The 71,413-nt window shown below is 45.2% G+C and overlaps 1 protein-coding gene across 1 annotated transcript; it reads left to right on the forward strand.

Annotated features, from left to right (window-relative positions):
• The first annotated feature begins 14,595 nt into the window (after positions 1-14,595).
• Positions 14,596-37,980, forward strand: Rgs8 (regulator of G-protein signaling 8). The gene is made up of 7 exons (XM_013015615.1): positions 14,596-14,669; positions 14,841-14,914; positions 16,783-16,910; positions 20,243-20,344; positions 21,084-21,148; positions 35,998-36,164; positions 37,551-37,980. The coding sequence occupies exons 3-7, from the start codon at positions 16,885-16,887 to the stop codon at positions 37,731-37,733; spliced, it is 543 nt and encodes a 180-aa protein (XP_012871069.1). The 5' UTR covers positions 14,596-14,669; positions 14,841-14,914; positions 16,783-16,884; the 3' UTR covers positions 37,734-37,980.
• Positions 37,981-71,413: the final 33,433 nt, after the last annotated feature.

A 71,413-nucleotide genomic window follows, 5' to 3' on the forward strand; every position in this document is an offset into this window, starting at 1 on the left:
CATTGTGAAGATTAAAAGATGTTTGTGACTTTAGCTAAGTATAACTATGCCATAGTATTGGGAAATTTATGTAGTCATCTAATCTCAATAAAATAATATTTGGGGGAAAAAAAGCCAGTTCCCAAACTACATTTCTATTTGCTGAATTGGAAACAGGGAATGTCCTCTCTCAATCTGAGGTTTCACAAGTGCTTAGAGGATACACATGCTACTCTGTGTGTGTGTGTGTGTGTGTGTGTGTGTGTGTGCGCGCGTGTTGTGTGCATATACTGGTCCTAGGGCCTGAACTCAGGACCTGAGTGCTGTCCCTGAGGGTTTTTTTTTGCTCAAGACTAATGCTTTACCCTTGAGCCACAGCGTTTTTGGTAGATAATTGGAGATAAGAGTCTTACGGACTTTTTTTGCTTGGACTAGCTTTGAGTCATGATCCTTAGATCTCAGTATCCTGAGTAGCTAGGATTACAAGCATGAACCATACTGATACATGGCCATGCTTCTTAACTTTAAAGACCACTGCTCTACAGCAGGTTCTCAGTGGTCTCCAAAGCCTGAAATTCAAGGTCCACTATCTTCCCTCCGGTTCTGTCTCTCATTGGCTTGTCTGAAGCATTTGAGTCTTCTCTGGGCTCATCTCTTCTGACTTCTGTTCCACTTCCGCCTGCAGGTTCTCTTACTTTCCCCCTCTCTGACCATTTTTATTTTCAGCATCTTTGCGTTAGCTCCTCTTTCTCTACTCCTTCTCAGGGTCCTGCTCTCAGTCCCTCCTTTCTTTCCATCTTTGAGTGAGTTCATCTCCCATCAACTCCGATTATGAAGTGGAGAGCTTCCATCCAGCGCTGCATTCCCACCTGTCTCTTCTTCATCCGCTGTCCTGGGGTAGCAACAGAGCTCAATCAAATCCCAAGCCTCACACACTACTGTGCAAGTTTTCTTCAGCCAGCCCAGTCTTTAAAATTAGTCTCAAATGGCAGATTAGAGTAGTTTTCAACTCCCCTCATTCCAAACTCACCCAGTCCTCCTACCACACGGAGTCCAGCTGATTCAGCCTTGCCAAATTGCTGTCCTTTGTCCTCTTCTCTCAGATCCATTGTGCTAGTTTGGCTGCCATTCTTTTTCACATTTGAATTTGATTGGCTTCACTTTCCTCCAATTCTATCCCCCCCCTCTTCCCCCTGCCCTGGTAAATGTTCTCAGGACATAGATCTGAGGATAAAATTGATTTGCTCAACAATTAATCTTTCACTTATTCAGCCCGGCTTACCAAAATTACATGGAACTATCAGTGTGCAAGTCAGGTGATACCTCCTCCTGGAGGGCCTCTTTTTTTAGGCTGGTTTCAATCTGTCTTCCTGTTCTCACGAGCCCCAACATTTCTATGATACCTTGGAGTTCTTAGCTCATTTATAAATGCATTTGAGTTAGTCATGTGAATCTTTCTCCCCTTGTAGGAATCCTCTGATACCACAAGAGTGTCTTCATCACCTCCACGGCATTGACTAGGGTCCCCAACGTGGTTTTCTGCATCAACTTGACTGTTGAGTGCTGCAGTGTCTCAGGCAGCTGTGGAATGGTGATGTGAACATCTGCAGACCCCAGATGTCATCTCTGGGATCAGTGCTGTGCAGGACCTCTAGACATGGGCCTGACTCAGAGAACCAGCTTGTAGCCAAGGAAGGACCATTCCCTAGAAATCTGCAGCCATCAGACTGTCTGTTTCCTGGGGCCTTCTTGAAATCTTTTCCCCTTCATTAGTTGCGCTTCTGGGAGTTGCCAGCTGCAGCTTCCTTTGCTCTTCTCTGGCTTCCACTGTTTGTTTATTTGTTTCCCTGTCAGCCTCTTTCTCTGGCTGTGCTTGTAAATAGAGCTGGTGACTGTCTGCCCAGGGCCTGTGCTGTGAACCTGCTGCCTATAGACTCTGGAATGTACATAGAGGGTGATTCTTGGTTCAAAAGTGGCTCTGGGCACTGGCCCAAGTGATCCAGAAGGTTTTGCTCCTGATCATCCAAGTGGAACTTTACAGACATGCTCTCTCCAGCCCCTCTGACTCTCTCATTCTTGTTCTTACCACTGTGGTGCCCCCCTCCCCAGCCCTGCCACACTGGGCATGGGGAAGAGGGGGCATTAGACTTACCTCAGCACAGGGTGACAAAGGACACTGAACATCTCCTACTATTTACCTGTGTCTAATGTTTTCCTTCCTTTAAAAGGTTGGCATAAATTATCTTGCCAAATCTTAAGCCAAAGTGGCTTTGTTGGTTCCAAGAGGTAAGAGGGTCACCTGGTAGGCCAGGCCAAGAATACACATTTGTGTATTTTTTCTTTCTTTCTCTGTTTTATAAAGCTTCTATCCTGGCCTGATTTGGAGCAAAAGCAGCTCATCTTTTGTCCCCCATGCCAGTTACCCTGCCCGATCTCCTTGTGCTCAGGTAGCCCCCTCTCCCCTCTGCCACCTCCTCTTCCTGTCATTCTCTTTGTGTTTCTCCATCTCCTGAATTCCAGAGAGCCACTGGCCCTAGGAGCCAGCTTGCCCGTGAACAAGGCGCAGAGCCGTCAGCGGGAGAGCCAGGCAGGCAGTGCCATCCTGCTGGAGCCTGCGGTCCTCCCCCGACTGCGTGGCAGAACGCATCATCTGTCAGAGTGCCCCTCTCCCCTCCCTCTGCCTCCCTCCCCTCTCCCCCCTCCCCTGCGCTCTAGCTGCTTGCTCTTTCCCTTTTCATGAGATGCAAAGCCTGGCAAAGAGCAGAGCCGGGCCAAGGCTGATCAGCATGTCATAGCAGCTATTCTAGAGAGCTGTGGTAAGGTGGCTACCCTCTACCACTCTCTCTAATGTACCAGGAGGTAGCTGTCACTCAGGGCCTCACCGAACCATGCCCAGCTGGGGCCCACACCAGCCACATCTTCCCAGATGAGCTGCCCACCCCCAAACAGGTAAGAGAGAGCAGCTGCTTCCAGCAGGGCCCGGTGGAATGGCTGGCAGAGCCAGTTTTGTTGGGAGGTGTATGACATGTTGGGGGCAGACTCCCGTTTTACCCTCTCACAGAGCTTCTCAGAGCAGGGCAGGCCTGTTACCCTCAGAGCAGGGGGCAGGAATAGTTTGTTCTTCCTAGTTAGTAGGTGCTGGGTTGTGAAATGCTCTTTTGTTTTGTGTTGTCTTTCTCAGCTCCCACCGCTCAGGTCTCTTGAAAGCAGCTTTGTGGTTAGAAGGGGATCCATCTGGGTGCTGGGCTGCATTGTATCTGGACTGTGGCATGGCCTCCTTTATCTTTAGTTCCATTCACATTCTTGCTTGGCTGCTATTTAGAAGGAGTCACCTGCTCGGCTGCCTGGCTGAACACAGCATGTGTCAGTGTGCAGATCTCCAGTGCTGCCGGAGACTAACACTGGTGACACATTCCAATGCAGAGAATTGGAGGGAGATTAAAATGCACAGGTAAAAGGCTACCCATGTCTAAGCAGCAAGGTGAGGGCACAGATACCACCTACAGGAGGTAATAAGCGCTGGCTTGTCTGGATGACTTTTATAGGAGCACGGGGGAAGAGGGTGGATCTTTCTGTGTTAGAGCCACTAACTCTCAACCCCTTGTTGGATTGCATACTGAAAGTCTGGCTTTATGGTCCTTATACATTCTGATTTGGGGATGTTTGCATTCTACATTCTACTGAAATAACAAGGAAAAGCTTAACCCATCAGATCACTTGTTCTTAACATATTTGGAAAACTTTTAGTGTTTTCTTGGAGGATGGAGGAGTTTCAGCAAAGTGGGAGCTATACTGTAGTCATGAGATCGTATTAGTGCTGGGGAAAAGTTAACATGTTCTAAACAAGCAATGTAGTGTTAGGCTAATGATTGGTATTACTGAAGGACCCACAAGCAAGCAATCCAGTAACCTAGCTTTTATTAAGCATTCACTCTCTGCTCATTCTTAGTGTAGGTTTCCCAGAAAAAAGCATGCATCTGGGCAGGGAGGCTGGCAGGATCAGGCCAAGTTAAGCTGGGTATCAGATCCTTTCTGCTTAAAAAAAAAAAAGGTTTCTTTCACATAGTTCCTCACATACAAAGGAACCTGAAAACACAGTCATATTCTGTGTTCAGTTGAATTCACCCTTCTGGTGTGTGTAGGGGTTAATTTCTTAATTTCAAGGTCTTTCTCCCAGAGGTCAGTGAACTCTGACCTGGAGAACATGGATTCTTCCCACAACAGTCAAGTTATTAATGCAAGGTACTCTCAGGAGACTGAGCAAGCGTGTGTTTGGATGGCTGAGCACAACCCATTATACTTTGCCTTAAGACTCCCTGCCCCCAGTTCTTCACCCTATGTGGATCTCAGTGGCAAGGGCAGCAGCAGCAGCTTCTGAACATGCAGAGATGCTGGTGGGATGCAAAAAGCTCCTGAGGCTCTAGATTTGTGACATCCTTGGGCCATTAGCCTAATTGCTTCAGGCCCTCTTGCCCAAGGCCTGTGAGCAGCTTTGCTTTGGCGATCTGGGAAATGGGAGCAATAACAAAGTGCTCCATTTACTTTCCAAGGTTTCTGAGACTCAATTAAAAGGAATAAGATGGCCTCCCTGGTTAAGATGTACTTAGTAATTTTTGATAGGCGTGTTCCCTACATTATGCTGTTTCAGCCTCCAACTTCCCAGGCAAACCATAAACTCAAGGAAGTTCAAAGGTCAAGTTCTAAGTTGTGACTGTAAAATGGCCTTATGGTTTGGAACTTCTTTCCTGCTAGTCCCATCCTAGGCTCTCGGTTAAATACACTCTCGCTTCCTCTTTGTCCAAATACTGACACCTCTATACATACTGGAAATACCCCCTGCTTTCCTTCTGTTACTTGTAGCTTGAGATATTTTCACTGTTTTGAAATTCACTGTCTAGATTTCCATCAGGATCTTTGTAGCACTTTCTGTATGCAATTTCCAAAAAGCCTTTTGAATTTTTCAACAAAAGATCCTAGAAGGAAGAGGGTCTCAGAAGAGCTGAGTGGGTTAAAGTAGATTTCTACCAGGGCCTTGTCTGTCAAGATAACATACCAGGGAGAATTTGCTCAGCATCTCTGTGCATCAGAGTGCACCCACACAGCCCTTGCCCCTCCTCCCACCCCCAGTGCACCTGGCACATGCAAAGCAGCTCACTAAGAGCTCTTATTTCCCAGAGGACTCTGAATTGAAGAGCAGATTCCAGTGGGAGAGCTGTCCCCTGAGTCCCTGTCTACAGGGCACTATTTCCTCGTGGTGTGGTTGCAACTAAATTCCATTGCTGATGGCTGTGGATTTTTCCCTTCTTTCTGAGCTAGGTAGCCAGTCCGATTGGAGCTAGAAGGGAGGACAGGAAAGCCATTGCCTGAAGTCATTAAAAATGGAGGATTAGAAAGAGCTTATTTTATATTCAGAGGAGGGGGAGAACGTTGAAGCTGCTTTCTGCCAACAGCTATGGACCCTGACAACAAATGGTAAAGCTTTTGTTACTGTCTAAGAAGGGAAAGAGATTGATAACCTGGCACTGAGAGATAGGACCAGACAGCCACGTTTCAATTGTGGTGGTGCCTCCTGCTTACAGCCCCAAGGCTTTGGAGACACGTCCTCCTTTCTCCCTACCTTCCACCCTACTGACTTTCCTATGTAGCCCTCTGTGCTATATGGCCCTTGCCTTTTTTGACGGATGCTCTCAACATGACTATGTTTTCATAGGATAAATCATTTAGAATCCATGTTTGCTTCTCTGCCTCAGTAATTCTTCTGTCACAGCATAGGTAGTTGGCCTTGCTTTAGTACTGTTGACTTCAAAGATAAGAAAGTGACATCCTAAGTGAAGGTGGACCTAGCTTGAAGGGCAAGCGTTGGAGCTTGAACCCTTGTCATCTCCCTTGAAGCCTGTGCTACCTTTTTGACTCCATGTTGCCCCTGTGGGTACCATGCTACTCCCAACCCAAACACGATCTCATTTATCCTACTATTGGCTGGCTCAGGTCAATTCAACAAAAACGTATTGAGCATCCTGTCAGTGTTGGGAGCTGTGAAAAGTTGTGTAGATGTAGATGATAAATATATCCTTTATAATAAGTATAGGAAATTCCATGTATCCATGCCTGGCACATTGCTTGGCACACAAGGATACTTTAGACTTAGATGAATAAATGAATATACTTCCTGTGACCTTGAGAAACGTAGAATCTGGTGGGTGGGCAAAGAGAGATGAGAGTATCTCCTATGCTAGGAGTTGAGGTAGAGAAATATGTGCAGAGCCAAAGAGGTACAGAGAATACTTACACACTTGAATAGGTGGAAGAATCTTCTTGGAGGAAGCAGTCTTGAAGTTCAGCTTGAAGGTTGAGTAGAACTTTGGTCAAGGCCACTCTTGTTTTTTTTTTTTTTTTTGTCGGTCGTGGGGTTTGAACTCTGGGCCTGGGCGCTGTCCCTCAGCTCTTCAGCTCAAGGCGAGCGCTCTACCACTTGAGCTACAGCGCCACTTCCGATTTTCTGGTGGTTTTATTGGAGATAGGAGTCTCACGGTCTTTCCTGCCCGGGCTGGCTTTCAACCGCGATCCTCAGATTTCAGCCTCCTGAGTAACTAGGATTACAGGCGTGAGCCACCAGCGCCCGGCTTCAAGGCCACTCTTGTAAGAAGGAATAGAACCAAAAAGGCTGAGAGCTATGGAACCCTGTGGTATGGGCCCAAGAAGATTAGCAATATGGAGTTGTTGGAACATGAGCCTCATGCAAAGAGAGTGGTAGACAACTCTTAAGGGGGGCAGGGCTCAGACTATAGGGGTTTAATGTTTCCAGGATCTCTATTAAGCTCAACGTAGGGGAGTTTATAGGGTAAGAGAAGAGAGCACAGATGCATTTATAATTCAAACAGGTGACCATGACTGCAGAATGGAGTTGAACTCAAGGATATATGCTGGATCAGAGACAAACTACTGTGAGCATATCAGCCAGAGACCATGCATGAATCAGGGCCATGAGGACAGGAACTGGGACAAGGGTAGTAGGCATGTAAGGAAAAAGATGCATTTGAGATCCATGCAAGAGAGTTAATCAGTAGGATTTGTCCTGGCTTGAGTGACCCAGCCAGTGGAGGAGCAGTCTCAGAGATTGATAACCAGCAATTCCAGGGGGAGCTAGGGTCTAAAGTATGTGCTGAGTGGTGGTAGGGGAGAGGGGAGGAGGCTAGGGGGGTAGAGTGGGGATGTCAGATAAAATGGCTCAGGGAGACAGGAGATGCAATGCGTTTGATGAGATGTAGATTTCCCTTGCTTGTACTGGTGTGTCTAGCAATCCAGAGGCCACAATGGTCTACATAATTGGGAGAGGAGCTGAATTTGGAGAAATGGTCCATATACCCCGTGCATGTAGGAGTACAGGCAAGGATACCAGGCATCATGTAAAGAAGGAAAGGGCTGGGAAGGTGGCTCAGTGGTAGAACGCTTGCCTTGCATGCCTGAGGCCCTGGGTTCGATTCCTCAGCACCACATAAGCAAAAAGAAAAAAGCCGGAAGTGGCGCTGTGGCTCAAGTGGTAGAGCGCTAGCCTTGAGCTGAAGAGCTGAGGGACAGCGCCCAGGCCCAGAGTTCAGGCCCCACGACCAGACCCAAAAAAATAATAATAAAAAAAATGTAAAGAAGGAAGGCAGGAAGCTAAGGTTAAATAGAAGGGAAGGGGCTGGGAAGGTGGCTTAGTGGTAGAGTGCTTGCCTTGCATGCATGAGGCTCTGGGTTTGATTCTCTTGCACCACATAAGCAGAAAAAGCTGGAAGTGGCGCTGTGGCTCAAGTGGTAGAACGCTAACCTTGAGCTGAAGAGTTGAGGAAGAGCGTCCAGGCCCAGAGTTCAGGCCCCATGACTGACAAAAAAAAAAAGAGAAGGGAAAATCTTCTGAATAGGGTGGGCAGAGATGTAGCCACCAAAAGAGATATGGGGAAGGGCCATCAGATGAGTATTAAATTTCCAATGATTATTAAATATCTAATCAGTGCTCAAAATTTGTCTCTGTCTCTGTCTGTCTCTGTCTCTGTCTGTCTGTCTGTCTCTCTCTCTCTGCATCTATCTATCTATGGGACAGAGTTTTGCTATATAACCCAGACTGGCTTTGAACTTGCCACCTTCCTACCTCTATCTCCTAAGTGTTACATGATTACAGACATGCACTACCAGGCTCAGAAAAATTTGTTACTTTTCATTTGAATCAAAATCTGGCATAAACTCCATGCATTTTCTTTGTTTGATGGTTATTTGGGAGAGGTTTGTTTTTATCAGCACCAACAACTTTGTCTGAGAGGCAGTATTGTGTAATCTTGTTTCCTGATTTGATGTCAGTTTCCTCAGTGTTGCTATACCAGTTAGTTATATCATTGCTCTAAATGGCAATTGTAAGTCTAGTAACTAAGCCCCCAAAGTTTAACTTTAAAGTTCTTTCTAAAGATAGCTAGAGGGGGAGGATAAAAAAAATATGTGAATATAGGAAAAAGGACAGTTACTGAGTAATAAGGAGGCTAATGAAGGTCCAAGAGGAAGAAAGAAAATCAGAATGGTGACAGACTTAAAAGGTAAGGGCCTCCCTCCAGTGAGACGAGCACTCTAAAATGCGCACAAATGCGTTATGAATGTCTGTGCCATTTCAAGGAACAGTGACTTAAAAAAGGGAATCTTTAAATTATTATGTTCTACCATTATAGCTCCCATTCCCAAACAGCTTAGTGTCAGAACAGATATTCAAGAAATCCCTCTGCCAATAGAGAGACCATAGGAATTATCTTCCCATTTTACAGATGGCAAAACAAATTGATAAAGTCAATAGTAAAATAAAGATGGCTTCCTTTATTAAAAGTCCTTTGTATTGGGCACTGGTGGCTCATACCTGTAATCCTTCCTACTCAGGAGGCTGACATTTGAGGAGCATGATTCAAAGCCATCCCAGGCAGGAAAGTCTGTGATAGTCTTATCTCCACTTAACTACCAAAAAGCTAGAAGTGGAGCTGAGCCTCAAGTGGTAGAGCACTAGCCTTGAGTGAATAAGCTATAGGAGAGTACACACACGCACACACACACACACACACACACGAGTCATTTGCCACACACACACACACACACACACACTCACATACATGAGTCATTTGCCACTTGTTAATGACTGTGGTGAACAACCTATTCTCTCATCTCTCTTAATCCTTTTAATGAGCCTAGGATATTGGTACCATTCTTATCTTTACTTTACTCCTGATAAAAACAATACTCACTGTAAGTAACTTATCCACAGCTGCAGATTTGTAACATTACAGAGCTAGGATTAAAATTTAGGGTAGTCAGACTCACTGGGCTTTCCTTCCAATTCTGTCTGCTCTGCATCAAAAATCAACCCCCCCTCCTTTATTTATTTGTTGGTAAAATTCCATTGAAATTTTAGGAAGCGAAGATCATCTCCAAATATTATTATAATAGGGAACAGTATACTGGAATTTATGAAACATTTTACAGAACTTCACATTTCTCCCTTGTATCTACCTTGGAAATTAGACAGGGCAAAGGTGTTATTGGCTCATGGTTTTGTGAGTTAGTGACCACAGAGCAGGTAAAGATAGGTTGTGTCACATAGCTAGTGAATGAGAAAGTTGGAATGGAAGACCTTTTTTTTTTTTTTTCTCCCCAGATTCCAAATCCTGAGCGTCTCTGGTTTTCTTTCAAACCTCATGGGTCTCCTGCACTAGCTCCTGACCTTTCTCGTTGCCCCTCTGATGTTCCTTAGAAGGGTTATTACAAATTAAATATCTGAATGCTTGAACTGATGAACAGGAAATGAGGCTGCTAATGCTCAGAGGAATGACAGTGAGATGCATTTTTTAAAGTAGAATTTTGGGCCAAGTGGCCTCTTTCTGTCCTGCCCTTCCCTGTGTCCTTCCAGTCTCCATGGAAACCCCAAATCAATGCAGGGTATGTTGATTCATGTTTCTACTGTTACTAGGAAGCTACAAAGTGGAAATTGCTTTTAAAAGATTTGTGGAGGAGCTTGAACATGCTGACCAGAATTCCAATCTAATATCACAAATGACCGTTTTATTAAAAGCTTTTAATGGGGTGCTATCCTAGGTGGTATGTTGATGTTATAAATACACAGGAGGTTTTTGGCAATAAACCACCTCTTCTACTATCATGGCTTTTTAAAGTATTATATTGAGGATTTAATTCCTTTTATCTTCAATTTAATTACGTGTTCATGGCCTGTGTAGTGATGCCAGGTACTTCTTTTGCTCCTGATTAATTCCCTTCTGTACTGGTTGGGCTGTTGTGATAGTTTCTAGAAGCCCTCTGTACCTGTCTGGCTCACCAGGAAATCCCTTAGCATTCAGTCCACTTCCATCCTGATCAGGAGACTGTGGATGTCTAATGTGTTTTTCTGCTATATGCTTGGTTATCTTTGTTTTTGTGAACTCAAAATTAAATTCACTCAACGTATTAAACACCTGCTCCATATGAGGCAAGGAGAATTGACAGCAAGGAGATAAGTCACAGGTCTGTCTTTTGGGATGGATAATCAGTTTGGAGGATCAGAAACCCCAAATCAGAAGGACCAACTAAGACTGAGATGTAGGCTGTCAGAATCATACAGCAAGGTGGGAAGGATCCTTTGGATTGAAGATGGAAGGTGTTCTGATAAAGCCTGGGAAGGAGAATTTTTAGCTGGGAAGTAATGGGTTTGGAACAGGAGCTGGTAGACTTAGGATGGAGGACATTATAAATAGAAGGAATCAGGTGTGTGTGTGTCTGTGTGTGTGTGTGTGTGTGTGTGTATGAGAGAGAAAGAGAGAGAGGAGAGAGAGGGAGGCAGGCAGAGAGAGGGAGAGAGAGAGGAAGAGAGAGAGAGACAGGAAGAGAGGATATGGGAGGGGGAGAATGAGCATTGGACTATGAAGTTGGATACATAAATGGGACCAGCTGATAGTCAGACAATGCAAGGAGCTGCAACAGAGCCCATCAGAGATGATTACACAGACGATCTACTTTATGGTGTCTATTCAGTGGGTGGCTGACATTGGAATCATGTTGTAAAAGGCTTGCAGGCAGGTGGGGGTGGGGTGGAGGAATGGAGCAGGGGATCCATCACTCAAGGGGGAGGACAGGCGCTGTGCTGCAGGATGAATAACCTTTGACAGGCAATGCCCATGGATGAAGTTAAAGAGTACTGCAGAAATAGAATGCTGGGATTCATAAGTCAAGAAGAATGGAGAAAAATAAGCCAGAAATATCTGCACTTGTTACCCCGAGTGACTAGGATAAAGTGACATCATGGAGGAAAGGAGGGGCCCTGCAGGCATGGGAGAGGAGAGATGTTGCTTTAGGATACATTGGAGCTGCCCGCCTGAGGCTCCTGGAGCTGTCCAGCAGAGCTCTGGACGAGCAGCCTGAAATGCTCCCTAAGAAAGAAGCAGGACCGAAAGCCCTGATTTTCAGCAGGCAGTGGTTGGCAGTGGTGAGGGCAGTTTTGAGCATGGCTTGTCATCAGAGTTTTCCTGGGGAAGAAACCAGGAATCATCGCCAGACAGTGAAGATATCTCAGACCTAGATTTTCAGCCAGCAAGTCAGGAGCCCAGCCAGAAAAGAATCCAGAACTGGAGTTTTCTGGCTAGGGCTCAGCCCAGGGATGTCGAGTCCACGTTGGATGAGTTTCTGCTATCCCTCCCCACCTCTCAATGCTCCAAACCGGATTACCTTCCTTCTTCTGACTCCTTCCTTTAGCAGAGAAAACCAAGCTAGAATGTGTTACTTTGAGTTTAGCTTCATCTTCTTCCTAGAGGTTTTCTCCCTGTGAAAGATTCCATTAGAATCCTCCAGTGGATGGGACTGGTGTTGGATCTGTGTTTCTCCCACGGGCGGGGGGCGGGGGAGGGGGGGCAGCTTTGGGGTTATTTCTTGTTGAGGAGTGTTGGGGTAAACATGTTTGAAGTCGTTTGAATTTTCCCCTTTTCCTCATGGGATATACGCACATGGCGCACACTAGCAGCCCCATACTCTTTCTTCCCTCGTTCCTTCCTTTACCATTTTATTAATCTATCTTTTCTTAAGCATTTGACTTATTGACTTCCTGTGACTATATTATTTTTCTGAAAGCTAATTGGGGATTCTGATGCCTGGTTAGTATCGATCAGCTCCCACTTGAGACTGGGGCTCATCTGCAGCCCTGCCCTCTCCCCCAGCCTCCGGGCTTTTCCATCCTGGACAGCAGATTTGGCAACATGAGGCTTGGGAGGAGGTGGTACCTCACCATTTTAGCACTGGTTGAAGAGTGCCATGATGTTACTACTTTTGTGTTAGAGGGAGGGATCAGACATTAGCTCTGTCACTTTGAGACAATGACTTGTTTTGTCTTTGCTTTTGTTTTTTCACCTCTAAAGGAGGCTGATAAAGGTGATGATCTTGTCAGTTTGTGGTGAGAATTAAATAAGATAACTCAAGTGTAATGTTGAGCATGTTGTCTAGCACATACTAAATGCTTATTAAACATTAACCATATATATATATATATATATATAGTCACCTATATAAATATATGGTCACCTCATAAATCCACCATGGATTAGTGAAATGTTTGCCAATGAACTTTCCTCTCTCACCTCCATTATGGTACAGTGTATCAGGAAAAGGTCCAGAAGTAAAAGGTTCTCTTTTGGCTTAGGCTCTAAATTAATTTGGATTAGCAGCAGGGTTTAAGACATGAGTTACAATGAATGGAAAACTTTCCTTTTGAATCTCATTTTGTATGCACCGCCTGAGATAAGAGCACTGTGGACATTATCAGGAGAGACAATGAGTCACGGCGGAGGGAGCACTAACATTTTTATTTTGCCCAAGAATCAATGAATAGTTGCAGCAAAACTGTTTCACCGTCAAAATATAGGTTATGCATCACTCTCTGCTCAGAAAGATCCGAGCGATATGGTAGAGAAAGCACTTTCGTTAGCGTCATTAGACACGATTCTGGTCCTTGTGCTGCCACTTGTGTTCTGTGTTATTTTGAAGAAGATCCTTTATCATGTCTAGCTGCCCTTTTTCTTGTCTGTAATTTGGGAATAACAACACCCTCTCTGACTGTGGCAGGGGATAGTTGAACGACAATATGTAGAAATGCTTTATACAAGATGGTTTACACTTGAGACAGAGTCTGGCTGGGTAGCTCAGGCTGGCCTTGAAATTGTGATCCTCCTGCCTCAGCCTCCTGAGTGCTGGACTTTGGTGATGGGCCATCACATCTGGCTTTGCTTTATACATTTTAAAAGGTTAACAAATGAAATCTATTACTTTAATCATAAAGCCACCCTTTTCTGCAGAAATGTCTGCTAGGTAGCAGACACAGGTTTTAGAAACAACTTGTAGCCAAGGTCAAGTGTTTGTGGAGCTAGTGGCTGAGCAGAAATGGAGACTCAGTCTTTGAGACTCTGGTGTCTAGAGACAGTGAACAGAAGACAAGCTTTATCCCAAAGCAGGTTGCAAACTTTAGTATGCATGTATCAAATCTCCTGGCAACTGGGCTCCATCCTGAGTTTCTGATGCCGTAGGCCTGGGTGGGGCCTGAGAATTGATTGGCATGGCCAATACATTCCGAGGTGATGCTGAGGATGCAACACTTTTGAAGACACACTGTTTTAGGGCAAGCACTGTTTTATGGGCCAGAGAAAAAGACGGCATGGAGCTCCGTGTGGGTAAAGAGACTGGGGAGTTTAACTGGAATAGAGACAGAAAATAGGGATGATCGGGCAGAACAAAGGGAAAAGTCCCACTCCATCACAGATACAAGTAGGGGGAAGTTGCTAGGTGATGGATGAGAAAGAGAGGTGAGTTTCTGCTGGAGGAAAAACCAGGTGAGAGGCAGCAGCAGCACAGGGTTGGAATTCTGCACGTTTGGGGAGGCGGAGGAGGTGGAAATTTCTCATTAAGAAGTGGGGAGTGGTGTGCTTGGCACTGGTGGGGGATGGAGAGTGGAAATGGGCTGCCTCTTGTAGAGTAGGGGCCAGCCAAGAAGGGGCACAGAGAGAGGGAGGTTAATTTCAGGGCGGTGTGGTTTGGCTTGGTAGTGCCGCACAATAGAAATTGGGAGAAAGGGGGGTGGAATTTAGATGTGTGACCTGCCCCATAGCTTTCCTGCACTCTGCATTTATCACATCACATCACACCCAGTAAGACAGCCCCCTCCCCCCCCTTCCTGGCTCATTAGGAGATTTGATTCCGCTTGGATCCTGCTGTCAGCAGCTGTCTGGGGCAAGATCTTTATGCTCCCTGCTCCCTATGCGGCCATCAGCCCACAGCCGGCACAGATCTCATTAGAAGAGGGCGCCCTGGACACTTGGTTTTCAGCTCATTGGTGGTCCGAAAGAGTTAATACCTACTCTGCGCTGGGTGTGGAGAGGCAGCTGTGGGCTGTGGGGACTTTCTCTCTCTGAGCTGGAGCCAGAGGAGCTTCAGGTTAGTGAGGCTGAGGAGGAAGGTGCAGGAAGCATGCCAGGTCAGCTCTGCTCAGGGGCACCTCTTGGGTCCTGCCAATGAGGATGGGCGGGCAGACTGTGCCCGGGAGCTGAGTTACCGCCTGCTGGGTGTAGGCTGCTTCAGTATTTACTGGATGTGACAAGCAGAGAGAAGAGCTTTCAGCCAGGCTGCTCGCTGCCTGGTGCAAGTGGTGGGAGGTGTGTTGTGCATGCATGTTTGTGTGTGTGTGTGTGTGTGTGTGTGTGTGAGAGAGAGAGAAAGAGAGAGAGAGAGAGAGAGAGAGAGAGAGAGCGCAGTGTGCCCATGCAAACATGCCCTTCATCCGCTGAGGATTTCACTGCTAAAAGAAAGATGTACTCTTTCCTCAGAGCTCCTTAACCCGCAGCTTCTATGATCATCCACTTGGCAAAGACCTGCAGGCCATGAGGACGGGTCAACGACGGTGAGTATAGTTTTTGCTTTTCTCCTTTCTCGCTGGGGCGTCTGTGTGCACCGATTTGCATTATCCATATTTAATTAACCTGCCTCTTCATGCATATTGATTGCTTTCTCCCCACTGAGGTTCTTAGCTTTCCTCCTTCTCTTTATAAATCTTTGCCTTTTGCTGTTTTAAGCGTAGTGTTTTTTTTTCTTCTTGAAATATCATCCCCCCCAAAATTATGCCCCTGTGTCATCTGTGAGTGGATGCTCACTTACAAGGGTATGTGCCCCACAGTTTTGAACTTCCTGGGTAAGGGGAAACCCCTTACTCCATTCCCCCATAAGTCTAGGGTTACGCTGGCATGAACTGGCGGTCAGGTCACAGTATCCCACTGGCTTTCCTTTAGTGGAGTCCAAGACTGGACTCGTTAAATGGAGTGGCAGTGGTGGGATTGGAGGGGCAGGCTAAACAGTGCTAGGGGAGGAGGAGGGAGAGAGGCGGGCAGACACCTGGTGGCACAGGAAGGCAAAGCGGGATGGCAGCAGAACTGGAAAGAATGAGAGGGCGGGGATGGAGCCCGGAGTGACCTTGCTTGTGCTGTCTGTGGCATATTTGTTTCCGGTTCTCCAGGATAAGTGCCACCCCTGGCAGAGGCTTGCCCCTCTCTTGGCAGGGGATTCCCCCCCCTCTCAGGGGTATATCCCACAGAGAAGGGGAAATAAAGCTTATGTGCCCCAGCCATGATTTCTAGGGGTGTTTGTGGCTGTCAAGAGCTTTGATTTCTGAACTCCTGGGCAAGCAGGTGTATGAACTGAAGTCAGGACAAGGATGGAGGAAATGACCCTCTCATCAAGGAACGTAATTCATGGGAGTGAGCCTTTCCATAAGAATTATTTTTTTCATCTCTTTTCAGTTTTTAGTAAAAGCAAATCTTTGTCCTTTATTGGATTCATTAGAATATTTTTTAAGGAAAAAAAATAAAAAAAAAAGCCTTTGTGAAATGTTCAGGGAAATACCAAAATAATCCCAATGGCGTCCCTTGCCTAGGAGCCCGCGCTGTCTAAATTAGGTTTCTTTGCAAATGGTTTCTATGTTTGGTGTCAGAGTTCCCCAGGGAAACCCTTTATGGGTAGGCCGCTCTCTTCACGTGTTTCTTCTCCTCAGTTCTCTATTGGGAGAACAATGGGTCTAAGCACTGAGAATGGGACCTTCAAGAGCGAGACAGCATTAAGTCAATCAGCCTTCAACCTCAGTATCCCCTCCTCCCCACCTCCACGTCCTCCTGGCTTCGGGTCAAGAATAGGCCATTTCCCCCAGGCTCAGGAAGGTCACACAAGCTCCATATGGTCAAGAAACAGTGGCTTGCATATTCATTTTGCAGCCTGTGCCTGCAATGGAGAAAGTCTGTGGGGTGAGAGTGTCTGACAGCCAACCTTCCTCCCATTCCCAAACCTGTAATTCTTCATGCACTACCACTTGGGACAAATGCCCTTGGAGGGAGGTGACAACCAGACCAGCATCCAATCAAGTGATTGTGGAGCAAGCCCTCCTCCCTCAGCCCTCCTTGACCGGTCACTTGGGTCTCACTCTAGTAAGAGAAAGAGAACAGTAATTTGTGGCTTGCCAGGCCCAGGCTTCCCCAAGGACCCACGTCCTAATTTTTCCGGATGGCCAGTGGTTGGGCATCGGCGATGTGAAGCCACCCAACAGTTTCTTCTTGTCCATTCTTGGTTGGTTGTCCTTGTGAAGGACAAATGAATGTTTATGGGGGCTGGGGTGTCCATGTGTGGGGAGGTGCCCCTTGGGTGCAGAGCCATTTGAAGGATAGCTGGATCAGGCAGTCAGATGAGAGAGGGTGGCCCCTCTTACAGCAGATTCTTTGATTTTAGGTGAGAGGACGTGAAAGGTAAATCCCTGATCCCCGCAGTATTATTTCCTGCCCTGACGTCCCTGCAAACCAGCCCAAGGGGTAACTGTAAGCGGATGCCTGTATGGCTGCCTTACTGATGCCACGCAGGTAATGGACTGATGACCTGTCTTCTTGTCCCCGCCCCCTCCCCTTTTCTCCCCTTCCCATCACCCTTGCTGTTTGAGTCTGGCCCGAGAAGCCCCGAGGTGGTCCAGTTGCATCTGCCCGCCTGCCTAGACCATCTATGGACTGCGCTGTCCTTGCCTGTGCGCTTCTTGCAAAGCTGTGGCCTTGCAAGCGGGACCTGCCTTAGCCCGGTCATCTCCCAGAGACTTGGCAGGACCTCTGGGCGGTGATTTATGGGGTGGATGAGGAATCATGCATGAACTTGTACGGAGCCATTTAGGACCTCTGTGTGTTCCTGGGACAGGTGCTGTGGAGAAAGGGCAGGGAGGAAAAGCCTGTCTGCCTCGCCTTCCCTCTCTCCCTCTCTCCTTCCCTCCTTCCCTCCCTCCCTCCCTCCCTTCCTTCCTTCCTTCCTTCCATCCTTCTTTCTTTCTTTCTTTCCTTCCTTCCTTCCTTCCTTCCTTCCTTCCTCCCTCCCTTCCTTCCTCCCTCCCTCCCTCCCTCCCTCCCTTCTTTCCTTCCTTCCTTCCATCCTTCTTTCTTTCTTTCTTTCCTTCCTTCCTTCCTTCCTTCCTTCCTTCCTCCCTCCCTTCCTTCCTCCCTCCCTCCCTTCCTCCCTCCCTCTCTCCCTCCCTCCTTCCTTCCTTCCTTCCTTCTTTCCCTTCTTCCTTCCCTCCCTCCTACTCCTATTTTCTTCTCTTCCTTCCCCCTCCTTCTTTCCCTCCCTTTTCTTCCTTCTGTAAACTTAGCCTTTGACTCTTGCTTCTGCTCCTATTATTTCAGACCTAAGACAATTATAATTGAAGCCTAAGCTAGAAAGATGAAAAAAAAAACCCAAAGCATTTTGCTCCACAAAAGGATTTCATTGAAGCCAAAAACAGTTTTGCAAACTGGGAGAATCACAGTTGTCTGGTAGCAAGTGGAACCCTCTACACTGACCCCTGCTAAGCCTTGTTTCATGGTTTGTGTAGATTTGCTATTTTTTGAGAGTCCTCTTAATTGCTCTTTGGGGGCAATGGCCTGATCCTTTTTCTGATGGATGATCCTAAGGCACTGGGGAATGAACCAGCTCTCTGGAAGTTGGGTTTTTGGCCTGTGGGTGGCCTGAGCAGGACCTCTGCTTGGATCCAGGGGGTGTGATGACTCGGGTGCCGTTTCATCAGTTGCTCGCATGGCCCAGTGGTGGGCACCCTGTGATTTGGAGGAATGAATAGACACAGAGGAGGCTTGCTGCCTCGGGAGAGAGCATAGCTGTAGCAAATGTGTTGAAACGCAAGGAAATAGCTGGCTTCCCAGTACAGCCTGGCTGAGAGGAGAGGTGGAAGCAGGACTTGAGGGCCTGCAGAAGACAGGATATTTCTGGAAGCTTGGATCGTCCAGTCTTGAAAGGCTCTTTAGAGATGTGCTGTGGAATATAAATTTTGTCCATTCCTGCCCATATACAATGTCACTCTACTAGTCGTTCGTTGAATAATAGTTCTGCAAACAAAGACAATTTGCAGGGTTACAGATGGGAAGTCATTTGAAGTACAAGAGAGTGATTGAATTGCATGACCTCTCAGGTCTCTGCTTAGCCCCAGGATTTATGAAAAAGAAGAAGAAATAAAAAGCCAGGTGGTAAGGACTTGCTTTCAACATGGAGAACGACATCCGCAAGAACCATTTCCATGACAGGTTGTTAACACCAGGCTCGTGGCAGCTCTTTTCATAAGTCAGTCTGATTATCCCAAACCTTTCCTACTTACCTTTGCCCTTGACATGAGCAGTTTCCATGATTACAGGTCAGAGGTCAGTAAATGCATTCTGTTGAGAGCTGGGGAGTAAATGTTTTCAGCTTTGCAGGCCATACGGTTTTTGATGCAACTGTCTAACTTTGCCTTTGTAGTGGAAAGCAGCATCAGACAATATGTGAACAAATGGTGCTGTGATGTTCCACCAAAACTTTCTGTCCACAAAGAGGTGCCTGGCAAGGCTATGGTTTGCCAGCCCCTGAGAAACTGAGAGGCTGAGATTGGGAGTCAGAAAGAGATTTTTTGCTGGGTCCTGTCATTAGGTAGGGCTTTTGGAAATTAAAACAAGGGCAATTTAAACTGATACGTTTAAATTTTAAATATATGGATGTCGAAGTGACCTCAAATATGACTAGGAGTATAAGAGCTTAGTTAAGAGAGTGTAAGAAGGGATAAGGGGTTATTGGTTTGTATTTGTGCCAATATTGGGGCTTAAATTCAAGGCCTCTCATTTTCCCTTGGCTTTTTTTTTTCTCAAGGCTGGCATGCTATCACCTGAGCCATGCCTCCAGCCTAACTTTTTGCTAGTTATTTTGGTGATGGAGTCTTACAGGTTTTCCTGCCCAGGCTGGTTTTGAACCATGATCTTCCTATCTCAGCCTCTAGTATAAGAGCATTATGGGGGTGAGCCCATGGGCTCACTCAGGCGTGGATTATTGGATCTTAATTGCGGGTTCTATCCATGGCTCTTCTCTTCACCTGTAGTCATTAGCCCTTGCTAGTCTGTAGTCATTGGTCGATGTCATTTGAATGGAAGGATGAATGGGGAGAAACCAATGGGAACTGACTTCCCTGAGGGCCTGCACTTGCCTGCGTTCTGCCTCTCCTGCATTCAACTCTGCAAGCATTCCTCACTTCCAGGGCTTTGCAATTAGAAGCTGCTGCTGCTGCTGCTGCTGCTGCTGCTGCTTGACCTTTGCCTTCTGATGGGAAAGCAAAATGTGGATTGTTATTTTGTCACCACTGTATTACATTTCCCCATAAAGAATCCTAATTTAGAAATTCTTCCTACATAATGATCTTCATTGACTTACCAGCAACTTCTTGTAAGAGTAGGGTAGGGTACTCACTACTCCAAGTAGTCATGAGAAGGAGTGAGCCTGTTCCTTGCCTAAGTGTTCTCATGTTTTGGTGGTACTACAGTCTGAACTCAAGGCTTCTTGCTTGCTCGGCTTGCTTGCTTGACAGGTGCACTACCACTTGAGCCATGCCTGCAGCCTAGCCTTTTGCTGATTACATTGGAGTTAGAGCCTTATAGACTTTTCTGTCTGGGCTGGCTTTGAACCTCAATCCTCTGGATCATGGCTTCCTGAGTAGCTAGGATTACAGGTGTGAGTCACTGCACCTGGCTTTAGGCATCCTCTTCTTGGTTTTATTTTTATTTATTTATTTTTTAGCTTTGAGGGGCCACGTGGGGGAGGGAGCCGTGCTGACTCTCGCAGCAGCTGTTCTGGGGGACCCTTCATCAGCCCGGCAGCTGTGATGATGACAGTCTTGTCTTTCTGCCCCCCATGCGTGTTGCAGGAACAAAGGGATGAGGACGCGACTGGGATGCCTGTCTCACAAGTCAGATTCATGCAGTGATTTCACAGCGATTCTTCCCGACAAGCCCAACCGTGCTCTCAAGTGAGTCGTCCGGCCATCCAGCATTCCCGGGTACCCACTGTGGGGTACCTGTGGAACACGCTTCTCTAGTAGTTGCTGACCAGATAAGCCTTGGGATAACAAATTCCCACCTCTGGGCAGCTGAATGTGGGTGTAGGGCATGTATACATAGCTCGGTTGGTGATGTCAGAGTAGGAACCCTCTTTCCCCCAAGAAAGCCTATCTATCACCCGTCACTCGTGGAGCTGTGGGTGGGGAAGGACACTTCTTGGCTCTACTCAGTTGTCAATCAGAGCTCTCAATTCGGCAATAAACATTCAAGTTCTCTAAAAATATGCTTAGACTCAGAGAATCTGGATTCTGCACCTATACTGTGCAGGCACTGAATTCAGTGATGTCACGGACATGACCTGGTGTCACCCCCACACGGCTCCGTGAGGGATATGGTTAGCTCGGCTTCACAGATGGAAAAAACAATCAAGTGGGATGGATCATGAGCTGAGCCTAACTTTTCAGACTCCTGAACCACTTTGTTCCTGTTGTTATTTTGACATCCTGAAACCATGCAATTCCTTAGCTTTGCTGTTTAGACTGAAAGCCAGTACACTGAATTCCCACCTGGAAGTTTTTCCAACTATAACTGAAGAACGTACCCAAAGGACAGTATCAGAGTTGCCATTGTTCTCCTGAGCAAATCTCTGTAGCAGCTGAGAGAAGATCATTCCAGAAATTCTCAAGAGAGATGTTTCCTCTTTCCTAGGAGATTATCCACAGAAGAAGCTACGAGGTGGGCTGATTCCTTTGATGTGCTTCTCTCTCATAAGTGTAAGTAGAATTCAGGTCACATCGTGTTGCAGCAAATTGTTCATTTAGTAAAAAATAAATCTGCCTCTGAGGCTCTGGTTCCTGTGTTGGGTGTCCCAGACCTCTGGGGAGTCCTAAGCATCCTGCCTGGAGGAGCAGATAGACAAGAAAATGGATTATTTAAATGCAGTAAGCCTTCTTTTCTGTTGTCTATGTTCAAAGTGTATAGTCCCAAGAAGCTTCAGGTTCATCGTCATTTCAGCTACAGAGAATTTAGTTTGGAAGTTGGAGTGATGGGCTAGACAGGAATAACAGTTTTGCTTCCAGACCAAAGCCTATTTATAAAACAATATCAAATGATATCCTCTTGCATCAGGTTTGGGAGAGCCTTGGGCTGGCTATTTAGTCAAATGTATGTGCTGCACACTTTGTTATTTTCTTGTGTGGATAGCATTGTGGATTTTCCTGTGCTGGGGAGGTTAATATGTCATCAAGCTTTACAGTGGTTTTTTTTTCCAGTTTTTATTTTTTTTTTCTGTTCATGACAACATCCAGATTTGGTGGGCTTTGAAATTCCAGTGGCTTCAAATGAATGGGAGTGGCAGAGTAGGGGACTCCAGGCAGTAAGGGAAAAAGGGAGAAGCTGTTCCAAAGAACAAGAAGGTTTCGGTCATTCTCTTTTCCTCTGTGTCACTCTATTATTAAAGTCTTATGGTCCTGGGAGTGAGAAGCTGCTGTGAGCTCAGTGTTGATCCCACTTGATTGGGGAAGATGGTTTGGAACAATTAAGTTAAAGGCATTGGATGTGAGCCACATTTGTGGTCTTAATGTTGACCCAACTTGACTACAGATTGCTGGGTGGTTTTGATGGAGGTAAATATTTTAAAGCCTATTTTTCAATAAAATGCAAAAAATTAAGAGCACGTGTGTATCAGAATGTGTAATTTCATGAGACGAATAGCCATATTAGTATTTCATGCAGGAAAATGAAGCAGAGCCTAGATACAGCTACATAACATATGGCTATACCATAAGCAGCAAGCTTACACGAGAAATTTGCCAACGTAATGGCATATGTAGAGTAATATTCAAGATTTGACGGTAGTGGGATGTGTGTGTGTGTGTGTGTGTGTGTGTGTGTGTGTGAAGCCATTCAGACTATTTTTTTTCCTAGAGCTATGCTGGGTTAAGTAAGTGTCACTAGCAATTTATGCTTTCTTTTCTGGCTTGATTTTTGTCAAGGTCATCTTGGAATTTGATTTCGATTTCCGTTTCACAACTGATTTACTTAGTTCAACTCTCTGAGGCTCTTTTCTCATTCTAGAATGGGGTTGGAGTCAGAAATGCCTGCTTGCTACCTGACATCTGTCTCTGGGAAATTGAGTAAGCCTACACCAGTTGGGAAGCCTGGGCATTCTACTGGAAGGTGTATTATAAAGCTATGGTAGTATATTTAAAAGTGGTATTTTTACTTATTCAGTGCAAAACAAATCTACTCTGCAAATGAGGCTTCAGGTTTCATAGCCAATGATAATTGGTAGCAGACCACTATAGACATTTTGGAGGTCACATCAGAGATTGTGTTGTTTGAGTGAGGAGATCTGAGGAGAATTCAGAGGTTTGACACTGGACTGTCAGGGAAGAGTCTCGATTCCAGGAATGTGGTAACACTTTTCTGATATGGGAATTCTGCTAACGGGTGATGAGCTGGCAACCAGTTTGCTTCTTTGTAAAAACTACCACAGAAACAAGCTTTTTAAACCTTGGAGTTCTATGCTGTGTTTGAAGTTCTGTTTATTATTATTATTATTTTTTTATTGTGAAAATACCATACAGAGGAGTTACAATTACATGGGCAAGATAATAAGTACATTTCTTATCAGGCATTGTTGCCTCCTCCTTTGTTTCCCCTTCCCATCCCTTCCCATCCCCCCCCCAATTCTTCCCACTCCCACACCAAAGTTGTAAAGTTTGTTTTTTGACGTAACGACTTGTACATCTCATTGTTGCAATGGGTCCACCTGTATCCCTATTTAAACGATTTGTTTTTTCCCTATCTGTTTTTTACATCTGTCTCTGGGAAATTGAGTAAGCCTACACCAGTTGGGAAGCCTGGGCACTCTACTGGAAGGTGTATTATAAAGCTATGGTAGTATATTTAAAAGTGGTATTTTTACTTATTCAGTGCAAAACAAATCTACTCTGCAAACGAGGCTTCAGGTTTTTTTATTTCTGTCTATAGAGAAATAAAAAGCCAATGGGATGAAGGTTCTAATGAAGAGATGGTCTTTATTCTGGCATTGCTGGTAGAATTTCAGGCTTTTAGAATTTGCATGCTTACTACCCTGCAAAAGCTATAGAGGAGTTGAATCCCAAGTTGCCTTAAAAAGGTGTTGACAACTTTCTAGAAGTCTAGTTAATTGGGGTTGGTATTATGATTCAATTAGGGCTGATTAAGCTTTTCCAAAGGGATTGCACCTATGCCAGTATCATTGATGAGAGGTGTGAGGAACTTCTAATAAAGTTAACAAAATGTCCTAAGAAGAGCAGAGTGCCTGAATGACTGGGTTCCAGAAAAACGTGCATTGGTCTGGAACTTTCTCCCCGGCTATTCTCCATACCCGGGCAGCTATCCTCCCTACTTTTTTATTTCATGAAATCCAGGCAATTATTTTTCCCCATTCTCAATCTGTAGAGCATCTTTGCTATCTTGGCATTGCGTGGTGTTTTGGACACATTTTTTTAAAAAAATGTTGTACTTAGTGTCCATAGTGTTCATTAGGGACACTATGTTGTGCTACTAGGAGGAGACATCAAGAAGATTAGTAATACCACAACTCTGGTGTAGAACACAGCCCTTTGAGAAGACAGACAAGCATACAATCACCACCACACAATCCTGCATGCTAGGTGGCCTGAAGGTTTCAGGCAGAATCTTGACAGTTGGCTTTACTTTTAAATCCCATCTTGTCAATCAGTCCTAGAAGTCCTACCCCCTCTAGGAGCAGGAGTGATTTCTACTTCATTGGGGAGCATACTTATTGGATAATTAAGTGAAGAATGTGGGCTGGTGTATTCTCAATTTTGACCCCCTATCTGCTACTAGATAGCTGGGCTCCTTGTGTGTGTGTGTGTGTGTGTGTGTGTGTGTGTGTGCATGTGCGTGCACCAGTAATGGGGCTTGAAATCAGTATTGGTGCTGTCCTTAGCTTTCCCACTCAAAGTTAGCACTCTACCACTTGAGCCACTGCTCCACTTCCGGCTTTTTGTTGGTTAATTGGACCTAAGTGTCTCATGGATTTTCCTGCTCTGGGTGGTTTTGAACCTCAGATCTCAACCTTCTGAGGAATTAGGGTTACAGGCAGGACCCCTTGGTACTTAGTGCTGGGTGGTCTCAATGGAATCCCTCAGCCTCTTGGGAGTTTGGTCTCAGGTGTGCAAGGAAGGAGCTGGAATAGAATGTATCAGAGACTACCTCGCTGTTCTCTGGTGCTCTGTGTAGCAAATAGTGAGGCTGGGTGATAACCAGTCATCTGCAGCAGGTGGCTTGGCTCAGTGTTGTCAGGAGGGTTATGTAAAACTGCTTCTAAGTTGAAATGGCTCCAGCAACCAGAAGAGGGACCAAGGCACTGTGTTCCAAGCCTTCTTTCTCCCCTTGTCGGCAGGGTGCTCCCTGGCAGTGCACTGAATGAGCTCAATCCTGGAAGGAAAAAAAGAAAGCAACTTCAACGTTTTTTATAAACCTTAGAATAAAGAAGCTGGAAGGCAAATATTTGGAGTAGTTTTATTTCCAGTCAGATTTGTTTACAAATGTAGGATGAAGAGGAAAAAATGTACGTAGAGGTCTGAGAGGTAACCTGCTAAGTGCTCTTTTTTATCTGCCATTTCTTTTTTTTTAATCAGTGTACATTTTTTCAAAGCTAACAAATGAAACTAAAATTGAAATTGCTGATGGCTTCATTAACTAGAAGGATTTCTAATGTGTGTTAATTTGACATCTTTTTCCTGTCCATCCACTAATAATTAGACTTGATGTCTGGGAGTTGTGCATGTAATCTGCCCTGTGTGTGTGTGTGTGTGTGTGTGTGCATGCATGCACGTGCGTGTATGTAGTCACTAGTGCACGTGTGTGTGCGCACGCATGCATGCATGCACAGGCGCACAGATGCCTTTCTGCTCTGCAGCTCATACCCAGGAGAAGGAAGGCTCCTGCCTAGTTCGTGAGAGATCTTTTCTGACAGGTCGCTAGAGGACAGGAACAAAATTGAGTCTTCTGCTTTTTGTTCTGCATGAGATTCAAGCATATGCTTGTCATTTGTCCAGCTTTAGCAGGACATTCAGTCCAGAATGTTGAATAAATTTTCTCTCCTCTGTTCTCCCTCCCCTATTCCCTCCCTTCGCCCTTCCTCTCTCCCTCTCTCCTTATCTCCTTTCCTCTATTTCTTCCTTCCCTCCTTCCTTCCTTTCAGTTTTCCTTCTCCCTTCCTCCCTCCTCCCCTCCCTCATCCACTCCTCCTATCTTAGTATATTTTGGACACGAGATTGGACTCATTTCAGCAGGAAGGTGGAGTTGTCAGCTGCATTTCTGCTCCTTGCTTTCACCCCTTCCACCTGTCTCTATACTTATGTGGGCCAGGCCTCACTCTGGGCCATCCGACCACTCCTCCCCCCATGCCATTCAGCGAAGTTTGGCAGGTGGCCTTGTTTTGTGGTTTGCACAGGGGATGGAGGTTCTGTCCCTGCCAGGCCCAGGGAAGGCTAGATTGGTGGACTAGAAATGTGAAAGCATCTCTGCAGAGATAGTATTTATCAAGAAAGAAGCTTTTAGTTGTTTTCCTTTTTAAAGAAATCATCCTCTTTGAGGGCCAGGTGTGGTGGTGCATACTTGAAATTCCAGATGCTTGAGAGGTAGATATTGGGAGGATTAAGGTTCAAGGGCAGTGCAGGGAATTATTAGCAAGACGCCCATCACATAAACCAAGCCAGGTGTGGTGGTTTGTCCCTGCTACACAGGAGGCACAAGCAGGAGGATTGTGGTCCAAGGTTGGCCCTGGGCAAAAATTTACCTAAAAAATAATTAAAGTAAGAGCCAGAGTATATATTTCAAGTGGTAGGGGCACCAACCTAGCCAAGTGGAAGGTCTTGAGTTCAAAACCCTGTACTGTGAAGTAAAATTAAAATAAACATTAGGCACCTTTGAAATATAAAACATAGTAATTTAGCTGAGTGTCAGTGGCTCATATGTGTAATCAGCTGTGGGAGGCTGAGATCAGGAGGTTCAGGGTTCAAAGTCAGTCTAGGTAAAAAGGCTTTTTTTTTTTTTTTTGCCAGAGCTTGAACTCTGGGGCCTGGACGCTGTCCCTGAGCAATTTTGCTCAAGGCCAGCACTCTATCACTTTGAGCCACAGTGCCATGTGTGGCTTTTCTGAGTAGATTATTGGAGATAAGAGTCTCATAAACTTTGTTGCCTGGGCTGGCTTTGAACTGTGATCCTCAGATCTCAGCCTTCTGAGGAGCCAGGATTGCAAGCATGAGCCACTGGTACCTGGCTTCAGCAAGGCTATTAAGACTACTTCTCAACCCATAGCTGTGACTTGAGTGGTATAGCACATGCCAGCATCCCCCCCTCACCCCCCGCACCAAAAAGCAACAAACCAACCAGTGATCTGTGGAAGGCAGCGGTGGCACCAGCATGCACTTGCCAAGAACTTGTAAGAAATGAACTGTTTTGGGTCTAGCCTCAGACCTGTTGAATCAGCATCCCTGTGGTGAGCCCCAAGTCTATTTTTCCACAGCCATTGGGGATGTGTAATCACAGTGAAGCAAGAGAAACAATGCTTCCAAACTCAAGCAAATACAACGAAGGCCTGTACCAATCTGGAGGGACAGGTGACCCCGATTTTCTGAGACGCACACAAAGACTGTGTTTTGTGTTACTCTGTCTGACGTCCTCAGGCAGCAGGGCCCTTTCATGGGACACTGGGTGTCACAGATTCCACATATGTAGGGCGGGGGGTTCCATGGTACGTCAGCAACTACAGCAGAAGCACTATCTGGAGACATAGAGGCTGAGGGTTAGAAACAGATGTATGAAGTAGAGAGGCGGTTGGCCCTCATCTCCGCATTACTGTGTTACTTGCATCGGGGAATGGGGAGTTTATCGATACACTGGATCAGGCAGCAGTGAAAAGCTTATTGAAAAGGGTGAGGGTGCAGACAACTGGGCCGGCTTCCAACCCCGTCTGTCCATTAATGCAGATTACTTAACGCAGATTATAAACCTCGCTTTCCTCCTCTGTACAAAGGGGGCTAAGTCCTGCCTTGTGCCGTATGAGAATTCAACATTCTTGCTGTTGTAAACTGCTAAACATGAACATTGATACATGGAGGGGTTCAACGGAGGACAGATACTTCTATTACTTTTGCCCTAACAGCCCTAAATTCATTCAGAAGCCATGCTTTTAAGTATCCTATCTGCCTAAGATTAGTGTCAGCTTCCCTATCCTGTAGACAGCTTGAGGTAGCAGATTGGGGTAGAATTAGAAACACTAATAGGACTTATTTAAGTTGCATATTACTCATTCCTTTGCCTCCTGAGACTGTGGGCTCCCTGCCTCATACCTTCCTACTTCCCACCACATGTACATCAGAAAATACTGCGGGAGGTGCACTTGGCTCTTTATTTCTTCTTGGTATTGCCTTTTCTTTTCTTTTTTGGTCTTTTGGTACTAAGGATTGAGGACTAAACCAATGATCTCTCTCTCTTTCTCTCTCTCTCTCCCTCCCGCCCTCCCTTCATTTCTTTTATTCTTCTTTAATGCCAGTCCTAGGGTCTAGGTGCTGTCCTTGAGCTCTTGTGCAAGGCTAGCATTCTACCACTTGAGTCATGGCTCTATTTCCAGCTGTTTTGGTGCTTAATTGGAGATAAAAAAGTCTTGCAGACGTTTCTGCTTGGTCTGGCTTTGAACCTTGAGCCTCAGATCTCAGCCTCCTGAGTAGTTAGGATTATAGGCGTGAGCCACTGGTGCCTGGTTTGTTTGTTTTTGTTATTTGGTACTAAGGATTTAAAGTTGAACCCAGGGCCTCTTACTTGCTAGGCAAGTGCTCTACTATTTGAACTATGTCTCCTCCCACCCCCAATTTAGCTCTTGTTCTTACTTATTTTTGTGCCAGGTCTGGCACTCAGGGCCTGAGTGCTGTCCTTGAGCTTTTGGGTTCAAGGCTAGCACTCTACAATGGGAACCATAGCTCCTCTTCCAACTTTTTGGTTAATTGAAGAGTCTTGTGGGCTTTCCTGCCTAGGCTGACATTCAACTGTGGTCTTTAGATCTCAGCCTCCTGAATAACTAGGATTACAGGCATGAGTAGCTAGGTTTATGGACATGAGCCACCAGTGCCTGGCTTTTATTTTGTTTTTGAAACAGACTCTCTTTGCCTGGGTTGGCCTTGAAGTCAAGATACCCTGCCTCCATCTCCTGATAGCTGAGATTATAGGCATGCACCACTACACCTGGACACTTTCTAAAAGTCCAGTAAGTGAGATCCTCTCAAACAAACTTGATATATATTCCTAAACACTTAATTTTTGTAGTTTTTCAGGCTGTGGACTGATATGCATGAAGGTATAGTACTTCTTTCCTGAAGGAGTCATTTGTAATGCTAAGCTTTTACCCTATTAGGAGCACATCTCATTTATCTCTTCCTAAGAGAAATTTCTTGCCAATTTTTCTTTTGCTTTCTCTCTTTTTCTTCCCTCTACGATGATGAGATAGCTGTATAATGAAGTTACAATTCCATAGGTCAAGTTATATGTATAATGCTTCTTGGTCAATGTCATCCCTTCTACCATTCTTCCCTGTTCCAGGGCTTAAACTCATGGCCTAGCTACTTTCCCTGAGCTTTAGTGCTCAAGGATGGTATTCTACCAGTTGAGCCACCATCCCACTTCTGACTTTTTGGTGGTTAATTGGAGATTAGGTTCTATGGACTTTCCTGCCCAGGCTGGCTTTGAACCATGATCCCTAGATCTTAGTCTCTTGAGTAACTAGGATTACGGACATGAGCCACCAGTGCTCAGCTATCCCTTAGCTTTTTCATTCAAGGATGGCATGCTTCACCACTTGAACTACAGCTATACTTTTTTTTTGAGGGGGGAGGGGTGCTTAATTTGAGATAAAAGTCTCATGGACTTTCCTTTTGGCCTGGCTTCAAGTCTTGATCCTCAGACCTCAGCCTTCTGAGTAGCTAGAATTACAGGTGTGAGTCATTTTGTGCTTGGCTAACCAATTTCTTATAGTAGTTGCAGATATAAGCTCTAATTTGTTATTGCTTTTTTTGTTGTTTGTTTCTGATTGTTTGGCTCAGTGCCTGCTTGATGGGGTAGGAGAATGCACTGGAATGGGAGCCATAAGGCTTAGGAGCTCTGTCCCCTTCTGCTTTTACATCTCAGGGGTGAGAAGCCAAGGAACCTCAGATTGTTACTGCTGCTCTGAGTCCAATGTGGGGCGTGATTGAAGGATCTCTTCAGTCTCTTCCAGCACCGACGCTCACAGTCCTACTACAAACACCATACGTCATCTTGCTATATATACACTGAAAAGTAGAGCTCATTGAGGAAATCACACTAATCACCACACTGATGTATAATTAGCATAGCAACTGCTTGCCAATGCATATCAGAACTAGCAATAGTGTATTCTCTAAGTAATATCCCTACTCTTGCCTAGTTATTTCTCTAAAAACCTTTATTTCATAGATAATACGAAAGAAAGGCTCTGTTCCTGCTACTATTTGCATCACAAATTTCAAATCAGTGGCTTCCTTCCAAATCAAAGAAGAATTGATTCACCACTGAAAAGCATTTTAAAATGTACCCCCCCTCCTTTCTTATCCTCCTGAACTAGGAACTCATTCACTAGATTATTTGCTCTGATTGATCAGGGATACAGAAGCTCTTGATCTTTGGGAGGACACTTTGGTAAATACTGAGCTTGAAAAAAATATTTTTTTTCTTGTGATCTTGTATTTTTCCAAACCTGGAAACAAAGCTAGGTTCTAGCCTCTCCCTGATAGCAGCAAAATGAAGGCTGCTGGACCTTGAACTGTTACCTAAGCCACTCTCTCCACTGTACCAGCAGCACCACTCATTCATAATGACCCAGTTTTTTCCCTTATGTAAGTACCCTGTATCAAAGAACCAGAGGGACATAGCCAGCAGCCAGCAAGCATGTGTGGCTATGGCGTCATTCTCAGAGAATCTGGGGATGTTCAGGAGGGAGCCAATACCCTGCTCGCTGCTCCAGGAATCCTGGATACAAGTCTTTCTCTTCCTGCTACTGGCTAGGCACCCATCTAAAAATGTGGTAATAATCTCAGAGTCTTGAGTCTGTAGCAGGGGTGGGAAACCTTTTTTCCTGCCAAGAGCCACTGGAATATTTATAATATTATTCATAGGTCATACAAAATGATCAATACAGGCAGATGGATGTGGGCAGCCAGAAGGAGCATACATGTCTGTCCTGTCATGTGCCAAATCATTTCATGGGTCATACACAGCCTGAGGGTGAAATGTTCTGCACTGCTGCTAGAAGGTCATACAGAGAAAACCGCAATGAAATGGAAAGGAAACAACTAGAAGGAAGATCCCTTGGTCTCTCCTCTACTTTCCTGAACTGCTTACCATCCACTGTCTTCAAGTCACTGAATTTGGTGTTGGGTATATTGTGTTTGGAGGAATAAGTCACTAATATTGCTGGAGTACTCCTTGATATGTGGTAAGCTCTTCATGTTGTGTACATGTATGAACGCATATGTTCCCGTAGTCCTGGGCAGGAGGTTCTCCATGACACAAAACTAATATTTGCAGTTTCTTTTTTTTTTTAATGTGTATGTGCAGATCCTAGGGCTTGAACTCAAAGCTTGGGCACTGACTGTCCCTTAGCATTTTTGCTCAAGGCTTGCACTTTACCACTTGAGGCACAGCTCCATTTCTGGCTTTTTGGTGGTTAATAGTCTGCCCTGGCTGGCTTTGAATCTTTTTTCTTTCTTTCTTTCGTCATTCGTGGGGCTTGAACTCTGGGCACTGTCCTTGAGCTCTTCAGCTCAAGGTGAGCACTCTACCACTTGAGTCACAGCGCCACTTCTGGTTTCCTGGTAGCTAATTGGAGATAAGAGTCTCACGCAATTTCCTGCCCTGGTTGGCTTTGAACCTTGATCTTCTAATTTCAGCCTCCTGATTAGCTAGGATTCCAGGCATGAGCCTGGCAATATCTACAATTTAAAGCTGAGGGAACTGATAAATGAAGAGGTTAGGCTTCCTTACCTGTGAGATCATACTAGCCAGTGTGCATTAGAGCCAGGGTACAGAGAGCAATCTGTGCAAGCTCTGGAGCAGGGCTCCCTCCAGTCCTTTGTGTCTAGCATGTAGGTGAAGCCTGGGCCCTGATAGAGCAAGTACGGTGACTGTTAACTTGACCACCGCTGGGGATTTCAGGAGATACTGATGAGCCTTTTAGTGACAAGCCAACGTGCCACATGTGGACCCACAGAGGTTTCTAGAAAAGAGGGAGACCAGGAGAGGGACCTGTTGAAGGAGGAGGGGAGCAAATGATAGAAATGTATAAGAGAAAAATGGCAAATGATGGAAGAAAAGGAAGAAGGTCAGGGAAAGATGCTGAGGAACTGGTACAAGGCTTTCTGGGAGGAAGTAGAGGTGATGGGAAAGGAGAAAAGATGTGAGTGGGAATGAAAAAAGTCCCATTGGTATTCCTCCTATGCATCCTTTGCTTGGTCCCAGGAGCAGAAGAGGTGGGCCAGGTTGGGGGCAAGTGGTGTGCACACAGAAGCCATCTGCTGCCATCTGCTCTGGGTCGAAGGGGGGGGGGCTCCGTTAGCAGTGGCTGCCTCCTCCTACCCCTACTCACTTCCATTATTATAGGGCGAAGCTCCTCTCTGCCCAGTGACCCTCTGTGACCTGGCTTGCTCAGCGCTGCCCTGGGAATAAGAAAAGGGATTGGGGAGGAGGCAGGTGGAGAACGTGGTGACAGAGAAAGAGGGCCAGAGCAGATGCAGGCTGAATGGGCCTTTTTCATCTTTGTCTATCTGCCCAATCTGTTCTCGGCCATTTCTCTGGTTCCAACCCCGGGAGGGGCTCTTCCCAGCAGTACAATTCTCTTCTCTTTTCCTCTCTCTCTAGGCCTCTCCTTGAAATTTCTGACAACCTCAAAGTGTCATCTTTTGTTCAAGTTTCTCTCCTCCCATTATCTGTGAGCCTACTCTAGATATGCAGGCCTGGGGAAGCATCTTTGCCATGGCTGGGAAAGATGCATCTTTGCCTTGCAAGTGCCCACCAGCATGTTGGGAAGGCTGCTGAAAGGTCAGAGAGAAGGCTGACTGTCAGCACTGTGGGAGAGAAGGGAATGTAGGCACAGTCTAAGATCTGGGTGGCACCTAATGATCTCTGTTCTCACCACAGAAAACTTGATAGCAGATGTCCTTCTGCTGGACAACCCCAGGTATGTGAGCCAAAAGGTGATTTGTAGGGCCGAGGCATACATACGTTCAGTGCGTTTGTCTGACTGGGGTTGCTGTCCAACCTTCCTTTGGAGCAAATGACTAGGGACCCTACAACCATCAGCAGGGGAGAGACTGGGTGGAATGGGTGACACTGGGTGATGTGTATACAAATCCACTCACTCTTCTTTCTGGCTAAGGGACCACAGACAATTCACTTTCTGTTTTTTTTTAATCGTTATTATAAAGGTGATGTACAAAGGGGTTACAGTTACGTATGCTCAGGCCTATTTCTCTTGCCTTCTTGGGGGCAATTGTTATTGTTTTCTGTAATTAACCTCTTTCCTTTAACTTCAGTTCCTCTTGCTCTGCAAGTCTTCTCTGGTCAGATCAATGGTTAAATATACTCAAAGCTATCTTGAAAAAGAAATAGACAAAAAAAACCCTCCTTTGACCTTCTGTTTCCTCCCAGCTTTGTTGTCCAAGCTCTGCTCCACTCCTTTCTCGGCTAAATCTTATGCAGTATTATCTCCTAATCCTTACAAAGACCCACCAAACTTGGGACCTAGCTTAATAGAGGTGACTGTACCTTATCTAGCTTGGGGCCAGACCATTTCAATAGCAAGGCTGTCTTGATAAATACTTTAAAGGAAGGTAGAAATTTAGTATTCTTTCCTTATCTGTAACTACATTTAACTTGCTCTAAGCATCTATTTTTGTCCGACAAAAAGCAAAATAAGATCTGATAGGATCGACAAGCTTGGAATTCTCTTATTCTAAGAATTTAGTTTCTTCTGGCTTAAAAACAACAAGGGACTATTCTGAGTCATTTTCCAGTTCATCATCTAAATAAGTGCTATGATGGAAGGCCCTCCTCGTTTCCTTTCCTCTCCACTCCCTAATTGCAGGGAAACTGTGGAGAGGGCAAGTGCTGTATGACCTTGCTGAGTGATATCTGAAATTGCTGATCTCATAGAGATTGAGACTAGGATAGTGGTGACCAGACTCTGGGAGAGAAAGGAGGAAGGAATCAGGAAAGATTGATTAAAGGGTACTGAATTTGAACTCAAGACTTTGCACTTGTGATTTTTAGCTTTTTTTTTTTTTTTTGTCGGTCATGGGGCTTGAACTCTGGGCCTGGGCGTTGTCCCTCAGCTCTTCAGCTTAAGGCTAGCACTTTACCACTTGAGCCATAGCACCACTTCTGGTTTTCTGGTGGTTTACTGGAGATGAGCGCTTCATGGACTTTCCTGCCCCGGCTGGCTCTGAACCGCGAGCCTCAGATCTCAGTTTCTTGAGTAGCTAGGAGCCACTGGCGCCCAGCTGTGATTTTTAGCTTTAAAGAGAATTAAATCTCTGTAATTTAAAGCTTAGCTCCGAGAGCTCCCGAAATCTCCTCCTCTTTTGTCATGTCTCTGTAGCTTTTATAACTATTCTTCTAGTATAAACATTAAAATACCTGGTTTGAATCAAGTATAGGGGATCATACCTGTAATTTCAGATCTCAGGAAGTTGAGCCAAGAGGATCACAAGCTCAAAGTCTGCCTGGGCTATGTAGTGAGTCCCTGTCTCAACAATTCTGAAAGACAAAGATGATAATGACTCTGTGTGTGTGTGTGTGTGTGTGTGTGTGTGTGTGTGTGTGCGCGCGCGTGCATGCGCGCGTGCGTGCACGCAAACCCATCATGGGGCTTGAACTCAAGGCCTAGGTGTTGAGCCTAAACTTTTTTGCTTTAGGTTAGCACTCTACCACTTGAGCCACAGCTTCAGTTCCAGCTCTTTTTTGTGTCTACACTTAATTAGACCTAAGGGTCTCATGGACTTTCCTGCCCCAGCTGGCTTTGAACCATGATGCTCAGATCTCAGCCTCCTGAGTAGTAGTATTATAGGTATGAACCACTGGCTTCTGGCTATAATAACTTCTTTAATTAGGAGAAATAAGTGATGCAGGAAAAGCACAAACAAACATTTAAATACAGGATGACACCAATAATCTGTTGAATGACCCTGGTAGGTGCACTGGCCTGGTACATATTGGTGGACCTCAGATATCCAAGTCATCTATCATCTGGAATTAAGATTTTTCAAACTTGTGCCCTTCTAGTGAATTTTAGAACAGTCATGAAAATGTCCACTGGAGTCATTCCTAACCATGCAGAACTTCTCTGTTCTATGGGTATCTGGACTTCCTCTCTAGAAAAGCTTCCTTTCTAGAAAGCTATGGCTGTCATTAGATTAGAAAAGAAATGCTTTGAAGGTTAAATATTTATTTTTTAAAAATCTTAAGGTAAAAACATTAACCAGAAGCATGGTCTATTAATAAGAATTATTTCCCTTTCGACTTGCTGCTTATCTTGTACTGGCTAGAGGCTTCGCTTGGCAATACATCTGACACTGATTTCATAAGGATGAAAGGCTGTGTTTATCAATAAGTTATTTGGTCAAAAATTATAATCAGGGGCTGGGAAGGTGGCTCAGTGGTAGAGTGCTTGCCTTGCATGCATGAGGCCCTGGGTTCGATTCCTCAGCACCACATAAGCAGAGAAAGCCGGAAGTGGGGCTGAGGCTCAAGTGGTAGAGCGCTAGTCCACAGCTGAAGAGCTGAGAGACAGTGCCCAGGCCCAGAGTTCAGGCCCCTCGACCGACCAAAAAAAAATTGAAAAAAAATTATAATCAACCCCAATTAAAACTTATAATCTGCAAGGCCAATCTTAAAGAATGCATGGAATACAATATCAAAATACAGGGCCTCTAGAGGTTTCTAAAAGAGGCAGGGAATCTGTCCATAGGGCACAGCGGCATTGCTGGCTGAATTTCCCTATGGTGTGGGCTTCCAGGTGGCTTTCTGACAGCAGTGGAGGCTTGGCTGGGAGGCAATCACATTCCTCCCTAAGTTGTCTTATGACAGATTGTGTTTCTCAGGATGTGTACTTGGATTAGGTTAAGGAATAGATTGCATATTTCAACCATGGCCTCAATGCGCAACATAGGCTCACCAGGACCCTGGGGAAAGACAATGCTGCCTTAGCGGACAGATGATAATCACTGAAGACTTCTTAGAAGTTGAGACGAAATACATATTTGCCATTGTTATGGCTTCATAAACACTACTCTCCAACGTCACTATGGTCCTTGGTCAAGGAGCATGGCTTGCTTTGAGGGTACCCATGTGTCACTGAGAAGCGTGGAGGAGCAGTGGGCTTGGACTCTGTGTGTGTGTGTGTGCGTGTGTGTGTGTATGTGTGTGTGCGTGTGTGTGTGTGTGTGTGCTCACATTATCACTACCTTTTCCTTGTAAGATCTCTGAACATTAGCTTCTTCCTATTTCTCTTCTCTTCTGCCTCCTCCCACATCCGCAGATGGAGTGGCTGCCTTCCGCGCTTTCTTGAAGACGGAGTTCAGCGAGGAGAATCTGGAGTTCTGGTTAGCCTGTGAAGAATTCAAGAAGACCAGATCAACTGCAAAGCTGGTCTCCAAGGCCCATAGGATCTTTGAGGAGTTTGTGGACGTGCAGGCTCCGAGAGAGGTGTGTTGTCTGTGGTGACTACCTTGTCAGATCTCTGTTTAGGACTCTTAGCTTGCATCTGTTTCCTCAGAAGATTTCGGAGATAGGTTTTCTTTCACTACACTGAGCCTCACTGCTCTGTAGCTCTTGATGAAAAAGGAATTTTTTTTTTTTGGAGCTGGTCCTGGGGCTTGAACTCAGGGCCTAGGTACTATCCCTGAGCATTTTTGCTCAAGGCTAGTGCTCTAGCACTTGAGCCAGGTTCCACTTCCAGCTTTTTGGAGATAAGAGTCTCATGGTCTTTCCTGCCCAGTCTGGCTTTGAACCTCAATCCGCAGATCTCTGCCTCCTGAGTAGCTAGGCTTGAGCCACGGGTACCATGCTGAAAAAGAGATTATTTCTAAGGAGCAGAAGCTCAGGGCTTCTATCAGAGGGGGGGCCATTAGGAGAATTTGGCTGTCGATGCTGGCAGGAACTATGTTGCTAGAGGGACTTTGCAAGTATAGATGTCATTGAGTCTCTGTTTGTTTTTCTATTAAAAGACAGCGTAGTTTAATGGAATAAATATTTGTTTTGGGATTTTGTTCCAGGCTCAGCTCTACCACTAACTAGCTAGCTGTGTGATTTGGGTCAAGTTAGTCACTTTCTGGGCTCCTCCCCTGCCCCCATGTAAAAGGCAGGATTATTGTCTTTCAAGACCACTGTGAATATTTAGAGATGAAGAACCTAGTCAGTATTTGTCACTATTTATTAACAGTCATTTAGTTGTGATAGTTATATACAATAAGGTGAATTGATTTGTTATACAAAATTTTACTTGGGAGCTTTTAACTGAAGAGCTGTATTTGCTGCGTCTGAGTTCAGGCACACCGCTCACCTAGAGCTCTTTGCTTCCGCTTTGACTGGTTATACATGAGGTCTTTCCTGGCTATGATGCCCCCTATGATGTTAGTGGGAATAGAGATGTACGTTTTAACTAGAGTCTGGATCTTTAGGGCACCTGCTCCCTTAGTAGTTAAGAAGAGAAAAGAGGGCTAGTTTATGAGAATGGCCATTACCACCTGGCTTAAGTCTAATCCCATTCTGATGTGAAGACCCTAGGATTAAGTGTGGACTGATGTGGAGGGTTTTTGTTTTGTTTTTGCCTTGGCTCTTGTTACTTAGACAAGTTTTCCTAATCTCTTTTCTTCAATGTCTTACTTAAAAATAAAAATTCAGAATGTCTGGCCTTTAGGCCACACAGGACTCTTGCTGTCATCCCAAAAGACGAGTCTCATGGCCCAGTTTGGAAAGCACAAATAATCTTAAAGACATAAGATGCCATCATGAATGGTTATTACGTAGCTGAGTTGCCAGATGCTATGGTCCTCCAGGGCCTGTGACCTTGCTCTCTGTTTGTGTCTCCAGGTAAACATTGACTTCCAGACCCGAGAAGCCACGAGGAAGAATATGCAGGAGCCATCCCTGACTTGTTTTGACCAAGCCCAGGGAAAAGTACACAGCCTGATGGAGAAAGACTCTTATCCCAGGTTCCTGAGGTCCAAAATGTACTTAGATTTGCTGTCCCAAAGCCAGAGGAGGCTCAGTTAGACCTCAGATGGAGACTCTTGGAAATCACTGGCTTTTTCCTCCCCTTGCTGCCAAGACCATATTCTAATGTAAAGTGTCATAGGTGTTCAAAGGCGGTGACATTCCGGATGGGAGACTAGGGCTGAGGAGGGGATGAGGAGCCATTCCAAAGTATGACCCGGCTGCCAGAGCTTGGACTCTCTCTCATCCATTTACCCACATTTGTGTTTTGGTTAGTGGTAGCACTGCCCGCAGTTACCCTTGTCTGGGTGGGTTAGCAGCCTGCCCTTCCTAATGCCTTGGGTCATCTCCACTGAGAAGGCAGATTTGCTGCGCTGGGCTAATCTGTAAATAATGCAAATGCAATTTCCACCACCTCCACATCCTCATCAGTTAGGATTCCTGACTCTTCACATGTCCTTTCCCACTGAGAGGAGAAGTAGAAAGACTCAGGCTTTCACTCATGACTCCTTGTCACCATGGAATGCCCTCCCCCCTCCCCAGGTGTGTTGGGACCTATCAGCCTAGAAGAACTGTCTCTTCAGAATCTCTGGGAGAGAGTGTAAACTCCCTGGAGTCAGATTGTCTTCCATATCCACTGGACCAGTGTGACAACCTAGGATCACTACCATCTTAGCCTGGGAAACTCAAAGAACTTTCTTACCCTTGTTATTTCCAGGAAGGGTCTTGAGAGATTTCCTTTGTGACTTCTAAGTGGAGCTATCATTAGAAAGAGATGACTCACAAATCTTCCTCAATTCTACCAAGAACTTTTCCAGAAGTTGAATGACCAGGGAATGTAGCACCATAGATTTGTGCAATGGGGTTGAGTATAGTCTGTCTGTTGCTTAGTATGTTCTCTGCCCTTGCCTCTCAGTGGTACCACACATCATGGATCTCTTAGGATGAAAGACAGCATGACAAAAAGAGGTGAATTCTCACAGTATGACAGCTCTCTGAGTGCCTAAAACTTCCCTTGTTCTCCACCTCTCCTGTACTACCATGCAGGCCATATAATTATTGATGAGGGTGGGGGAGGATGGGAACTTAGGCTGAAATTCTCTTTCCAGCTTGCTTCCCAGGATCATAGTTCCTTAGAAAGGTCCCTTTCTTGGCTATTGAAACATAGCTACCTTCTTGGTCTCTGGGCCTCAGGATTGATTGGACATGAAATAGGGAGATCACTACGAACATCTGGCTGTGAAGATCTTCCTAAGATGCTTTCATGAAACCCCGATCTTGGAAATGTGTCTGGAGACTCTTCCTTGGAGAATGCATGAAGCAACACAGAAACTTCTCTTTGCAACCTAAGGGGAGGGGGGTGAAGAAAACCTCAGTTTGCTACACAGTAGTACCAAGGAAATGAATCAGCACAGAAACAAGAAGGTGTAAGAAGAGCCTGGAAAATGCTAGTGTCTGGGTGAACTGAGCCATGGAGCATGTGCTGGAGGTACTCCTGAGATAATTCACTACCAATGGACTTGGATTCATTGCATAGCTACAAACCTTGTGGCTTGATTGAACAGCACATGGTTAGGCTTCTCTGGAGTGCAAGTGGTTGAGAATTGGGCTGATCCGCTCTCCTTCCATGGCATGTTGGCCTTTTCAGATTATGCTGGTATGCCAGGGTGTGCATTCTTCTCTAGTAACTCGAAGCACTGCTTTCCTTTTTGGCCCCAGCTAGACAAAGGCAAGCAGGCCTTTGAGTTCCATTAGGTTAATACCTACTGCCTATGTCATGGCATATGATCATCTGTGAGTGGGAAGTGGTGTGTCTATGTGAAACGCAAGGAGAGAAAACAAACCAACAAACATCTGTTTCCTATGCCTCCTACTGAAGATACTTGTACAAGTTCACATTTAAGGACTCTGAATCCTAGTTAGATCAGTAGCATCTTCCACGCCAGGTAAAACAAAACCATCAACACATTCTTAATGAAAGCTGCCAGAATTGATGTAACGATTAAATTCTCCAACAGGGTATTTTTAAAATGCTGTTTACATATGAATTGTGTATCTTCTGCCAACTCTCTTCTGTCAAATATGAGGTGCGTATCGGTTGAACTGCACAGTTATGAAAATGTCCAGAGAAGGGCCTTTGCAGAATCCTGAAGAGAAGGGTCTAACCAAGACCTTTCGGTTGACTTCATTTAGGGCCTAGAGTTCTTGCCACGGATTGGTGGAATGCAGGCTGCAGATGGTGATGTCACGGTGCCCTGGCAACTCGCTCCCACAGTGGGAGGTGGGAAGGACCAAGCTTGGGTATCCTGAATTTTGCAGCTAGACAAGGGCATGTCATGTGGGTGTATGTCTGTGTGTAGAGGAACATAATAGTTCTATTTATGGCACTCCTGTAGAGCATCTTGTGTGTGTATGCGTGTGTGTGTGTACGTGTGACAATTGTGAGCACTGGACTAGTAATTGCAGATGTGATCTTCCCAGGGGGTGGCTTTCCTTACAGCTTGTACTCTCTGCTTCCTACAAAAGGCCCAGAGCTCCCTGCTCTGATGCTTACTTTTAGGCACTTTGGTCATGCCAATATCCAGATTTTGTTCTGTGATTAAAACAAAGAGAAATGTTTACAACATCTAGAGCAATAGCCAAGCATACCTCATCCTCGACCTTCCATGTTTCCCAGCCCCGCCCCTTCTCCCCTCTCCTCCTCTATCAGCCTCATCTGCCTCACTTACTAGGCTGGCATCTCAGATGCTGGTTCCATCTGCCGTCTTCCTGCTCCTCATGCTGAGCATGTGCCGATGACCACCTTCCGGACTCAGAGCAAACCCGGGCAGCAGGATCGCTGAGCTGTGCGTTTCAGATCTGCTCTCGATTGCTCAGTCTCACCGGAGCATGGATCCATTGCGTGGCTGGTGTTAGATTTGAGTTGCCCTTGGTGGACAAGTAGAATATAATTGTCAACAGCCATTTATAGCCCAGATACCTCTGAGGTGAGTAAAGATAATCTTTTGAGGTAGTATTTCTTATAAAATGTGAGTGTGCACAGGGATTGAAAAAAACAAACAACAAACAACAGCCAAACCAAAAATGCTCCCCCTCCATACCCCTCCCCAAACCCTGTCAAAATGCTGATTTCCAGGTTCTATGCCCAGAGATGCTGAGCCTGTAGACTAAGGGTAGAACCCAGAAATCTTCATTTTTCCATAAGCCTCCTGAGTATACACGTAGTGGCCTGTGGACTTTGAACAAAGATGGTCTAAGAAATGGGCTCTCAATCTTGGCTGCTCATTAGACTCACCTTGGAGCATTCAAAACCCAGTTGTCAAGAAAGGTGCTGGTGGCTAATGCCTGTAATCCTCACTACTTAGAAGCCTGAAATCTGAGGATCATGGTTCAAAGCCAGCCAAGCCGGAAGTCCATGAGACTCTTATCTCTGATTAACCACCAGAAAAAGCCAGAAGTGGAGCTGTGGCTCAGGATGTACAGGGCCAGACTTGAGTGAAAAAGCTAAAGGACAGTACCCAGACCCTGAGTTCAAGTTCAAATTCAAGTACTGGCATAAAAAAAAAAGGAAAACCACCCCTCCCATCCAACAACAACAACAACAACAACAATTGTTCAGGTTCCACCCCAGAACAGTGTTAGCAGGGATCCAGGTGGCAGTAGTCTCCACTGTAGTAAGGAAGCACTGGCTTAAGGAGAGGAGAAACAGAGTCCAGAGCAGCACATGGCCGTGGGTCTGAGGGCACTACAGCCCATCCAGATACAAAAAAGCACAATAACCAGGACTCCCGCCTACTCTGGAGTTGGACTCCTGGCCTCTGTGCCCACTCAGGCTGACTTGCTCCTTTGAGACCAATGCTTGGACCCAAGCTACACGCCCTGGTTGGCAGAGGTGGGCTAAAGGTAGGCGAGTGCAAGTGGCACTTAACTGAGAGAAGCTTTGCTCTGCTTTCCCGGTCTTGCTCTCAGCGCTTCCCCGAGGCTTGCTGGCCTCATGGGCGGTGTCTCCCATTGGTTGGTTTTTATGTACTTGTGTGTTTGGTCATGTAGTGTCAGGCTGTGCCGCTGTACCCAAGGCCAGGGTAGCTGGAGTTCAGGTAGTGAATGCAGAGTGTTCTTGGTAGTGATAATAGGAGGTCTACAACAACTTCTAAATTTTTTGGTGGAGGGTGTCACATGCTGGGGAGTGCGAATTCAAGACTACATTATTCCCTCTTCGGTCCCCATCGGATAGGCAGCAGGGAAGCGGCTAGCTGGCTTTACTCTCTGGTGCTCTCCCCAGAACTTGCTGCTCTGACAAACCAAACCTGTGAAAGGGGGTTTTGCCCAGGTGGCAGGGCCAGCCTCTGGGTGGGGCAGGGCCTGTGTGTACAGCAGGATCTTGGTACGCCCTGGATCCTCAGGCTCTGGACAATGAAGGGAAAGCAGAAGCCTCTTGTGCTGCTGACAGCAGGAGGAGGCTTGGCATGGGAAAAACTAAGAGAAAGGAACGAGGAAGGAAGGACAAGCTGCTGGCATGGTGTCCCATCCTTCCATGTCCCACAGGGACAGATGACACGGGGCACATTCAGAAGCAGAATGGTCTCCCATCAAGAGGAGTACCCAGATCGCTGCCTAGCCTGTCCATCCCCACTTCCAAGCCAGACAGAGGAACTGTTGGTTTCCCATCCTCGACCTTCAATCTGCCACATGTCAGTCCACCTTTGATCAGAACCCCTCTGCATTCAAACAAGACAGGTGGCAATGTGACTCCTGGCACAGAGAGCCTGTGCCACTTGGCATGAGACTGGGGAGAAGGAGCCAAGAGCTGAGATGTCTTCCTGTCCCTGTGGCCTCTCAGGACTCTACAAGATGCTGTGGGTCACGATGGGCGACTTCAGAATTAGGGCCACTGGCCTCCGTGGGTGTGAGATGTGTTCCCTCTCAATAAACTGTCCCTTTCTTCATTTTTACCCCTTCCAGTCCTTCTGCTCCCTCCTCTCCGCCAGATGTGGAAAGGTGGCTGAGCTCCGTGTGTGCACCGGCCACAGTAGTTTTAGCTGCGTCTCTAGCAAGCACAACAGATCTGTAGCAGCTCATCTGCCATATAAAACGCTTGGCTGACGGAGTCGTCATTGAGTTGTTTCATTACTATGTAAGGTGGAACAATGTCATTCACCTTTACTATAAACAAGGCTGTGAGAACATAATAAACAGAATCTGAACAAGCTGCCCTTTGCTCTCTGCCCACATTTCTGGCCGGCTGACTCTTTATGAGGGAACTTTACAGAACACGTGGACTCCTGAAGGGAGCATGCAGCCTTAGTCTGCAGAGGCTGGCACGGGGCTGGCCACCAGGCAAAACAGGAGTGTGGGTGGAAATGAGATGCGGATGGTCTGGGAAGAGCGAGGGGTGGAGGGTGGTTCTGGGTTATGAGAGTAGCTTTGAAACGGGGAAGTGCTATACAAATGCCAGGTGGTATTTTTATTTGTACCACCTACTGCTTGAAAACGCGGGGAGAGAAAAGGCTGGGGATTGTTTGCCTATTTATTCAGCTGGAGCAATCTGAAAACGCGGTGGGTTGATCTTGCTTGTGGCTCTACCTCGCTTTACGCAACCCATGTGGATTAGTCATCAAGGCTTTGACTGTCCCTCGTGTTCAGGTCCCGTGGAGGGGGTAGAAGGAGTGGAAGACACAGATTATCTATCTATCTATCTATCTATCTATCTATCTATCTATCTATCTATCTATCTATCTATCTATCTATCTATCTATCTATCATTAATAACCCAAATAATTTAAAATGCACCTGAGAAGGTCTATTGTTAAAGGAAAGCTGATATTCTTTTCTTCCAAGGAAAAACAGCTTTTTATGCTGTTATCTCCCCAGATCCTTCCTGGCTCACTGGGTCTAGGAGTCCCCTCTCAGCAACCCAGTGCTGGTGAATGGCTCCCACTCTATTCTAGACGATGTCTCTCCATGCAGTGTTTTGCTCCTGCAGTTACCATTCTTGAACAGGTCCTATCATTGTCCATGTGGGTCTTCTCTAAGGAGACCTCTAGTTTGCCCATTGGTAGTATTCTGGCCTTGTTTGCTCCTGGAGTCTGAAGGCAGTAGGAACTGTCCTTTGCGTGGCAGTCAGGGCTTCCAATTGGCCCACTGCCCATGTTATTGATTTTCCAGGCTGGAATCAAACACTTATCTCCTGGTCCTCAAAGGGACAGTAAGGGACACATGCCAGGCTCTTCAAGAGACCATGAACCTGCTCCCCTGGGAGGAGGGAAGAGGTGGACACCCTGTCCTCTTCCTCGGTTCGGACTCACCTCTCATAGACAGCTCTCACCCAAACAAAAAATGTTCTCCAGCCTCTGGTCTTTTCCTGTGAGACAAGTTTTCGGGTCTCTCACTGACATCCTTCCTGGAGTGTTTGCTTGGTCTGGAAACAGCTTTGGTCTCTTCACACTGTCTCCTAGGCTCTGACAGGAAGTTTTTGCCCACAGAAGACACTCAGTGCTGCATCTGGCCACTCTGGAACACAGGTGGAGAACAGGTGGAGAAAACAAGCTCTGTTCTCTATATCAACCGAGTGAGAGCCATTGTCAGATGGAGATAACTCCCTCCAATGGGTGGCTTTTTACTTCTTGCATAGGCCGTAGTCTATGAGGGTGGTACTATAACAAAATGTTACAGCCCGCGTGATTATCAATAACCAAAATGAGTTTCTCATAGTTCTGGAGGCTGGAGATCTGAACACAGGCCACCAGCACAGTCAGGTTCTAGTGAGGGCCCTCTTCTAGTTTGTAGTCTGCTGACTTCTCCTCACACTCTCTCCTAGTGGAGGAAGGCAAGAGGTTCTTTTTCCTATAAAAGGAACAAATCCAATTCACAAGGGCTCCACCCTCATGACCTCATCACCCCATAGGCCTCACTTGTATATTCCATTATATTAGGATTAGGGTTTCAACATAGGATCTTCTTTTTTATTTTGGTAAGGAGCACATTCAGTCTATTACAGGGGCTGTCTTTCTCCTCTATCTAGTTAAGGTCCTGAAGGCTGGAGTGACATGTAGGGGCCACCTTCCCTGTCCATGTCTCCCTGTATAGCCTAGGGAGGAGCCCCCTACCCCAGGTAACAATGTCTGGATGCCAAGGTATGGGAACAGATAAGCCACAGGCCTGTGAGGCCTACTCTCAACCAGAGTAGGCTCTAACACTAAACTGTCTGGGTTAGAATTCTGGCTGTAATTCTTACAACTTCTGTGAGCCCAGAGAAGGTCTTTCTCTGTGCTTCAACAGTCTCATCTGTGAGACATATATACATACATACATGCAAGTGGAGGTAGTCACTTGTGATGTTATATACATTAAGCTGGTCAGCGTGGGAAGAGTGCGGTACAGAGTGGGCACACACTGTGTCTGAATTATCTCTTCTTTCACACCGGCATCATCAAGGTTTTCCTAAGCCAGTACCTGCATTTGGAGCTCACCTGCCTCTTGGTTGATTGCAACTACCTCCAATGTCCCCTCCAGACAAACAAACCACACACACAAAAACACTGAAAGTATATTCACAAGACATTATGTTGGAGATGATCTGTACAACTTGGGGGGGGGATTGGAGGGGAAGGGAAAGAGGGAGAAAAATGAAGGGAGGGTAACAAGTTAGACAAGAAATGTAATCACTACTTCATTTACGTAACTGTAAACCCCTCTGTACATCACCTTAACAATAAAATTTTACAAAACACTGAAAGTAAACATAGTATAGAATCAATACTCCATCTTTTCCTTGACAAAATACAAACTCCTTGAAGGAATATCTTTCTTGTTCACTGCTCTCGCTCCTAAATATTGAGTGAAAGAACATTGAATCTATGAGTGTTTGGGGGTACCCATTATAGATAAACATTTGAGTAGACTGAGGGTAGCCGTAAGGAATCTAAATGTGAGTCCCCCAAGAAATCAACTCTTCCATGAACTAGTTGCTTTATAAGTGTATGAGTTGTTAAATATTCTTAACCAGGAAAACAAATAGGAAAGACCTAGGAACTTGGAAGTTTGCTGACCAATTTAGATGCTGTGTCTAGCTACGTCCCTGCAACAAGTTTATGAGGTTGGTTGTGATTGCAAAATAAACTCCATATACTAGCTGGCTTAAGGTTTTGTCTGCCAGTGGTGGAACTAGAAGCCCAAGACCAAGTTGCTGGCAGGGTTGGTTTCTCTGAGGTTTGAATATGGCTACTTCACATGGTTTTCCCCTCTACCCTTCAGCTATGGATGTCTCTTTTCTTGTATAAGCACACAAGACATAGTGGATTAAATCTTTGCCCTCATTGATCGACCAAATCACCTCTTTAAAAGTTCTAGCCCCAGGCTGGGAATGTAGCTTAGTGGTAGAGTGCTTGCCTTGCATGCATGAAGCCCTAGGTTTGATTTTTCAGTACCAGATACACAGAAAAAGCTGGAAGTGGCGCTGTGGTTCAAGTGGTAGAGTGCTAGCTTTGAGCAAAAGGAGCCCAGGGACAGTGGCCAGGCCAGAGTTCAAGCCTGACAACACACACACACACACACACACACACACACACACACACACACACACAAAGTTCTAGCCCCCAATTCTGAGGTATACTTGGGTCTAGGCTTCAGTATATGGATTTTTGGAGAAAGCAACAGGTTTCTGTTGCCAAAGAAGAAACAGAACACAGAGGGATTAATTGGTGTAGCTACTAGCATCAAGCTTTAGAATCCTGGTGCTGTAACCCAGAGCCTAAGGTCAGCTGTCCTGGGGACTAGAAGGTCACACAGAGGGTGGAGTGGAGTAGAGGGGGTACTGGGAATGGAGGTGCGGGGGGGGGGCAGGGCACATGTTTGGGATCCTGGAGCTATGCTCACAGGATGGGAGGGAGGAGTAAATATCAGGGTAGACCAACTAGGGGTGAGGAAGAAAGCAGAATTAGGACTAATTTTCTGTCTTTCGCTCACTCCAAAGTCTGGCCGCCTGGCGAAGTGGGTGGATAAATGATGGTGGTTGAAAGACGTGCTGCGAAGCCCACTTGAATCTGGATTGGCCAATTAAGTGCTGAGCTGTTTCCTGGCAGTGCATGTGGTCACAGGCACAGGATTTGACCTGTGTCTGTCCTGCCCTGCGTACTCTCTCCATTAGGACAATCAGTCTTTCTTCTGGGCACATCCTTAGGCACATCATTCTTCTCAAGGAGGCTGAGTCATAGCCTTGCCCACAGCCTGGACACAAGTATTGGTTCTTCCTCCTGCATCTGCGCATCTTCAGGCTGCAGGAAGGAGAAGGAGGCTCTCCTTCCAGGCACCGACCCCAGCCTGCAAGTACCCACGGGGGCCAAGGCGCTCTCCAGAGTCACTTGCTAGGAAGGCACAAGGGATTTGGATGAAGACAGACCAGAGGTTGAATGCTGACTGTGTGTGTGTGTGAGACCCTAGGGAAAATGTTTAGCCTTGCCTGCCCTCAATTTTCTTCTTGGCAAAAGAGGCTATTAATACCCACATTTCTGGGCAGAGTGGAAGAGCATCTAGGGCAGGACCTGGCATTGTAGGGATGCTGAACAATCCTAGTGGTAAGTATTGTAGGAACTGCTTGGTTTAGGTGAGCAGGTCCCTTGGTTTTTGTCTGGGGCCTATTGGCAATAGAAGTAATATGGGGAGTGTTCTATCCTGGCCAAACGACCCCTTTATGCCCTGTGAGCTAAATATAACAGGATCACTCGCTTGTCACACAGCTCTTTGATGCAACACCCAAGACAACAGATTAACTGGATGTTTGAGTTGGCAGAGTTAAAAAAACAAAATCCTTGAGCCAAATCAACGGATCAGGCATTTTCAGCCTGCTCTTTTGTTGTTGTTGTTGTTTTGAAATAGGATCTGAAGCCAGGCACTGGTGCCTCATGCCTATAATCTTAGCTACTCAAGAGGCTGAAAACCGAGGATCTAGGTTCAAAACCAGCCTGGGAGGAAAAGTCTGTGAGACTCATATCTCCCATTAACTACCAAAAAAACCAGAAGTGGAGCTGTGGCTCAAGTGATAGAGCGTGAGCCTTGAGAGACATGGCTAAAAGACAGTGCCCAGGTCCTGAATTCAAGCCCCAGTACTGGCATAAACAAACAAGCAAGCAAGCAAGCAAACAAACAGGGAGGGTCTGGCTATGTAGCCCAGGCTGGCCTTGAACTCTGAATTCTCCAGCCTTAATCTCTCAAGTGTTGAGATCACAGATATGCACTCCCTTGCCTGGCAGAATGTTCTTATCATATTTATCGCAGTATGAGCGGAATTACATTTCTTGTTTTACTTATAGATGTTAGAGAAGAAACACAGGAGGTTCATACTGAAGGTACAGAGCGTGTAAGGCCTTCCAGGATCTAGTGAAATGGAGCCACTTCCATGAAGGAACAGCTGGATGTGGTTTGCAGGGATGTTAAAGGAAATGATTTTAATCACATGTTCTTCAAATGAATTGCCGGCGTTTCCCAGTAAGGGCTCTGTTGGGTCACTTGCAATAAGCAAACAAAGATGATTTAAAGCCATAACTCCTCCAGGATGAATTGGCGGTATCTCCCAGGAAATAGTGAGGAAGGGGCGAGGAGGTGGGAAGTGGGAATCTCAAGTGTAGCTTCTGGGAACTTGTGTGTCATAATAATATTCAAATTACAGCAGTGGAGAGGACAGTGGCGTATTACACCAGAGAAAACTCGTCTTGCAACGTGGGGAGGGAGTTGAGTCCTGGGGAGATGAATATGGATAATTACTTATGAGTCATCTCACCCTCACTTTTGTCATGGCTGGGGTGAAGTAGATGCGGGCCCAATGAGGACTGAACCATGCGTAGGTTTGTATACCTGACTCAGGAGGCCGGCTGCTAAGGTAAAACAAGCCATAAAATAAGACGGGAGCTGGGAGCTGCTGGCTCACACCTGTAATCCTAGCTACTTAGGAGGCTGAGATCTGAGGATACCAGTTCAAAGCCAGCCCAGACAGGAAAGTCGGCGAGATTCTTATCTCCAACTAATCAGCAAAAAGCTGGAAGAGAAGCTGTGGCTTTTATGTTAAGTCCTGAGGAGATGAATATGGGTAGCCTTGAGCAAAAAAGTTCTGGGACAGTGCCTAGGCCCTGAGTTCAAGTTCCCATACGTGTGTGTGTGTGTGTGTGTGTGTGTGTGCGCACGCTCCCGCGCACACACACAGACACAGACACACAGAGTACATGTGGGGAAAGCCCTGAGACACTCATTCCGCTCACTGGCAGTTCTGCAGAGGGACTTGTCTCCTCCTGGAAGAAACATTCTCATGCAGAGGGGCTGCACCTGCCTGCTTTGCAGCCACACAGACAAGCTTGGCCTGTTGAGGGAGCAGCTGCTGGCCACCTGCTCACCAGACTGGGCTGAACCCTTTTTTGAGCAGGAATCAGAAGTGTGACTCCCGGAAGAAAGGGCTGGGGTTAGACAGTAGACGGATGCCATGGAGTTCAGTGCCTCCTGCCTGGGCTGTTAGCTTTTCCAGGTAAGCTCTACTCAGTAGCCCAGGCATCACTCATGTGCCCCTCCTCATCTCCCCTGAGGCCCTCACACAGGCCCCTTTGGCATTTTGGCAGCTGCCTAGCAGGCCTTTTTGTCTAATTGTCACCTCACCCTGTTCCCATTCCTGCGGTATCTGTGTCAGGCCAGGCCAGCCAATATCAGGCTTTGGCATCAGGCCGGAGCTGCCTGGCCTTTGGGTGGGTGGGTAGGGGGCAAAGTTTGGGGTGTGGGAGAGCGATTCCAGGGCTTCCGTTTACTTGCTTCCCCCTCTATTAGGACATGTGGAGCCTGGCCTACAGGCCACTGAGCAAAGCCAACTTTGGGGTGTCTGTGCATGTGGGGAGTTGGTGTGATTAAAAGGGGAGGCAGATAGTCTAAAGCTGGAGAAGAAATGTCGTGTGTGCACATTCACCATCCTTGAAGATAGGAAAGAAAGCCCAGAGGCAAGGACATTATACACCCTTGAACTTGAATAGAGAATTTGACTAGGGGACGGGGTGGGGAGGGAGGACATCAGTTCTTGATGTAGGAACCCCGTTCTTTATGTAGCACTAATTGTGTGCCTGTGGCCTATCAATACCTTATTTAACCCTCACTGCACCTCCCCTCCCCTCCCCCATGGAGCAGGGATAATGAAAAAGGTCAATAAGGCTCTGAAGGGGTTACTGCTTCTCCAAGGAAGTACAGATGAGATTGTAGACTCAGGACTCTAAGCTCTGTGTGTCTGTATTTCATCTTTCTGAAGAACTTCGACCATGGGCCTCTATACCTCCTCTCTGAGAGAGCTAAGCCACATTGCTGTTTTCAGTGTGAGTTTATTCTTTCTTTACTCCAAATATGAGTTTTCAGAGGGCAAAGACTCAAGTCTGATACATCTCGGCTGGCAGCTCTGCTACTCTGGGACATAGTAGGACACCCATGTCACGCCTGAATGCTCATAGTGATCAAGGTGACACAGGACAGTCCTTCCTGCTTCAAAATAAGATCCTTGACTCTCTATCCGCCGGGCTGCAGCGGTAGATGTGATCCCAGTTGGAGTCTACTGGTGCCTCCTCCAATCTCCCTGTGAACCATTAGCAAATTCCATTGGAAGACAAAAACCGCTGGGAGTCAGTAGCCCTGCAGAAGCGAGTGAGCCTCCAGCCCCTGAACCTGGGGGAGCGTTTCAGGAAGGATTTTTATGGGCCCCACAGAAGCTTAGACATCCCCAGATCTGAGAAGCCTGTCAGCCGGAGGGCGGTGACAGCTGGTCTGCCCAGGGCATATTTGTCTGATAATTCTAATTTTTATTTGAATGCCCATCTGCCCGTTACTGACATCACCACGCAGCTGCGGGCCGTGTTGTCCCTTCCTGTTGCATGTGCCTCCAGCATGGCCTTGTGCTCAGGGGTGATTAAATGACTCTGTGGGTGGCCTCTCCCTGGTGCGTGCCTGGCACTGGCAGGTGGGGCTAATGGACAGAGCAGGGACAACAAGGGAGACTCTGGCTTGGGGGGTCAATGTACTGTGGGGGAGAGGCATTGCCAGAACATTCTGAGAGCCCTTCATTTGGTTTCAAGGTGGAGTGGGGGTAGGGGGTAGAGGGGGAGGGGAGGGGGCAGAGGGAGCAGGCTGCTCCTGAAGCTCAGTATGGTTTGTCATTTTGTAGCAAAGCACTCAGCCCTGAAAGGATCAAGCAATTCTCCATTCAGAACCAAGGCCTGAGGTTGGTTCCACCTTCAGAGCTTCTAGCCCGAGCAGAAGGTAAGGCCCATGAAACAGGTCCACAAAGTATTCAGCACCTCCAGAAAATGGAAGTTCTCATCTCTGGATAAGGATGTAAAATGTGAAGACTTTGCTGGTCCTTCTGATCGCCTCCTAGATCCCTTGCCCCCTCTCTGTGTTCTTTATAGCAGTCTTAGATTCAAATTCCCGTTCCAGTTATTTCCTTGCTGTCTAATCTCAGAGAGTTACGTTAATCTCTCTGAGCCTCAGTTTCCTCATCTGTTGAAATGGAACAGCAATTCCATTCTTAGATCTCTGAACCTCAAAAATATGCTTATATGTATATTGCAAAACAGTAATAACTAAAGGCTGGGCACTTTATAAAAGCCCCTCAGATAAAAATAATAAATGATGATACAGTTGTAGGAATATCACATAGCTCTGAAAATGAATGGACTACAGTGAGACTGTTATGCCCTCAAGGTAAGCCCTGGAAGAATCATGTGTGAAAGAAATTCCTTACCAGCTGGAAGATAACGATGGAAGGGATGCGGTTGATCAAGATTCATTGTACGCATAAGCTTACATGTTGAATTAAAAACCCTAGATACAACTACTTAAAGATAATACAAAGTAATACCTTTATTGAAATTTAAATACAACAAAATAAGCAATGCATGTTAAGGTTTCCACATATGTTCAAGAATAATAACCAAAAAAAGGGAGTAGGGGAAGGAGCATATGAGCAGGTGGAAGTTGCCTTTAGTGGTTTAATTCTTGGGTTGGGTATAGGTTCAAGCCTGTCTATCACATTACTAAAAACAAATGGCTGACATAAAGAATAGATTAAAAAACAAAGATGCAAACATGGGACAATAAGGACTGTATAAAATTAACCAAGGATCATAAAGATGAATTTTGTGCACTGAGATCTATTTTAAACATAGGAATTGCAGCATTGCAGTAAATGAGATAACATGTACCACAACCTACTCAGGCACTGTCACCTAGGAGGTATTCAGGAAATAAACACATCTCACTCTCCCATTCTGGCAGGGACTTCATCTTAGGCCCCATGTAATTTGGTTTTTTAGGTCTTTGATTTGTTGGGATTGAATCCTAAACCCCTCACCAACTTTCTTCAATGCCCTCCGTCTTTCCTTTCTTTTTCTCCTGAGAGCAAATAAAGTACATCTTTCCTGTTTTACAGAATCATAGAGGCAATGTGACAGTATACAGAAGCTTGAGACTATTAAGTGCTCTGGGCTAACTGTTGTCTTTTATGTGTTCTGAAATTATTCCAACCCCATGACAAATGTTATCTGTCTGTCTCATCCATGTATCAGAGCTGAAACTCAAAATGATACTTTTTTTGGGCGGAGGGGGGAGAGCAAAAGAAAACACAACACAACTCATAGGTGAAGTGACACCTGGCCAGTGGTGCTGTTGGTATTTGGAAGGCGAGAGAGGCCGATAAGATCTGTAAAACCCTAGTAACCTATGAGCTGGGGGAGGTGGTGTGAGGCCACTTCGGGAATAACATCCATGGTCTAATGGGAATTCATGAACTGGCAGTAGCTGGGCAAACTGGCCTTGATGACATCTGCTTTTGGCATCTGTGTAATGGAACTAGGAAATAGAACGTTTATCCCACACCCACACATGCACATGTGCTTGTGCACATGCGTGCACACGCACGCACGTGTGCGTACACACACATACACACACACATGCCATGACAAGCAATACAAATGCAGGACACAGAGTAGACACTGGGAAAAGGCTTGCTGGATCCACTTCTGCTCCAGAGCTCTGTTTTCCTTTCAGAGGGCTGATAGAGAAAAATGGCTTAGTCCAAATTTAGCAAACAAAACAAAACAAAACACCTCCCCCGCCAAAGACCTCCAAGCATTCAAACCCACAACCAAACACCCTCAAAATCATACAAAATGATACATCTCATCCAAGATACATCGATGGGATAGATAGGTGACTCTTATTGTCGGATGGGAGGCAGTCCCTGATTCCCATCCATGCTTCTAGAGCCTCATACACATTAGGTAAGGTTGGGCAAGTCCCAGCTTTTGTGTTAGATGGACACGTGGGAAGGAGACAAGCAAAACAGATCAGAGATGGAACACAAGTCAGGGAAGAGCAGTTCTGGAAATCTGGAATGGTGATTGAAGTTAGGACCAGGTGGTTTTTGAGGGACCACCTGGAGGCCTGGGGGTAGGTTTACATCCCATAGGCCTGTTAAAAATGGTTAGGCTTGTCTTGAGAAATCTTTCTCCTTTTTTCTTTTTTGCCAGTCCTGGGGCTTGAACTCAGGGCCTGGGCACTGTCCCCGTGCTTCTTTTGCTCAAGGCTAACACACTACCATTTGAGTCACAGCGCCACTTGTGGCTTTTTTTGTTTATGTGGTACTGAGGAATCGAACCCAGGGCTTCATGCATGCTAGGCAAGCACTCTACCACTAAGCCACCTTCCCAGCCCTCTTTTTCTCTTAAGAAGCAATGGCCTGGCCCAACAGCACCATTCAAAGTAGGCCTGAGAGCCAGACAGGAAGCCTGAAGTGATTTCTGATAGTTATTTTCAAAACAGAGACACAAGGAACCCATTGGGAGCTAGGCATGGTGCTAAATTTCTATGTACTTAGGAAAAAGTAAAACACACACACACACACACACACACACACACACAAAAACCCAACCCTGTGGTTTCTAATCATCAAATGTCTCCAAATATTCATTTTCCAAGTAGGTAACAGACTTATGACTATTTCTTAGGTCATATGGGTTACTTGCGAGATAAACAGTGAATGTGTGGGTGCAGAAACTAAGAGTAGGGGGAAGTGACTGACAGGAGTGGGTGCTGCCCAGTGCCACAGACAGGAAGCGTAGGGGACTTGTGTCTGGGTGCATACTTTTGCGTCTAACTGCAGCGGGTGGTATGTAGAGATTTTGACCAGACAGCATGTGTGAGACTTGTGAAAGTGATCGGTGGAGGTCCCCAGCTTCCTCCCTGGAAATACCCCTGCCCTTAACCAGACTTCCACCCTATGAGTCCTACCTCTGTGAATGGTGAATATAAGAGTCATATTGCCTGCTCATGGGCTGGTTGCATTCCTACCTGCGATGAAAGGATGAAACTCAGTGAGATTTCATGGATCTGTTGGAAGCTGGGTAAAGGGGCATTGTAAAGGGTCTTGCATGCCCTGGTTATCCCTCTGGAAGGGGGAGAATTCTGTCCTAGTTGAAAATGTGGCCTGCCTCCGCTTTCCCCACACTTCCAAGAGTTGCTTATCCTTGTGAGTAGAAAAAGAACTCTTACCTATAGAATTTTTTTTAAGATAAGATATTTAAAAGTGTTTTATAAATAGCAAGAGTTACATAAGGTGATGCTTTCGTTCCTACTTCCCATGGAGTGGCTGCAGGTGAAGGTCTCTGATCTCAATCCCACTGGGATTCTATTTTCCTTCACAGAGTCCGACCCAGATCAGATGCCCAGAAAGAGGTCTTATGTAAGATTAGGCTAAGTATTTAAATAAAGCCCCTTTTCCCAGTCCCTATTTATTTATTTCAATTAATATTTTTTAAACTATTTACTAGGTACACAGTCACTGTGCAGTACTGAAACTATGAAAGAAAATAACATACGTTGTTGTTTTTAACACAATACTGGGGCTTGAACTCAGGGCTTGGACACAATTCCTGAGTGGTTTATTGTGCTCTATCACTTAATCCATAGCTCAAATTAGACTATGCAAAATATTTGGAAGTTCTGCTCAATAAATGACATTGTTAAATAATGAAAGTAGACTGGGCAAAGATATTCATAAAACATACATCTGACAATAGTCATATATCCAGAACTTCTACAACGCAGTAGAAAAAAAAAAGTCAGGGATGGGAAGGGGAAATAAAGGAGGAGGCTACAATGCTTGATAAGAAATGTACTCATTATCTTGCCCATGTAATTGTAACCCCTCTGTACAGTATTTTCACAATAAAAAAAATTTGAGCTAAAAAAAAAAAGAATTGGAGGCGTGGCTCACATGGTAGAGTGCTATCCCTGGGCGAAAGAAAAAAAAGGAGCGAAAGTGAAAGACCTCAAGTTCAAGCCCCAGTACCAATACTCCCCTGCAAAAGTGATTTAAAACATTGACCAAAGGATTTGAAGAGTTGCTTCATCATACAATGTATGTAAATGGCCAATTAACTAAATTTAAAAACTGGCCAATAATCAACCATTAGGGAAATAGAAAACAAAAATAGTCAATAGTTTGTTTTGTAAATAATAGTGGCGGAATTTGAAGCAGCTGCATTTCCTTGCCAGTTCCATGGATCCTTGAGGAGTTAGGGAGCTTATTTTCTGCCAAGGGCCATTCGGATACTTATAATATCATTTTTGGGCCATAAATGTATTAATATAGGTAGATCATCTTGGGCAGCCCTAAAGAAGTGTATGGAAAACATACATATCTGTCCAGTCTTGTACCAAATGATTTCACAGGCTTTATATGGTCCAAAGGTCAATTTTGTTCCCCACTCCTGCATGAATACCCAAGACAACTAAGTTATGAAAAAACAGGAGGGAGGCTGATTTAGCTTAGTTAGCATATGTACAAGGCTTTGGGCTCCCTCTCCAGCACTGCCAAAATAAATGAATATATACATTAAGTTTTTAGAAAGAGAGAAAAGATTTATTTTGACTCATGGCTCCAAAGGCTTCGGTTCAAGTTTGGGCAGCCCCATTTTTTGGGTCCTGGGAAGAGCAGCAAAGGAGAGACCAGGAGGGCAGGGTTTCATAGTCCCACTCAACTTCATGCCTCCAATGACCTAAAGACTTCCCACTAGGTCCACCTCTCAAGTGTTTCTTCATTTTCAAAGTCATGCCATTTGGGGACCAGGCCTTTATTTAGCACATAAACTTTTCGAGGACATTCATTCAAAGCATAGAAATTTCTAACTCTATTTTTCTTCTTTAGTTCTGAAACCTCTCCCAGCCAGATGCCAGTGACTCACACCTATAATGCCAGCTATTCAGGAGGCTGAGATCCAAAGGATCGTGGTTTAAAGCCAGCCTGGGCAGAAAAGTCCTGGGGACTCCATCTCCAAAATAAGCAGCATAAATCAGGGCTGAAGGCGTGGCTTAAGTGGTAGAGCACCAGGTAAGCCAACAAGTCAAACAAGCATGAAACCTTGAGTTCAAGCCCTAGTTTAAAAAAATCTTTCTGCAACCCTTTTCTGCTTCCAAGTTATTTTTATCTATAACACTAAAGCCACAAGATACAGAGAGATTTTCATAGATGTCAGTGGTTATGCAATTTTTCACTTATGGCCTCAGAGACATCTAAGTTCACAAATGACACAGGTTTTTCTTTTTGCAGGGAGCAATCTCTCAGTGGGCTGCAGTTAGCACCTCAGTAAGCACACAAAGGTGCCATAATCAGATGCATTTATGAAATACAAATGACAAGCAAAAAGAGTACTTAGAGACCTCTGCTCAGAGCTGGAAGAAGCTCTCCTAGGGACTAGAGAGCATTTGGAAAAATGGAGATTCCACTGAAAACCCACTGAGATGTGTGAAATGAAAATTGTGATTACAAACAGAGTTGGCAAGGATGTGGCAGGGCTGCAAAATGGAAAGGCCTGCAAAATCCTTTTGTACATGAATGGACAGACATGTATGCTTCCCATATGCTTCTTGTTGGCGGTCTATGATCAATTACCTGTACTGATAATTGCATTGGCACTGTTACCATCGCTAAAGCACAGAGCCCTTCAGAAAGCAGTTTGGCAATTTTTTAAATAGGGCTATATGTGTAGCCCAGCTAGTCTACTCACACATCTGAAAACCTTTTCCATGCAAGGTCATTCATGCAGATGTTTATCCATCTTACAACCACCCAAATAAGTAGGACATTGGTAAGCCAGTTGTACCATCTTCCTACCATGGAATATTTCCTGGTAATTAAAGGGAGTGAACTACTGATAAGTGGACCAACATTGAATATAAAAAACATTCGACCTGGTGCTGTTGGCTTTATTCCTATAATCATAGCTACTAAGGAGGCTGAGACTTAAGGATGTCAATTTGAAGCCAGCCTGGTTAGGAAAAGTACATGACTCTTATCTCCAATCATGAGACTCTTACCTCCAATTAACTACCAAAAAGATAGAAGTGGAGGTATATTTCAAGTGGTAGAGTGCCAGCTTTGGGTGAAAAAGCTAAGGGACAATGCCCAGGCCCTCAATTCAAGCTCCAGTACTGGCACATGCACACACACACGCATGCGCATGCACACACAACCACCACCACCAACAACAACTACAACAAAATCTAGTATGTGGAATCAAAGAAGCCAGACACTTCCTTGATTTTATTTATGTAAAATTCTACATCTATTCTAGCCTAATCTGTTCAGATTAGCTGTGAACCCCCCTTTCAGCTTTTGAAAAGGCAGACAAGACCATTCTTATGCCCTTAAAACACGCCACAAATAAGAAACAGCATCATTAAATGGGAGCTCCATGAAACTCGATAGCATCCGTCATCCACTATTCTGCAGGAGACAGAAAGCAGACAGAGGAATGATAAATGACACAGCAGTGAGAAGGAAAGACAATCTTGAGCTCTGAGAGTGGCGGTGAGGGGGGAGGGAAGAGTCTGTTGATTGGCAGGAGTTAAGTTCATTTGTCTGGAGAATCTCAGAGAGGCTCCTGTACTGGAGGAAAGAGCAGGAGGAATGGCCAGGGCTGCTGACACAGAACTTTTTTTGAAAGCCTACTGAAGAGTGCTCACTTACCTCTCCCCTTACTCCTGTGAGACACCATTGGAATGCACATATAGTCCCATCTGCTTTTACCTCTCTGCAAACCTGAACCCGTCTGAAGGCTTAGGATCTAGAAGACCAAAACTAAGATCAGCGGGTGACTTTCTATTTTCCCACTGTGTGTAACAGTTCCCCAACTAAATTGGGCATATCATTAATGATTGGCTTGAATGGAGGAAAGGACATTTTTTTTTTTTTTGGTCAGTCATGGGGCTTAAACTCTGGGCCTGGGCACTGTCCCTCAGCTCTTCAGCTCAAGGTGAGCACTCTACCACTTGAGCCACAGTACCACTTCCGGTTTTCTGAGTCTTACGGAGTTTCTTGCCTGGGCTGGCTTTGAACTGCAATCCTCAGATCTCAGCCTCCTGAGTAGCTAGGATTACAGGCATGAGCCACCAGTGCCAAGCAGGAAAGGACATTTTAGGCAGGAAAAAATATGTAGGTTATTGTTACCAAAAATTATCTAGCTACTTACGTATGAACATGTGTATGTGTTATGCACTATTACTACTGCAAATGAAACTATAAGGTAGCTTATGACATTCTTATTCTATTCTTACTCATAAGGAAAAATGAGGCAGAAAAAGATCACAATCACATTACTTGTACAAGGTCACAAGGTTGCATGTTACTGTGTACCCAGAACCAGCCCTGCTCTCTTTATTCTAATATCAATATTCTTCTTCTAGTTAATGATGACTGCTTACTATTCTTTAAAAACATAGGAGAGAGAGACAGAGAGATGGACAGACACACACAGACGCACACAGACACAGACACACACAAAGTACCATATGATTCGGTTTATATACAACTCTAAAAAATGAAAACTAATCCATAGTGACAAAGGCAGACGAGTGGTTTCCTGGGGATGGAATGGTGGGAGGCAGGAAGTAAGGATTACAGAAAGATATTGGATGTGCTCATTTCTTTGATTGTAATGCTTTCATTAGTGTTTACTTCTGCTGCAACTTATCAAGCTGTTCAATTTATCCATGTATATCCATGTGTATTGTGTGTTGGTTATCCTTTAATAAAAGCTATTTTAAAATATGGGCAGGAATGAATGCAGTGTTTGGAGTTCTGCAATGGTCATTTCCACTTTTTTAACCCTTAAGGAACTCCACCTATGTGCTAGACATAGAGAGTGAGAGCATTGTCTTCATGGAGTGTGTTTAAAGACTAAGACATCTAAAAGGAAGTCAAGAGAACAAACATTTACTGAAAATTTAACATCTTGTCTTTGTGGTAAGGAAATTTTTAGGCCAATTAATAGTTGGTCTTTGAAGGAACCCAAAATAATTGTTTTTACTCACTTCCTGAGTTCTAAACCCTTCCACACAGGAGCCAGACATCTGATAATGAAAATGTCAAGTTTGTTACTAATTAAAGCTGGTTTGGAGGTTTGGCTGAGAGCCAAATGGGGACAAAGAAGTCTGCTAATGGGTTCCCCAGACATGAATTTAAGTCTCAAAATGCAGGCTTCCCTCAAGTCCCAATAAAGTTGCCATCAAGTAGGGATTATGGACTTCCGGGGACTGGTCTCTCCTGAAAGAAGACACACCCAGTTTCTTTTTCTAAACTCATCAACCAGGGGGTTGCTACCAGTATAGGTAAAGCTAACTGCATTTGGAAAGAAAGTTGGAAGGACAGACTCTAGGTTATCTTTATTTTTTTTTTCTTTTTTGGGTCCGGTAGTGGGGCCTGAACTCTGGGCCTGGGCGCTGTCCCTCAGCTCTTCAGCTCAAGGCTAGCACTCTACCACTTGAGCCACAGCGCCACCTCCGGCTTTTTTCTTTTTGCTTATGTGGTGCTGAGGAATCGAACCCAGGGCCTCAGGCATGCAAGGCAAGCACTCTACCACTGAGCCATCTTCCCAGCCCTCTAAGTTATCTTTAGTGTAGACCTTTCCAATGGAAATACAGGTCTCAGACAGAAGTGCTGCCCTCAGCAGTCAATGGGGTTTAGATCCAGGTTCTCATGCCAAAGCTCCATCAGTGAACTTCATCCCCAAAATTCTGTGAAAGATAATTTCTGTGCATGGAGTCCTAAATGAAATAGACTAAGGACATTTGATCTGAAGGAACCTAGTGGTGAATTTTTTGTTAATGGGATAATGATTGTTTTTGTGTTCATACATCTTGTTTTTTTTAATTTACATATATTAATTGTACAAAGGAATTCATTGTGATATTTCCATGCACACATATAATTTAGAGTACATCTGTACTCTATTTCCCCCTCTCCCTTTTAAAAAGAATTTTAATGGGCTTCGTTACTCTATTTTCATACACATATATGAAGTGCTTTGATCATACCTACTCCTGCATTCTCTTGACATACTTTCCCTTCCATACTGGTTCTGACTCCCAAGCAATCAAATAACAATATTTTGTTCTTCTTTGTGACTGAAATATTATATATTGTGTGTGTGTGTATGTGTGTGTGTGTGTGTGTGAGAGAGAGAGAAAGAGAGAGAGAGAGAGAAGGATGGAGGGAGGGAGGGAGAGAGAGAGAGAGACTCATTTTCTGTATCAATTGATGGATTGGCTGATTCCATAATTGGGCTACAGGGAAATGTATAGTGCTTTTATAAACATAGGGTATGCAGATTTATCTATTGTATGCTGACTTACATTCATTCAAATATGTGTCCAGGAGTAGTGTAGCAGGATCATATGCTTGTACTATTTTTCATTTTTTAAGGAACCTGCATACTGATTTCCATAGTGGTTTTACTAAATTACATTCCATTCTAATAGTCTGTGACATTTCTCCTCAAATCCTCACTAACACTTGTTATTGTTTGTTATCTGGATGGGGTGAGGTTAGTCTTAATGTATGCATATATTGGTGATACTTGGATTTGAACTCGGGACTTTATATTTGCCAAGCAAGTCCTCTACCATTTAAATCACGCCCCACAGCCCATCTCAGTGTAGTTTTGATGTGTGTTTCTTTTATGGCTAAGAATATTAAGTATTTCTTCATATAGTCTTATTTTTTTGAGAATTGTGTTTAATTCATTTGCAAATTTATTAATCAGATTATTCTTTTGGGGGTTAATTTTTGGAACTCTTCATATATTATAAATATTGTTTCTTCTTCTTTTTTTTTTGCTAGTCCTAAGCTTTAACTCAAGGCATAGGTGTTGTCCTTGAGATTTTTTTTTGCACAAGGCTAGCACTCCACCACCTGATCCACAGCTCCACTTCTGGCTTTTTGGTGGTTAATTGGAGATAAGAATCTCATCCTTGGGCTGGGAAGGTGGCTCAGTGGTAGAGTGCTTGCCTTGCATGCCTGAGGCCCTGGGTTCGATTCCTCAGCACCACATGAGAAAAAAGAAAAAAGCCGGAAGTGGCGCTGTGGCTCAAGTGGTAGAGTGCTAGCCTTGAGCTGAAGAGCTGAGAGACAGCGCCCAGGCCCAGAGTTCAGGCCCCACGACCGGACACCCCACCCCCCAAAAAAAGAATCTCATCCTTTACTGCCTGGGCTGGTTTCAAACCCTGATCCTCAGATCTCAGCTTCCTGAGCTGCTAGGATTTTAGGCATGAGCTACCAGTACCCTGGTGGATGTTAATTCTAGATTCCATGAATAGTGGGCAATGATTTTCTCTCTTTCTATAGGTTGTCTTTTGATTCTGGTCATTGTTTCCTTTGCTATGAAGCATTTTAATTCAATGCAATTCCATTTGTCAATTCTTGCTCTTAGTTCCTGAGTAACTGGAATCCTACTCAGAAAGGTGTTACATTCCTGTATCTTCCAGGTTGTCATAAACGTTTTCCAGTTGTCATTTCAGGCCTTATTTAGATCTTTGGTCCTTAAAGGGATATGTTTCTAATTCTTTCACTCTTTTAAACTCTTTCACAAACCTACTCTGTAGAAGAACATGATGCATTTACAAACAGACCAGAGTAAAGTCATGGCCACTGTCTTCAGAAGCTCAAGGACTCACCAGCTTCCCCTGAGTGATTCTATTACAAAGAGCATTGCCATCTTTGACTGTTACCCACATGTCCCCTTTTTAATCCTCTTTACTTACATTATTCTCCTTACTTGGAATCCAATTAAAATAAGCAAAAATGCTTGTGCATCTGCTGTGTTAAGACAGAGACATAGAACAACATCTAACCAAGGCAATATCTAACCAACATCTAAACCGATATCTAACCAAGGCAAAGCTAACCTCTTAAATGTCAGAATCCTGTCCATCTTTCAATGCTCACTTCCTCCGTGAAGGCTTCTCGAGTTTCCTAACCAGCTGTGATCTCTAGTATATGCCTTTTGGAGAGCTGGAGCTGTAGCTTGGAGTGGTGCTTTCACCTGCCGAGCAGGGACTCCTTAGGAACACTACCTATCAGAGCACAATGGAAACACCCCATAATTCTGTGATTCATCTCCATCTTCTTGTCCCGGAAGAGGGCATCTTTCTTTCTCTCTCATAAAATTGTGCTGCCTACTTACTGTCCAGTGGGCAGCAAGGGGTACAATCAATGGATAATAAAGTTGCCATTTGCTTGGCCAGTAGCTGGATCTGCCTCCACTTCATACCAATTCACCTTTGCTTCAGTGGCAAATGAAAAAAAAAAAAAACCTTCCTGTTGCCATGGCTACTGGCTCTCTCCATCCTCCCCTGGCTGTCTTACTGAAACCATGTCACTTCAAGTTTAAATGGAGCCCAGCCATAGATGCCCTCACCTCCCTGCTGTAGCTCAGACTTCAGCCTTTCTGGTCTATTCTTTTTTCTGGGGGGGGGGGAGTCCAGTCGTGGGCCTGAACTCTGGGCCTGGGTGCTGTCCCTCAGGTCTTCACCTCAAGGCTAGTGCTCTACCACTTGAACCACAGCGCCACTTCCAGCTTTTTTTCTGCTTATGTGGTGCTGAGGAATTGAACCCAGGGCCTTATGTATGCAAGGCAAGCACTCTACCACTGAGCCATCTTCCCAGCCCTTCTGGTCCATTCCTATAACCATTTTTTTTTTGTTGCTGTTGGTAGTGGGGCTTGAACTCTGGGTCTGGGCACTGTCCCTCAGCTCTTCAGCTCAAAGTGAGTGCTCTACCACTTGAGCCACTATGCCACGTCTGGTTTTCTGGTGGTTAATTGGAGATAAGAGTCTCACAGACTTTTCTGCCTGGGGTTGGCTTTGAACTGTGATCCTCAGATTTCAGCCTCCTGAGTAGCTAGGATTATGGCCTGAGCCACAGGTGCCCGGCCCCATTCTTGTAACCGTTCTGCAGTCAGAGTCCATTCCCAGCACACTAGATCATCATGAGCCAGATTATATTTTAATGTAACTCTAGGAACTTCTTCTGGTTTTTCCAGGCTTAGGCTTACTGAATGTGGCCAGGACATGTGGCCAGAGTTCTTCTTTTGCTACCTGAATGCAGGAAGAACTATTATTAGTTCTATTAGACCTATTATTGCTCTATTATTAGAGCAATTTTTGTTTACACAGATGTTCAACTCCAACTGGCATAATAGAAGAGTGAGGGAATATAGCAACTGGATGGAAATGCAGCCCAGAAGGAGTTAGAGACAAAGAGCAGAGCCTAAAGGAGCTCAGAAGCCCTGCCTTTCTTACTTCTTGACTTCTCTCTGTGCCTGAAGCCATACTTTTCTCTCCATGAGGAGTATTCTAGTTTCTCAGTTAACATGGAGAAAATAATGAAGTAGCTCCTGTGTTTCTGGATCAGTTCTAAGACAAAGACATTCAAAAGGAGACAATTTTGTCCTTCACTCTCAGGTTCAAAATTCCAAGACTAGCCCATTCTTCATTTCAATGAGCTTGCTCTGGTCTAGGAGGTGGGGTCATACTGACAGAGCACCATGCCTTCTGCTACCATTCTGTGGGTACATGGGGAGGAAAGATTCCCAAAGAGAGAGGTGCGGAAACCATAGCCCAAAAGATATAGTCAAGACTCTCTTGGGGCATGCATCAACAATCACCCCCTCTAGGAAATAAGCCCCTTTCTAGCCATCTGTGCACCTCGAGCATCTGGCCACCTGAACACCATTGCTGATGTAGAACAATAAGCGAACACATGCTATTAATCGGTATATCTTCTATCCTACCCCACACTTCCCTTGAGCACCCAAAGATAGGAGAGGCTTAGACTTATTTTTTTCCCTAGTGCTTGTTTCTTCAGTACCTGTGCTCAGTAGATTCATCTCAAAGAGAATACTCCGCTGAGAGAATAAACCAGGAATTAGTCTGATACTTTTGCATGTTAACTTATTTAATCCTTAAAATTACCCTGTGAAGTAGGAACAGATGAGGGAAAAAAAGGGAGTAAATGTGTTCATAGTGGCGTAGCTAATGAGTGATCGAATCAGGATTCACATTCAGGCTGTCTGGACTCTGTCCAGGTACTATCTCTTTACCAGTGGTGTTTGGTGAGTTTCTGCTGTGCAGAAACCACAGCTTCGGAGGTCCACATCAATGTAAGCGCAATGACAGCATTCGGGGGGGGGGGAGGGGAGGGAAGGAGGAGTCAGGGAATCCATGGCCCTTGGCCCTTCTTCTTTAGATACAACTGGCTTTTCTCTCTATTATACCTACATCTTACCTGTGCACAGCTGGCATCAGGAACTCTAGCTGTCTATTTCACATGCATGCATAATAGGATTCTTTTAAAAATTTACTTAATATACTTCTATTTTGTGTATGAGTATTTCTGGCCAACTGTTTTAAAATTCTATATGTAGAAGAAAACATTGTAAGCTTTCATTCCCCTGCTCTCTCATCTCCCTTCTTCCAAAGAAAACCACTTTCAACTTTAAGTTTTGTATTTCTGGTGTTTCTACAATGTTTCTTTTATTTTCTTTTATTCTCTCTCTCTCTCCCTCCCTCCCTCCCTCCTTCCCTCCTTCCTTCCTTCCTTCCTTCCTCCATTCCTTCCTTCTTCTTTCCTTCCTTCCTTCCTACCTTCCTTCTTTCCTTCTTATTTGGTTGGTCCTGGGGCCTGGTCACTGCCCCTGAGCTTTTGTGCTCAAGAATAGCACTCTACCATTTGAGCCACAGTTCCACTTCTGACTTTTTGGATTTTAATTGGGAAATATGAGTCTCATGAATTTTCTTGCTTGGGCTGGCTTTGAACTGTGATCCTCAGACCTTAGCTGTCTGAGTAGCTAGGGTTATAGGTGTGTATTTCATGTTTAAGTTAATTGTTAAATTATGTTTCAGTTGTTGTACAACAGGATTTCAATTCAACATATATTTTTAGTACACTACATCTTGATCAATGTCACCCCTTTCTTCATTTTCCTCCTACTAAATTTCTAACTCAAAAGCATGTAGACATTAGTTACCAAATTCCTATTATGTTATGTTATTATGAATGTATATGTTAAACTCATATACATTCAAGTTTTCTTTTTTTCTAGTGCCTCTCTCATTTTGGGGATAACAGAACCTCTGCTCTCATGGTTATAGGGATTCTGTATGACATGACAGTAGCAGCCTTGCTGATCATAACTGCAGGCTCTGGCCCACATTCCCAGCTCTATAGGGCAGAGACATGAAGATGGTCAGCCAAGCATTTTTTGTGCTGACTATGGATGACCTATACTCCATCTGTTTCTTAACTGGTGTTTGACATGTTAGTAGTTTTTAAGAAGCCCAAGTAGATTCTGGTTTACCTTTGGTCTACTTTTCTATTTAGCATGTAAAACTCTTCCCTTAGTGTTGGGGAGAGGGGACTCTCCAGTTTCCCTGCTGTTGAAGAAACACGTCTCAAGACGCTCATAAATTGCACTTTATGCCATCTTGGATTTGCTTGCCTTTCTTAGATTTCTTGACAACTTCTACTTTTTGGCAACAGGTTCTCCTGCACTGCATCTGAAACAATGATTTTATAAATATTGTTTCTTATGAAGCCAAGTAATGCATTTTAACTACATCTCAATTCTTACCTAAGTTTTGTTTTTCCTGGGGTTAATACTTGCTTCCTTGTCTGTCCACATGCTCCTAAGGCTCTGTGAAGCTTGCTCAGTGATGTTGTCAGCCTGTCATATGTGTATTCCCCTGTGAGACACTTCCCTGTGTCCTTTGACCTTGTATCAGGATTGGCTGTTCTCTCGGTTGGCTGATTTCCTGCCATGGCTTTGGTTTACTTGCTGAGAAGTCCTTTCATTTTTCTTTTGATTCCTGGTTCCTCTCTTTTACTTTTTCTAGTTTCCTAGGCTTATTTCACAAAAACATATTTTCCACTGTAGATTTTAAGGGAGGTGTGTCAAAGGGCGATCATCAGTTTAGAGATTATTTTGCATAGGTGTGCCCCTAATGGGCTTTGAACTCAGGGCCTTGCAGTCTTGCTTGGCATTTTTGCTCATGGTTGAACCACACCTCTAGTTCCATGTTTTCTAGGTTTTTCTTATTAAAAGTCTTCATTCTGTGCTCACTCTGGGTTTAAGGTGGCTTAGGATTCCAAGTTGAAAACAGTTTTCACTTAGGAAGATCACTGTGTATTATCTTGTTCCTGGTGCTGCTGCTGAGAGCCCTGGTGTGCGGCTGAGTCCAGTAACTGTGGGTTTTTCATCCCTCCTTACTCCTTCCTTGACCCCCTTCCCCCCTGGTGAACCCCCTTCCCCCTTATCTCTCTCTTTCCTTACTTCCTCCTCCTCCCCTTCACGACCCTCTTCTGCTCCTTATCCTTTCCCCACTCTCCCTGCTGAACTTTTAGGATCTCTTATGCATCCCAGAATTCTGAATTTATGATATAGGCACTTAGTAGGGATTTTTCAGTATGGTTATTGACACTATGGGGATAATCTGCTTGAAAACTTTCTTTGATAATTTCCTCCCCACTGTTTTTCTTGTTGACATTCCTATTGGAAATGACACTTCTTGGCTTTATTCTCTTTATTTATTTATTTCATTTATTTATTTATCTTTTATTTCCCTTCACTTCCTGGAGAATTTCAGCATTACATTTGAATACTCCTGTGATTTTTTTGGGGGGGGGTCGGCCATGGGGCTTGAACTCTGGGTTGGATGCTGTCCCTCAGCTCTTCAGCTCAAGGCTAGCACTCTACCACCTGAGCCATAACACCACTTCTGGCTTTTTCTGCTTATGTGGTGCTGAGGAATCGAACCCAGGGCCTCATGCATGCGAGGCAAGCACTCTTCCACTGAGTCACCTTCCCAGGCCCTGTGAATTTTTTTTTTTTGAATCATAGTTTTGATTCCTGTTTTTCTCCCTTTGTTCCTTAGAAAACAAAATTGGGTTCTTGTGTCATAGAGGTCATAATTCTTTCCTGTGTTTCTGAAGATACTAATGATGAGACTGGTTTTATTTCAGTTTTTTTGCTTTATAGTCTGTCCCCTATACTGTTCATTTCTCTTGGGCTCTTTTTTGCTTGTTTGTTGCCCCTTTCTTTCAAGTTTGAGGCTTTGCTGTAAGGTCTGCTGACCCTGGGTTGTTCTAAGACTAAGACACCAGGAGGGTGATGGGGGAATCTGTGCAAATTACAGAATTTTTAGAGCAGCTGGCTAGGTTTTTCCATGGGGAGCCCTAAATGTCAGCATCTGTGAATTTTCTCTCTGGGGCGGTTTGGACTCTTCATTGGAAAGAGATTGCCCTCGGGCTGGGGCAGGAAGAACAAACAGTTTCCAGCTTATCAAAGCAGAAGGGCTGCGGATCAGCAGCACCCTAGGGAGGTAGGCTTGGAAGGGCAAAGGGTTGCCTGCGAACAGCACTGCAGAAGGCTTCTAGTGATTGAGAGACTGCTGGATGGGAAGCTCTTGGGGATAGGGATTTCAGCTGAGATCTGAGAGGATGGAAGGCCGAAAGCCAGGGGGCCACTCAGAACCTGCTACTTGATGGCTTGTCATTGTATAAAGCCTGACCACCCTGGTGCCATTCATGGAGAGGTAGTTTGGGAAGATTGGCTTTCTTGTTTGATTTTTTTTTCTCTCCTAGAAATCTGTAGAATGAAGGTTTTGATTGAGACTAAGGGATAAGAATAATTTTTATAGAATGAGATTTACAGCTGGCATATGTATTTGCATACAAAATAATAATGACCTCAAATAAGGAGTTCTGGATAGGCTTCTATAGGCTCTTTGGCTGCCCATGGCCTCTGCATCCTCGGTCCAGCCTGTACCCATTGATGGAGGAGAGAGTACCACATTTCCATCCATTGACACATCATCAGGCAATCATCAACCCTTCCACAGGAAAGGCAAATAAATGCAGCAGACTGTGGACATGTCTTTTCTTTTCTCCACCCTGCTTTTGTGCTAGTACTTGGGCTTGAACTCAAGCACTATCCCTTAAAGGCTTTCTCACTCAAGGCTTGGTGCTCTACCACTTGAGCCACAGCTCCACTTCAACTTTTGGTGGTTAATTGGAGATAAAAATACCTTTTGGACTTTCCTGAGTGGGCTAGCTTTGAACTGGGATCTTTGGATCTTAGCCTACTGAGTAGCTAGGATTGCAGGCATGAGCCACTGGCTTCTAGCTCTGCTGATATTTCTTGAGACTTTCAGTGAACACATATAGACACATGCATTTATACATGAAATACACTTTTTGGGGGGGTTGGTGCCAGCCTTGGACTATGCCCTTCCAATATATGCCTTCTGTGTAGCCGGGATTGTAGGTGCATGCTACCACTCCAGACTTGTTGATTGATTGAGATGAACTCTTGCTAACTTTTTCCTAGACTGGCTTCTAATCACAATCCTTCTGATCTCCATCACCCAAGTAGCTGGGATTATAGGCTTCTATTACTATGCCTGTCCTTCTCAGTCAAAGTCAAATAATCTTGAGAGAGATTCAGGAGCCAAGCTAAGTGCTCACTTCCAGCCTGACTTTGTACAGGGGCTCTCTGGACAGGACACCAGCAACTGTGAAGTTCTGATCACAGGCTCAGGGAGGTGTCTTGGAAAAGACATAGAGTTAAGGCAGGGAGACACACAGGAAGATGATGTTGATATTTCTGGACATTCTCCTGAGCAATGCTATAGAGCATCGGGTCCTCCCCTCCTCCATCTCCCTCAGAGCCGGCTTGCTGAGGCAATGTGTCGCCGTATTTCCAGCAAGTCTGCTAAACTGTGCCTCAGACAAGTGAAAGACAAACCTCCAGAGGTTTGCATGTTTGATTCACACCTCACACGGCAGCTGTCTGCTGCCAGGGGAAACACTTCTGCGTGGATTTCCAGTGGCAGCTAGGGACAGAGTCTTCAGCCTTAGAGCCAGTTTGCTTGTCTTGTTCAGACCTTGGAGAGCATGTGAATGATGCAATGCCAACCTGCCTTGCTCAGAGTGACTCAGGCACTGGCACTTTGGGAAGGTAGCAACCTGGCCCAGGGCAGGGCACTTATCCAGGGGTGGTGACAATCTTGCATCACAGATGCATACAGATTTGCAGTCTAATCATACATAGTGCCAATTTCCCAGGGCCTTAGACACAGAGCCTTCTTAAAATCTCCTGCCTACCTGATGAAATACGCAAAAGACTGTTAGCACAACCCAAAGAGAGAAATCAAGTCCTAAGAGGTGGACTGAGTAGCCCATGATTACCCCAACAATAGAAAGCGCCAGACATCTATATTCATTCCCATTGCCTCTCTCTTCTTCTCTCTCCATTCTTTCTGTCCAAATTACCCATGTTAAAGTACTAGATGGCTAAATCTATCTGTTCAGCTTAACTAATACTCACAAGGAAGGAAAAAAAAATCTAATTCATAGAATAAATGTTTTAGAGAATAATCTTTCTTATCAAGTAGTATGTGGGTTTTTTCCCTACTTTAGAAAACTGATTTCCCCTGGGAGTCCATTCATGATGAGCTTCCCCAGTACATGTAAATTTTGCTTGCTGGGCAAAGCTGGGAAGGAAGGGCACAGTGAAACTTCCAGCCAAAGTGCCCAGTGGTCCCTGAGTGCTGATGAGCATCTCTGGAATGATGTTAGCCTTGAGTGCAGAACTAGCTCCTGACTGTGACTCTTTTGTAGCATCTGGTATCTATGCACTTTGTGTATACAAGCTTTGCCTGGGGAACCCAGAAGTGGAGAATATCAGAGGTCTTGACAGAGGCTTTTCAGAGGCACAAGCTCAGCAGGAGGAGGGTCTTGCAAGCTCTCAGAGAGAGAGAGAGCCGAACAGTGCTGGTGGTCACATGCCAGGAGGAGATGGGCTGGATAAGGAACTATAGAGTGTTCAACCTGGAATCTAGACAAAGCCGACTGTCTTTTTACTCCTTCTCCCTGTCATGGCTAGATTTGCTTTGCCTGCCTTCCCTGTCCACCCCCTGGAAGGAGCAGGTGCTCCTGAGAATATAACAACTACGAGTTCAGCTTAGGCCCCGCCTCTCAGTTCAGAGCTGGGAAGATTTCTCACCTCCATAAGATTTTTAGTTTCACATTTGAAAATGGAGATTCATTAACTGTCATGCAAGAGGGTAAGTGTGACATCTGGGCAGGTTCTGCCTCCAATAGATATTCATTTTGTTTTTGTTTTAGTCTAAGACCAGGACTGGCACTCTACCAATGGAGCTATGCCTCCAACCCCTGCCATTGTTCTTATTGGAAGAGAGGCTATGAGAGGGATTAGTGTGTGTGTGTGTGTGTGTGTGTGTGCATAAAGAGTGAATGCTGGGCATGGTGGCACATGCCTGTAATTCTAGTACACAGGGAGGACAATCTGAAATTTGAGTTCAGCCTAGTGTACATAGTGAGATCCTGTGACAAACAAACAAATGAACAAACATTCCCCCCGCCTCCATTCTCCCCCCCATACAAAGAGAAAGCAAAAGGAGTCAGGAACCATCAGTACCCTCCATGCCCTCCTGTTCCTCCTCCACCTGCCCTGGCCCAGGTCCTCAGGCTCAGCACCTGGGCACGGTGCCAGTGGCTTCGCTGTCTGCTCAGCACAGCGGAGGACTTAGCGTCAGCAGCGCCAGCAGCACACCCCTCTGGGACTGTGCGTCAGGAGATTGTGGTGTAAAGAAGCGGGGAGGAGGGAGAATACAGGGTCAGGGTGGCCACATCCGGTTTCTGGGGCAGCAGAGCAAGCAGGGCCCCTGGGACATTCGGCCTGGGAGGAGGAGTGGGCCCAGGCGGCTGGCTCTGAGCTGTCCTCTCCCTTTAGGCCTCATCGATGTGGTTTTGTGGAGTGATTTTTTTGTTTTTGGCTGCCACGCTGCCTTTTGTTCTTGCCTGCATTCTAAGATACCCAGAAAATTCTGTTGCTTCTGCTTAAATGAGTCCACATCGGTCCTTTTGTGCCCAGAAACTTGTTTCATACGCATCTCAAACCATTTTGTTCAAAGTAGTTCTCTTTCCTTCATGCTATTAATAACAGGCACTAATGTGTTGTTGATTTGATACTCGTTCCTTAGCTGTAGTCACCTCTAGAGAATGAGCCTACGGATAGACCCATCTTCCCCCCGGCTCTGCCCTTCTCCACCCACTACCCACAACGACCCCACCCCTCCCTGACCAGGCCCTTACATGGCAGCTTAGCATGGGGTGGTGGTTAAGCTCACATGGGCATTAGCTAGGCCAGGTTCCAGGCTCTGCCATTGATTGCGGACTTCTGTTTGTCTTTGCTCTTCCTTCAGTGATGTAGGGACAGCAGCATTTCCTTTCTTTGTGCAGACGTGAGAATTAAATGAGTTAACATAGCAGAGTTTATGAATGAACAGACATTCAGATAAGAGTAAGTTGCTCT

The sequence above is a fragment of the Dipodomys ordii genome, unplaced genomic scaffold, assembly GCF_000151885.1.
Source record: "Dipodomys ordii isolate 6190 unplaced genomic scaffold, Dord_2.0 Scaffold27, whole genome shotgun sequence".
Lineage (NCBI taxonomy): Eukaryota > Metazoa > Chordata > Mammalia > Rodentia > Heteromyidae > Dipodomys > Dipodomys ordii.

What these genes read in the sequence shown, in the direction of transcription:
- Rgs8 (XM_013015615.1), top strand. Translation starts at nt 16,885, where the DNA reads ATGGCTGCCTTACTGATGCCACGCAG. An exon ending in GCCTTACTGATGCCACGCAG is followed by an intron (nt 16,911 to 20,242) that starts GTAATGGACTGA and finishes TGCGTGTTGCAG; the next exon opens with GAACAAAGGGATGAGGACGC. An exon ending in TGTGCTTCTCTCTCATAAGT is followed by an intron (nt 21,149 to 35,997) that starts GTAAGTAGAATT and finishes CCACATCCGCAG; the next exon opens with ATGGAGTGGCTGCCTTCCGC.